Source organism: Echiichthys vipera (genome assembly GCF_963691815.1).
Source record: "Echiichthys vipera genome assembly, chromosome: 6".
In the NCBI taxonomy this organism is placed as follows: Eukaryota; Metazoa; Chordata; class Actinopteri; order Perciformes; family Trachinidae; genus Echiichthys; species Echiichthys vipera.
The window spans coordinates 17161249-17230512 of NC_139831.1; the positions used below are offsets into that span (position 1 = coordinate 17161249).

The window sequence follows — 69264 nt, forward strand, 5'->3', positions numbered from 1 at the left end:
TACTTGAATAAAACTTTTAATGTAGTAGTTTTGGTAGAACTGATACTTTTTCTTTTTACTAACCAAGATCTGTATTTGACTTTATTTTCCTTTTCAAATAAGCTCTTTGTGTGGTTTGTTTGTCCTTTTTTCATATAATCAAGACAACTTACAACTTTTTAAAAACATATATTTGTGAACATATTTCAAAAGAACGATATGCAGATGGGCCCTTGATTCTTCCCTTTAAAGACAAATTAGAAAATAGAAACATGTACAAAAGAGAACATACATATGGAGGACTAAACATGACTTAAGTCTCAAAAATTAAATGCATTAATAAATGTATAAATAAATTAATACAGCAATAAAAAGTGACTAGATGGGACCTCCTACTTCATTAAGATATGGACACATACAGTATATATATATATGCTGAAGTAAATGAATGAATAAATAAAATAAATGCATGAATAAATGGGACTGACAGAAATACAGAAATAAATAAATTTAGGTGAACAAAAATGTTGAAATAAATGTAAAGCATTTGTTTATTTATGTATTATTTTATTTATTCTTTAATTGGTTGATTTATGCATTTATGATTTATTAATGTATTTATTTATTATTTTATTAATTTATTTATACATTTATTCATCATTCATTCATCTTCAACCGCTTATCCCGGGGTCGGGGTCGCGGGGGTGCTGGAGCCGATCCCAGCTGACATCGGGCGTGAGGCGGGGTACACCCTGGACAGGACGCCAGTCTATATTTATTTATACATTTATTTATTGAGACTTAAAGGTTGAATATGGAAGATGATCAGAACACCGCCATCTAGTGTCTTAAGATCATAGTCGCAACAACAAAATATAATTTCAGCACTCAGGTTGCCAGGTTGGTCAGACCCGGCCCAGCAGCCTACAGGAGACCAGAGTCTGTTTGAGCCTGTTTGAACTCATCCCCTCCGGCAATCACACCATGAAAACAAGTATTAGAGTTTGACTGACAGTTACTGTAAGCCGATACAGCTAAACAAATATAAAAGTTAGCTCACCCATCAAGGAGAAACGTTGCCATTTTGGCGTGCGTTTGAATGCCGTTGAACTCCTTTATCTCAGTCAATCGAGTGAATGCTTGGCCTATATTGACTCTGGTTTTTGCCCGTCTCCAGTCACTCAGCTGCTGGACAAATAAGCAGCTGCAGGACTGGTAAACTCCATTACACCCAGTGCCAGCCTACAATAGCTGCACCTAACAACAGGCAACCCTGGCAACCTGCAATGCCGGCCGCTATACGACAATGCACCATGACATCACAACAATAATATTCGTTCTTCTGGGTGGTAAAAGCCGAAGCGTTCTCCAGTGGCACCACAAGTAAACAAACCCTTCTGTTTCATTTAACCAGAGTAAATGGCTTGAATCACGGGGTGATCTGCACCGAACTGGAAGTAGAATTAATTTACACACTTCTAAGAATCTACAAGTGAAATTTCATATTTGTACATTTACATGTCGACCCTTACAATGACTCTAAAATGTTGTTCACACACACTCTGAAATGCCGTATTGGCTGAATGTAAACAGAACGTGCCATAAAGTCAATGTCAAACCTGTAAACAGTCAAATTAAAATATTAATTCAGACTAAATATGTTTTTTTATGGAAAAGCAATACTTTCATTCTGTACCCCTCAAAACGCCCTGTGGGTGTATTATTATTCAAAAATATAGCTTTTAATGAAGATTCTACATATTAAACCTGGTTCAGTCCTCCATACGTACCATAGAAACGTACCATAGATACGTACCATAGATACGTACCATAGATACATACCATAGATACGTACCATAGATACGTACCATAGATAAGTACCATAGATACATACCATAGATAAGTACCATAGATACATACCATAGATATGTACCATACACACGTACCATAGAAACGTACCATAGATACATACCATAGATATGTACCATACACACGTACCATAGAAACGTACCATAGATACATACCATAGATACGTACCATAGACACGTACCATAGAAACGTACCATAGATACGTACCATAGATACGTACCATAGATACATACCATAGATACGTACCATAGTTACGCAGCACAGACATGTACCATAGACACGTAATATAGATACATACCATAGAAACGTACCATAGATACGTACCATAGTTACGTAGCACAGACATGTACCATAGACACGTACCATAGATACGTAGCACAGACATGTACCACAGACACGTACCATAGATACGTAGCACAGACATGTACCATAGACACGTACCATAGATACGTAGCACAGACACGTACCATAGAAACGTACCATAGATACGTAGCACAGACATGTACCACAGACACGTACCATAGAAACGTACCATAGATACGTACCATAGATACATACCATAGATACGTATCATAGATACGTACCATAGATACATACCATAGATACGTACCATAGTTACGCAGCACAGACATGTACCATAGACACGTAATATAGATACATACCATAGAAACGTACCATAGATACATACCATATATATGTACCATAGAAACGTACCATAGATACGTACCATAGATACGTACCATAGAAACGTACCATAGATACGTACCATAGATACGTACCATAGAAACGTACCATAGATACGTACCATAGATACGTAGCACAGACATGTACCATAGACACGTACCATAGAAACCTACACGGTCGACGTGCCTTAAAGTCTGCCTACGTCTGACGTCATTGTCTTGTCCCGTGTCTCCGCGTCCTCGTGCCTCCGCGTCCTCGTGCCCGCGCCCCGGTGGTGAGCGCTGCTCCGGTGGATCAGTCCGGCTGTAAATGGTGAAGTCTGCGCCCCGAGAGCGACAGAGGGCGGAATAATATCAGGAGGAACAAACAAGCAGCATTCAAAGCAGGAAGCGAGAGTAGGGGACCCGTGTGGAGCAAGGTGAGAAAATACATTTGTAGTTGTTTTAGTTTTTTTTTATGTTTTCACGTTAGCAGCGGCGGCTAACGTCACCGTCCGCTGCTCCGCTCGGGCTGACTCTCACAGCTCGGTGTTTGTGCTGGTTGCTGTTACGAACCGCGGTCTGTTTTTGGGCTCGTCAGTCCAGATCAGAAGCACTTCGTTTGGATTACTCATCTGTTAACAATGTCAGAACAACAGGAGTGTTTTATCCGCACGCAGCGAGCTGAAGACATGTCACATATTCGCTGCAGGGGCTCATGAAACCCTGTATGGGAATGTGTACATGTATATATTATATATACTGCTTTATATCTACTACATTTCTATTGGCTGATATTACTGTGCATCCTGAGACACCCTTGTTTACAAGACTGCACTTCATAAACAAGCATTATATCTAATAAGCACAAGAGGGAACTCCATTATCACTATAAGTATTATCATATTATCAAATATTTCTTTTTAGGAAAAGTTTTGGCTCCCCCACTTAGATGCTGTTAAAGATTAAATGTTTTTTTTATTTTTATTTTCTTTATTTTAACCTGTAGCCCTTTGAGATGTTTGATGAAAAAGGCACTATAAAAACAATGTATTATTGTTATTGTTATTATTATTTATTAATAATAATGATATGTTATTTAGTAGTCCTTCATTTTCTTGTCTCTTTTTTTCACACGATGAAGTTATTTGGCACTTCAGGATTGCAGTTTCATTCCAATATATGGAAAGAATGACAATAAATTATATTTAACATCCTGATATGGATAAAATCTTCTATCACGGGACATTTAATTTTGTGTGTGTCATGAAAATAGTATGGCATCTACTTGAACCTCAATTTATTAATAATTTTACAGATTAAATAACCAGATAAAAACAAATATCCAGATCTAGGAAGGTGAATTACCAGATTATCAAGGCACAGCATCACATTGAAGCCAAAAAAAGAAAATCCTGTTAATCCACTAATGTCACTGAGCGATGATGGCACAATATAACCAGAGATGTGCCATAACCTCTGACAATAACCCATTCTGTTCCTGTACCGGATTAAACAACCCTGTTACTTTTGTGAAAACTATTCCAACCATTTCATAGGACTTCTGAAAGCAGGTGATATGCAGAATAAATCCTATTTATTGGTTTTAATAGAACCCAAATATCAACATTTCTCCTTTTTCTTCCCAGAAAGAAATACCACCGTTCGCCCCGCCCACTGCACACTTCTGGCTGAAGAACCTGCAGAGCCTGTCTGAGCCTGCCAGCAACCGCAGGTTAAGTGGAGACAGACCTGTACTCTGCAATGGCTCTGTTGACCCTGCATAGGCTCCCGTCCACCACCACCACCGCTCCAGTGAGTTCAGCCGCCCCCCCAAGCTTCGTTGTACGCAATCTTTCTTTACAAAGATTGATTCAGAGCTGTTCACGCTGGACTCTTCCATTTACCTGAAAGATAATGAGGCTGCAGGGGGGCGTGATCGCACCGATGGGCTTACAGAGACAGTCGTCATCATCATCACCCCATTCACATTCATTACAGGGAGTTCAGAGAGTGATTGGATCACCTTCTGTCTGTCTCTGTAGTTGTTTAATGCATACATATAATCATATAAGCACTGTATCATCAGCCTCTGTCTTTAACTTTATGTCCTCACTCTATTGTGATTATTTACTTTTTCTTCTAGTCTTTGTCATTGCCAACTAAACCATAAATGACCTGTTTTTTTTTCTTTTGCATATTTTTGCCAAAGTATCTAATCTCCCTTTTTTCTTCTTCAAACCCTCATCATTCCTCTCCTGGCTCCTGCTCACTTCTCCTCTTTACATTTTTTTTCTTGACTCTGTCTGGACTTGTCAGTTGCGTAACAGGTAATGTTACTGTCTCAAGTTTCTCTCTACGTAAACCCTTGTTACTGCTACTTCTCTTGCTTTTGTCCTTCCCCCTCTCTTGCATTGTGTTTCTCCCTTAATTTCTTATCCTCTAATTTCACTGCTAATATTGTTGTCCCGCCATAGTCCACCCTCACTCTTTGTGACTCACTTCAGTCTCCCACTGCACCTTATCGATGTTGTGCCACATTTCACCTGAGAAAATACTGAACATTTTTCCCGTTACACACACTGCCAGAAAATTTGCTACGATATTTCACTTCTTTAGTCTTCATCAAGTTAGAAATACTCATATTAATTACTTATGTATTAGAATTCCTGCATAAAACTGTCAACATGTTACAGTGTTATTTGTTAGAAACGGTCTAAAAAAAACACAATTATTGGGCAAAGTCTTCACAGTCTTTTTGATGATCTTGTTATTTTATTTTTTAAAGGATGAAAGCTTCCAAAGAAGAGGGCGACTTCAGAAAAGGTAGATGTGCACCAGACTTGTAATTACACTCCTGACAAAACGATTCCCACTTGGTGGGTTACACCTGACGTCTGTCCATCTGTAGGGAGAGCTTTGCCCTTGTGAAGGGGGCGGTTCTTCTGCTGGAAGAGGACGAGAGGGCGGGCCTCGATGAGGAGTCTTCTCCCACTCCACCTTCTCCTGTAAAGGAAGCCGGCGGAGCACCAGACGCACGACACAGACACATTCAAGCCATGGTGGAACAGCTCCGACCAGAAGATACCGTCAAGCTGGTGAGGCCTCACGTTTACCTGAGCAATGCGAATCAGATCCGTAAAAGTTGAAAGAATTTCGATTGGTCGGCTAAATAATGCATTTCCATCAACATGTGCGATCGTATCTCAGGTAAAGGTCATGACATCAGTGTATTGAGTTGATTCTGATGGAATCGTCTTAGCCTTGTGAGATCTGGATGGTCTCCCTGATGCTCCATTGTATTTTACACACAGATCAGTCTGGTAACGTGTGATGGAGGAAATTTGGAGCTGTTTGCCAAGCAAACGTCCAATCAGCGTTGGTTTTGAGTTTAAGTGAGACACAATTCAAATCCAACCTAATGTAGACACATTTACAGACAGTGGTAGCCCCAATTCTGTTAGCCGCTCGCTAAAGCCTTTTTCTCTTGGATCCTTTGGTTGGAATATGGACGAGGCGCCTGAAATTCTGCCTTTTATCTGTGATTTGCGTTACACAAAAGGCAAATATCCTTTACTGACACATTGTTTTCTTTCTGAGGTTTGCCTCAACCCTGTTATTATGTCAAACGCTTTGTTAATCTGATTGGTTGATTTGGCCGGATAGACAGATGGTTTATCCAATCAGCCCCTTCCCAAAAAATCTCAAAGGAGAGTTCCTAGATGGAAATGCTGAGCAAATGAGAATCATGCAAATCAGTACATCCGGCAGAGTCAGATTAGAATCATCTTGCTCTTCGAACAAAAGACCCATTTTAGAGCAGTTCTTACTATTGGAGCGATTCACTTCTTCTGTATTAACCCTTGTCTAGTTTCCCTGATACCTCTAGGATAGGCTTTCACTATTACTGCTTTCGGGCTCAGTGCCACCCAAGACGATTGTGAATGGTTTAAAGAAATATGAAATAGCCAGAGCATTTTCTATCCCAGAACGAAAGCCTGTAAAGCAACACCCCAGAGCTGGTGTATGGTGTGTCAATGCAAGACTACATTAAAGCTAACCTGTTGTTCAGTCAGAGACCGGACCGGGCCGTCACAGGTTTAAACATGCCGTTGGTCCAACAGTTTACCTGTGGACAAGATTAAGCTTGATTTGATGGAACAGGAACTCTCAAAGCAAAACATCTCCCACACATCACACCTGATCAGTTTAATTACATTTTGATAGTGATTATAGCACAATATGTTTTGCGGTAAGCGTAATCTGACAGGTTTGTTTGGTTGAGTGGGTAACTTCAGACTTCAGAGGAAAGTACATCAATTGTTCTCTTGCCTTCCTTTTTGTCTTCTTTTCTTTTTCACACATCCTCTGTCTCCCTGCTGCTCTCCTTCTCTGCACGCTGTACCGCAGGCGGTGCAGCTGGAGTCCGCCAGCTCGGTGAGAGTCAGGTATCTGATCGTTGTCTCCACCCTCGGCAACAAACACGAGAGCATCCTGCTGGGCATGGATTTCCCCAACTCAAACAGGTGTGTGTGTCACCAAGATGCGAGGTGTACTGTGTCACAAAGATAAGATTTCCACTCAGTTAATAATTTCTGATTGAGCTGAATTAAACTTCCTTCCTTGTCTTGTGTTTCTGTGTCCTCCCTGCGTCCCTGCAGCGATCAGTGCACCCTCGGCTTGGTGCTGCCGGTATGGAGCGACACGCAGGTGTACCTGGATGGAGACGGGTAAGGGATTTTTTTTTAAGGGGCGATGAGGAATGAATTGAACGTGTTAAAGCATAGCAGGGAGTTTGTGAGGCAGACAATGTCTGGGATTCTGGCCAGAGATCATGTGAATGAGTCTCTATTTATGGAGCTGAATCATTCTCCATAAATTACAGATGCTTCTATCGCTGCTCAGACCTCAGACCTCTAAGCATGGAGATCATGTGTTCTTTGCAATGAAATGAAAATGGAAGTACTGTTGGCTTCTTTCTTGTATCAGTAAAAGGTTAGCCAGAGTTTAGCCAGAGTTTAGCCAGAGTTTAGCCAGAGTTTAGCCAGAGTTTAGCCAGAGTTTAGCCAGGGTTTAGCCAGAGTTTAGCCAGAGTTTAGCGATTCCCTGGTTGCATTGTGGTGCATCCAGAACCCCAAACATCCACTCTGACTCAGTTGCAGTGTAAGTCTCAGTGACCTTATAAACCAGCTATGCTTTGATTAAAATGGTTGAGGCTGTTTTTGGCTTGTGGCCACACATTACAGGGTTCTGCTAGAGTATGAAGAAAAAAAAGGGCTGTGAAACTGAGTTAGCAAGCAGCTCTAAAAACAGTCAAGCTCTGCTGTGGACTGCCTTATTTTAACTAAGACTGCCATCTCACACCAGCATGTTCACCCTCATCAGGCTGGTTCACACCTCCAACTGTGCCGATATCTCTCTCTCTGTCTATCATCACATTTTCATTCCCTATTTTCTTCACATTCAGTGTCCCTAATTTACACTGAATAATCTCTCTGTCTTCTCCATTATAGTCCAACAATGCTTCTTATCAGTGTTACTTCCTCAGTTCTCTCGTTCTACTCTTTATTCTCAGTCTCTTAGCTCATGCTTCTGTCTCTTTTTTCACAGTGGTTTCAGCGTGACGACAGCTGAAGAGACCAGAATCTTTAAGCCTGTTTCCATGCAGACTATGTGGTGAGTAAAAAATGACACCACTGTATTAATGTTGAAACATTCATGTACTACGGCATCCAGCGCATCATTTTTTAAAGCGGCTCAACAACTGCGTGACTTTCCATCACTCTAAATGCCGCGGCCCGAAGAATTTCATTTTTTTAAGCTCGTCTGTCCCGATATCTAAGCAACGCCTTGGGGGAATTTCTTTAAATATGGCGCAAAGATGAGCGGATTGGACTTCGGAGGTCAAAGTCACTGTAACCGCACAAACTGCGTCTTGGGCCATAACTCAACATTTCATACAAATGTCAACAGGATAAAATGATGCAGTGATGACATTTTGTATCCAAAAGGTCAAAAGTCAAGTTCACTGTGACATCATAATGTTTCTGTCCATTATTCAACGCCATAACTCAGGAACAGAAGAGGAGACATTTGATTGAATACTTTATTGGTAACAGTAATCTTAAAACCGGGGATGATTGTTGAGATCTTCTGCGCTGCCGGGTTGAAGACGTGTGTGAAGCATCCAAGTTTAACCAAACGGGACAGTAATTCTTGTTAGCCTCTCTAGCTTCTGAGGTTTTTGTATCCTCAAATCTACATCATCTACTGTCCTCCCTCTCCCCACCGCTGAAAGGTCAGTGCTGCAGGTGTTGCACGGCTGCTGTGAGCGGGCGGTCCAGGCAGCAGTGATCCCAGGTAATGGCCTGGAGTGGGCCCAGCACTACCACCAGCACATCGAATCTGACCGCTTCTGCCTCAACGAGTGGGAGGCCATGCACGACTTGGAGTCAGTCCGCAAAGACAGTAATGGAGAGACGTAAGTAAAAACCTCTTAATTGTTGTTAGGTGTAGTACTGGAGTTAATATACAGTATTTAGTCACATTCCACCTCTGCTATAAAATGGATGTTGTCATCTGTTCATGTCACCTTGTACTTAAGTTTCACTTCTCTTGCATTTGAAGCTCTGCAGACAGAAATTCCAACGAGGTTTTGATCAAAGAGCACCTGAGAGACATAATGAGGACTGAAGACCTGGACAACCTCACGTCTAAAATGGTAAGACATGCGGGCAGATATAAAGAGGAAGTCGGTTTGAATAAAGTCAGAGAACTGTTTCGGGGAAATAATTGGTTAAAATAAAAATCTAAGAGAATGTTTGTGCCCCTGTATCATTAAGTATTTCCTTTACTTCCGTAGGTGCACACTGCCCTGAAGACGAAGATAGGCTTCGACTTGAGACCCTTTAAGGAGTACATTGACAATGAGATCCTGGTCACAATGGCTCAGATGGACAAACCCTCTAAAATTTTTGACTACCTTTACCTGGTGAGCGATCAGCAGGCTTCAAAGACAGTAATCAAATGTTTTTTACCAGCACGGCCAGAATTCTTTCTTATGCTTCAGTCAATAAAGTGACAAAAGTGTGCTTTCACCAGGATGTCATCATGTGACCGTAACTTCCCCTTTGTGGGACATCTGTGTTGACAGAGATAGGGAAGAAGACTCTGTCGGCCCTTTCCTTTTTGTCCTCTGCGCCCTCGACTAAGCCTCTCATTCTTTATCTGGTTTCAGGGCTCTGAGTGGAACGCAGCTAACTTTGAGGAGCTGCAGAAAAACAAGTCAGTGTTTCTCACTTGCAACGTTTTCCCTATAGCTTTGTGTGTTGCTGTGGTTGTCCATCACTATTTACCATTGTCTCATGACGTGGGTAACACTGGATTGTGTTTTGCTGAGTCACCTCTGTGGCTCTAAGCTTTTTTTGTGTGTCTTTATGTTTTTTCAGTGTGGGCTATATTCTGAATGTGACAAGGGAGATTGACAACTTTTTCCCAGAGTCCTTCACCTATATGAACATCAGAGTGTACGATGTGGAAGCCACTGACCTGCTCCCCCACTGGACAGACACGTACAAGTTCATCAACATGGCAAGGTAGACCTGAAACCCAGGGCACGTCAGACACGTAACGTTCAAACTTATGAAAATACATTGTGCAGGCTTTTGCAGGTTGCAGTTGTAGACAAGCACAGCGCTATCACATCTGTGTCATTAACCACATTGCATTTAGATTTGTCCAATTACGTTAAATAATGTTTCATTACTTGAGACTGCTGATCTGAACTGAAGCTCCAGCAGGAGGAGAAATAGTTGGCGACTCATATATTAGTTGAAAACGAATCGATTTATCAGCTAATCGTCGCAGCTCTAGTTGGCGTAGCACAAAGACTGGAAGCAGAGGGAAACGGCTAGCCTAGCTCTGTCCATTGGTAACTAAATCTGCACTTCAGCCCCTCTCAGCTCACTAACTGATGGAGTATTTCTTGGCTCACTTAGCAGTTGCCTGATGACCAGTGGAGACTCCCGGAAGTAATTGTGCGTGGCCAAGAAAATAGTCCCAAATATAAGCCCCTTAAAACAAGAAAAAAACAAGGGTTGTACTCCGTTAATTGTCTTTTAAGTTACAGTTACAGTATTTGTCACAGAGTGAGCTAAAACAATGGTGACTTATCATATGACCCACTAATGAAAGCACTTCTACTTGCCTTTTTGCTGAATATTACAATCTGAGTGTCTGTGGCAACATCCCTCTCTAGATGTAAATGAGCCGCCATGTTAGCGACGTTGCTGACAATGGTTGGTCTGCCGGCCCAGATCGTCAGTTATGCTGCGTTCACTTGTAATCGGAAATGTGAAACCTCATCTTCTGAGTCAGGCTTGTAGTAAGGGCAGAAGTGTAATAGCAACGTGTGTGTGTGTGTATGTGTATGGATTTAGGAGGGTAACACATAGGGGACGGACTGGAAGTAGAAAGGTGAATGTGTGTCAACAAAGTTTCCATAGACCTCAAGAGTTTTTGTGCGTCTTGTCTAAAGCACTGAGTGAGTTTCTCTGGATGTCTGTGTATCACAGGAAGAGCGGACAGGCCGTGTTGGTGCACTGCAAGATGGGAATTTCTCGCTCTTCATCAACGGTGATCGCCTATGCCATGAAGCATGAGCACTGGCCACTGGATATGACGTTGGCCTACGTAAGGGATCGTCGGTCCATCATCAAGCCCAACGACGGCTTCATGAGGCAGCTGCAGACCTACAGTGGCATCCTCAATGCCAGGTCAGGCGAAGTGTTAGGCCTAAAACGTGTAAATGACAAGACCATACTAACATATTTTTAGTTTTTTCTGTCTGTGGCTCTTAAGTATAGATTTGTGGGCTCATGTGTGGATTTTTGCTCTATGTTCCTTTATAATTCTAGCCAGCAGCGTCACAGCGCACTCTGGAGGCGAAAGTCGAGAGACCAGAGGCAAAAGTCAGTACGCAAGGAGGAGGGAGGTGAGGAAGGAAAGCCAGAAGACGAAGAGGGGGAGGAAGAGGAGGAGGATGAGGGTCTTGATGATTATGATCTGGGAGACGAAGAGGATGTAGAGAGCTCAGATGAAAAAGATGAGCCGAAGGAAGACACAGAGGTAATTAGTTACAACAGTGATATGTTATTAGCATTTTACTTCCTGTTTGTCTTCACTCCTTTTATCTTCCCAAACCCACTCAGGTGTTTGAAGAGCCCGCCCCCCTGCCTGAGATCAACCTTGGGCCCGGGCAGACAGGACCGCCATCCGTCAGTCCTGTTATCACAGTAAATGAACCAGAGAAGGTGAGCCGACATCTGAAGCCGTTATCTTTGCCTCATTTGTGGTGCAGATCTCACACCTTCATTAAATCTTTTGATTTTCTTCCTCTCATCTCCAGGTCGCTTCGAGTGTCAATCGCAGCGGCAGAATGAACCTCTTCTCCCTCATGGAGTCCATCAGTGACGAGGATAAAGGACGTGAACAGGTAAATAAAGCAGAGTGCCAGACCCTCGTTCATGCTCTTTATAGTTTAGCCGTCGTTCACACAAATGGCTAAATTGTAAGTTGAAAAAGAAATTAGAGGAGCTCGGTGTTGAAACTCACCCTGCACATCAGTTTAGTTTGTTTTGCAGGTGCAAAAGCATAACGCGTAAATACAAATTAAATAAATGACTCGATGAGTAAATTAATATGCCATTAAAAGTACAACTTGTATTAAAAGTAAATGTAGGCATCAGTTAATTGGTAAAATGTGACAGGTTGATATAGTTATTTCAATAGTCTTTTTTTATTACCTTTTGTATTTTCCCTATTCATTTAATTTTTCGGTTTATATCTTTAATTTATTATTGCATTTATTTAAAATCTATTTATTTATTGTTAAATGTCCTTTTTTTAGTATTTATTCATGTATTCATTTTCTTTGCATTTTCTCCTTATTTATACCCACAAACATTTATTTCGGCACATTCATTTTGTCATTAGGCAGCTCCCCTTCTCCATATAAATACAATCTCACTTTAATTGTTGAAAGTTGTTCTTTTCCCACTAGATGTCCTTATTTTATTAGAAGAGCTGTTGTTAACTTCCTTTCCCTTATTTAAGGTTGAAAACATGTAGAAGTTTTAGTTCAGTGCAAATGTTTATTTAAATAGCTGCTCTATAAGCTACACTTTTGTGTTTCTTTCAAAGCTGCTTGGCAGTCCGAGGCGGTCCCCGGTATCACGAAGACGTAGCCAAGGGCGACGGGGTCTCATGCACCAAAGAGCATGTGTGGATGTTTCACCTGAACCACGAAGCCTGCCTGACGCCGGTCACAGCGAACCCTAAAGTGACCAGAGACGGAGGAGCAGGGAGGAGGGGGACACACACAAAAAGGAAGAAACGCGGTGGAGGAAAAAAAACTCAAAACACCTGAAGGAAAACATGCGCTGGTTATATATGCCAAGGTTTTTTTTTAATGCTGATACACTCTGGCTTTGTATTTTAGATGATTTAGATTCTGAAAGTTTTATTTCATGGTAAACCGAACATCTCTGATGGTAATTATTCTAGCTGACGGTTAACTGTTGACAAAAGGATCTTTCTGCTATGCTGAAAAGATATCTCATGGCTGAAATCATTATCAGTGTACACTGTTGTATTATTCTGGGTTTTTTTTCAGAGCTTTTAGACATACACACACGTAACGCTCTCCCTCCATTCAGTGTCCCCTCTTGAGCTCTCGCACCAACACTCCGGAGATGATACCTATGCAATTACTGTTCTCCTTTTTCTTTCCACTGTTAATATGAGACTGTATGCTGCCAATCCAAGGTAGACGGTTTTAAATGTTTTCTTATTTTACTGCATCCAAGCTGTGTGCGTCATGGACCAAGTCGGAGACAGTTTTGTGTTTGCCAAACAATGTGCCAATGAATATAGTCAATTTCAAATCTTTATAATGAGAACCCATTTTATTTTTACTCATTCTATTTAAACACCAGGGCTGTACGCGTGCCTTCAACCTGAGAATGAAATACGACTCCATGACTGGTGTTTCTGCCACTAGGTGGTGGCTGCATATTGTATGAATATTGTACTGTTTCTGATTACAGTATAAATGTGACTTTCCAAAGTTCTGCATGTATGCCTGATGCACATATATACAGTTTATATATATATATATATATATATGTATGAACACATAATTGCTGATGACCTCGGTGCATGTCAAGTGTTTTTATACCAACATGGGAGAGCAAAGTGTTCAGGGTTTTATCATGTATTTATTTTGACGTTATATGGATTGAGATTAATTATTCAAAATACTGTTTCCAGACTTTTGATCACAGAGTGCTGGTGGCTTTTTATCCAGTGAACCCAAGCTAAAGCTTATTTAATTTAACCTGCATGCTCACCATTAAAGAAAACATGCACTTTATAATCCCACAACACACTGTCCCCACCGCCTGAGCCAACGTCACACTGTACTATGAATTATCTTTTTTTTTTTTATCTTGTCCACATGTATATGCCTTGTTGTATTAAGCTCTTCACTGTCTGCACCTCACTCTTGTTTACAACAAGCACCATGAGTGGAAAAATAAATGATTATACTCAAACCAAACACTTTGTTTCTTCAGGGTTCTCACTGTCTCACAGGACATTTTCGCAGATGATCTACTTGGTATCACACAAATATGTTCTGTGGAAGTCTGGGGCTATAACCCATCTATGAAATATCTTATGTGCTTAAAAAACTATAGTTACAAGCAGTTACTCATATTTTTATCTGAAGAAGTTATTGTTGAAGTTGGAATGTCATCCAACCTGCATATGCTAGCGTTACAACATCAGTGCCTTTCATCTGTAAACCATTCAAACGTTAATATTCACCCTTTCAGAAGTCAAGGTTTTGGGTCTCATGTTCATCTGAAGGAAAATAGGAGAAAGTTGAAATCGTTTTCCAACAAGATTTATAATTTTTCTCTCATTTTCCGTGACTGGAACCCTGATTCTTGATTAAATAATACACCAGAGGACAAATGCTTCAGTTCAGAAATATTTTATGCACAAAAGAAAGCACGGGGGAAAAGCAACCTTACTTTCATCTCATTTTGTTTTTTCTTATTTACTGTAGTGCTGTTAAATATCAGTACAGTCATAAATCACAAAAGAGCAGAGAGTAAAGGGTACAGAGGACATTTTTACAAAACAACTGATGTGATAAATGACCTGAATTCAGGTGCCGACGTATTTCCTTCTGGGTTCACTGAGCGCGATTCCTCCCTCTTTCATTGCCGACCTGAAAGACTGAACCTGTGAAAACAAAGTCAGGGAGAGAGAAACATGAAGCAGGGGGCGACATGAGGAGGGAAAACACACAAATATATTCTCTAGAAGCGCTTTGTGCAGCATGTACTCACAGCTTCAGAGCGGTACGTCCAGGGAATCGCATGAAACACCATCCTGGTGATGCCAGCCTGCTGGCATCGTAGTGCCAGCACCTCGCCCACAGCCTGACACGCCGCCGCGCAGTTTGTGGAAGCCAGCTCCTTCTTCAGCGCCCATTCCTTGGTTGTGCAGGAAACCACAGGGACAGGAGAGCTGCTGGAGAACACTTGTGCCGTCACAAAGTGCAGGGTGCGAGAAAACACCAACCTGAAAAGACGACAGAAGCAAACATTAAAAACAGAAGAGATAGGGGCCAATTTAGATCTGCAGGATTAAATACTAACTTTCTTCGTATAGCACCTTTAAAAACGGTGCTTTGACAAAGACATGATGCACAGAGGTCAATGTAACAGAGAGCTAACACTAAGGCCAAACAAGAGATGCAAAACATAGTAGCAAGAAGACAAATAAAAACAGTAAAACCTGAATAAAAGCCTGCAGATAAAAAGGATAAAACAATAAAATAAATTTTAAAAAAGCAATAAATAAAAGTAGACAACATTACATTAAAGGAAGTTGATAACAACAGGTTTTAAAAAGTGATCTAAAAGAGTTCACTGATGCCGGTGAGAATTAACTTATGAACTTGTGATTTTTATTTATCCACGCGTTTTTTAGGGGTATCGGCCGATGCAGGGGCTGCGTTCGCCTATTCACAGCCTTATTTACAGACAGGCGTCCACGGGCAGCTCCGTGGTGCTTTTTTAAGTTCAATAAATGTTCCTTTTTTTAAATTAAGACTCTATACATTTTTTATCACGATTGTGCAATTTTTATGATGTAAATTGAGAGAGCAAAAGTAGTGTCTGCTCCAAATATCGGCTCAAGAAAATCGGCAGTCCTTATCGGTCGTCGCTATGGCTGAAAAAACTGTATCGGCCTCAGCTATAAAAAACCCATATCGGTCGATCCCTACTATGCATTGTAAGGTAACCTTGGGTGTCTTGCAAGGTGCCCTCAAATAAAATGTATTATTATTATATAATAATAATGATAAGTCGTCCACGATGTTTACGATGCACATCTATCTAAAAGAGATTTGTGACATTTTATACACACACACGTTTAATGAGACCCACCTTAAGTCTAACCTACCCACTGACACAAACATCAGCATTTATCCCCAACTGTCTTTAGTCTCTCACACACACTCACAAACTCACACACCTGTGGTAGAACTCCTTGTGGGGCCAGGTGGTCTTCCAGCCCCGGTCCTTCACAGCCAGGGCCATCTGCTCCAGGTTCCGGGGGTTTCTGTTGACAAAGGTCGGGTTCACGCCTTCATCTTGATCCGCGCAGGGCTCCGGTTGAGAGGCAGCCTGACTCAGGCACCGAGCTGGAAACACAAACGGCGCCCGTATGTAACGTACACGCTTGTAAAAGAAGGTAAAGGTAAAAGAGCTGGGGGAAAATACCGTAACTTGACTTACATGTCTGGTTTGAAGCCACAACTGGACGACATTGTTGAATTTGACCTAACAACGGCCGCAAACTGCGAATCACTCCGCTCAAAGACATCATCTCCTCAACTGTCACTACATAAACTAGTCCAGGCAGTTTGCGGGCAGCCGGTTAAACCTAATGTTATGTCCTTATTAATATGAAAACATCTAATTATGTGATAAAACATTCACCCCGACATGCGGAGCGCCATCTTTGACATTCACACATCCGGTTCACTTGGTGTGGTTTTAGAGGCAGCACTGACAGAAACAAGCGCCAGCACTTCAGTTCCGCCTACAGGACAAAACAACAACATGATGCGTTCTGCTCATACAGTCCATGGTTTTGCTGTACTTTCCTGTCCATTTACTCTACAGTAACTTCCAGTGGTGCAAAGTAGAAGTAGTGTGCTTTATAAAGTTTTGAGATATTTCTTGACAAAAAGCTTCTTCCCTCCCTCTCTAAGAACATCCTCTCTACCTCCACTTACTTTTGCACCTTTTCAATTCAATTGTATTCATAGTGCCAAATCATGACAAAAGTTATCTCAAGACACTTTACAGAAGGTCAAGACCACACTATGACTTGTTCATGTTTTACAGAGACCCAACAATTCCCCCTATAATAACAATAATATTTATATACAGTATTTATCCAGCAATCTGGTGAACACAGTGGGAGCGAAAGCCTCATTGTGTATGTATGTGCATATATTTATTTCGATTTTTATATTTTATTTTACTATTTATATTTTTGCTGTTTACATTACCAATTGTTGGAAGCTGCTAAACTGTTCCGTTGTCCTAAAAACAATGACAATAAAGATCTGATCTGATATATTTTAATTTTATACTTAAACCTCAGCACAGTTGTTTCACTACATTGCATTTATCTGACGGTCTACAGTTAATACAGTAGTAAGCTTGATAAGCACTTTTACTTGTGATATGTAGGGTATATTTCGCAGATAATACTTTTACTTAAGTAAGATTATGAATAATAGACTTCTTACTATGAATGTTACTTCGTTACTTTTTGTACTTACACTCAAGTAAAGGATTTTAATACCTCTTCCATTATTACCTTCACAAATTAGTTTAAGATATAGATTTGTTAACTCCTTACCAGGGTGTTGGACCTGGTTTGCTCATTCACCTTTGATGTATATCATTCACATGTATTTTTTAAATAATTTTATAGCTATATGGTTTAGAGAATATTATAGATTTAAGACGAGGGAGGGACTCAGACAGAGCCATGGATTTATAGGCTGCTGATATTTCAGGGCCATGGTCGGGCCAGAGATTGTAACTTGCACAAACCTCAGTCAAATAAAGGATCAATGAGTCAGGCAGACTAACATATTCAACGGATAACCCCTCTGCCCCTGCACTCTGGATGACAGGTCAACACGGGGGATACATTTGTCTTTTTGTTAACAAGAGGGATGGCACCCCCATCCTATTGCGTACTTGTCATGGACATACCTGACACACATGACTATGCAACAGGCAAGGTAGCTGTTCAGTAAATGACTTCGCACAATAACAAGAAAATCAACTTTAATTTCAGTTCAAATTTGATCCATTTAACAGTGCAAACCGGCAGAAAGAAAAACAGAGAGTGTGAGAGAAATGTCCATGTTTTGTTCAAAATAGTGGCATGATAATGGAGGTTATTATCCGTCCAAAAGACTTAGTGGATAGACAAGCACTCAGTCCTAGTAAGGCACCTGAAAACACTGCCAATAAATACATGTGTGCTTGGAAGACATGTCAATGAAAATCATCTTTGGCTCATGAAAATCATTCAGATAATTCCCTGCTATCATTTGAGGAATCCTACAGGGCTGTCTTATCGCAGCACAATACACCAATTCAACAATAATACATTCCCTTCAACTGCAGAACAGATTCATTATTGGATGTGCTTTCCCTTTTCATAATTGATGTCTATAATACATGTTCATACACTGAAAACTAAATGATTACTTTGTTTTGAGCTACTGAAACAGTAATTAGAACAATATATATAACACTGTTAGTGAAAAAATTAGCAAGGGGATACAAAAAGTATATTTTTTCATTTCACATGGAATTGTATTTCATCATATAGGTACTCATTTTGATTCTACTGATGCAAAAATAACAGTCTTTACCACCATAATTTACCACCTGCAGGCAATAGAACGCCATTATGTGAAGACAGGGAGATAGAGTCATTCGTATGTGTGTAGTTGCAGTCCAAGTACTCAATAATATACATAAATTAATAGAACCGTTTGGCAAAATTAGTTTGGAGGATCATATAGCAGCTGATGCACTGATCAGAGTTGAGAAAGAGAAAGGGCTCAGCTTGTAGCCTGATCCACTGTAGAACTTGTTCTGAAACTCCACCCTGTAAGAGAGAAAAGCAAAGTCAACATACCATTTTAAAGGTATCCGAGGAAGCCCTGTGGACGGTTAACTAGGTTATCTAGATTGTATATTATCCTGATGTTTGGTACAGACCTAAATGACAAAATATAGTTTGAAGGAAAATGAAAAATGTCAAAACTAATGTGAAACAGTTAACCAAAAATATTTCTGTGTGTAGCTGTTTTTAGGTACATTGCCATTAGCTACAGTCACGGATATGTTTTGACTTTGTGATGTGATTTAGGTTCATGTTTCATTTCTCATTATATGCTTATGTTTCTCATTATATGTTCCAATGTTTGTGTTTTTTTGGTCTCCTATACTTCCATAAATAGCATAACTAACTAACTAACCCCCTAAAACAAAAATATATCACATATGTTACTCAGTGTGCAAACACCCAGCATATTTATGAATGAAACAACACATTTTCCCCTTTGTTCTCTCCTCTCTCCCGTCCTTACCAGTGCAGACGGAGCGCGTGCAGGAAAGCTGAGAGTCCCTCCATCACCAGCAGGATGGAGACAGTCAACATAGCAAAAAAGGCGAAGACCACAAAGAGGACTACAGATCCCACATAGCCCTCCCACTTAAGGGCAATACGCATCACCATCACCCACAAGACCTCTGAGAGCTCTGTGGAGACACAAATGAATCACCGTCAGATCATGTGCGAGTGAATAACTGGCTGAAAAAAGATTTGTATGAGTGTCTTTGGTGAGAGGAAGTCTGTCTGTGTGTGTGTGTGTGTGTGTGTGTGTGTGTGTGTGTGTGTGTGTGTGTGTGTGTGTGTGTGTGTGTGTGTGTGTGTGTGTGTGTGTGTGTGTGTGTGTGTGTGTGTGTGTGTGAAGCATGTGAGTATGAAGGTGTATATTGTGTTTGTCAGTATGGATGCCACTAACGTGCGTGTGCCAAGCTGAGGGCCCAGAGGCGGAGGTAAGAGGCGGTGTTGGAGATGCAGCCCAAGCAGTACTCTATGGTGTGGATGGCCTGATGCATGAACACGTCTGCAGCATCAAACTCCTGCAGACAGATTAAACACTTACAAAAAAAACCCACAACAATCGGGCTGTATTTAATCCATTCAGAGAAATTAAGTTATTCAGTCTCCTCTCTTACCTCCTCTTCAGCAGCTCCTCCCTCCACCTCCCCCTGACGAGCATTGATGGAGCTTTCCTCGGCCACCAGCGGACGTCTGTCTTCCTCCTGATGTTGCAGAGAACCAGAAATGTGTCAGAGAATACATCCGACTCTAGACGAAAAGTTAAAGTTCATTCAAACACGGACTCACTACTTGACGCCGTCTTCTCTTGAATGTGACGTATTCATACGTGGGCTTCCCTAGCAGGAGGACCGGCACAGAACACAGGGCCAGCAACACCAGGATCTTCTGCACCACAATCTGCACATGAAGAGTTAATGTTACGCTTTTGAGCAACACATGCTCAGTTTAGCAAGACATTCTGAAGGACAACACTGTTGTTTCTGCAACTTGTTGTATATTTACAACAAAAGAGTTTACACCAACTTCTGCAAATGATTTTAAAAGCATGTCATAGTTCCAGTGCTATGTTATTTTTATTGCTCTCTTCCAGATGTTCCCTGGTTTCGGTTGACACTAGTATAGTATGTAAATGAGCTTGCAGATGCTTAAAAGTAGTAGAAGTACATTTCATTGTGCTTTTGTCATCATTGCATTTAATGCCGTTAAAGCACTAGTAGTTTTAAGAAGTCTTCTTCTTCGTCGACATCTGAGGTTTAAGAGTAATCTGTCAAACTGCTTAATTTGTCGAAAATAAAACCCCAAAAAGGAAACAACCACACACGGAAGGGGAAAAATAAGTTAAGATATGGTAACTTTATCCCCCAGTTAGAGCTGGTAAATGTGGCCCGGGAAAGGGAAGTTTGGGGTCCCCTGCTAGAGCTGCTGCCCCTGCGACCCGACCCCGGATAAGCGGTTGAAGATGAGTGAGTGAGTGAACTTTATGCTTAAAAAATATGCGGATGAGCTGTTGTGACACTTTAATGTACCTATTTTGGAGAATTTTTACAGAAATACAATTCATTTCCAGAACCCAGAAACAACAATGATGCAGACTAAATGTTCGCTGTGATGGGTTCCATGTCTCAAGCAGGTTTCCGGCTGTTGATTTTCATACCTGTGCGCTTCACGAGAGACATTTTGGCCTTTTTACATTTTTGTTGTTTTGGATTTTGGTAGTTCTACCTCAGCTCCTATAATATACTGTGTGTCATAATAAACTGTGCAGCCATAAATAAAGACAATCAGATCCTTAAAAATGCCCCCATTTAAACCCATTATAACCACAACATTTGATCGTACGGACATAAAAGCATAAATTTTAAAGCGAAAACAGCAAAATGTAGCTTTTGGGGGAAAAAAACAACCACACACCTGTCCTTGATAGAGCTGGGGGTTCTCAGGGTTGTCTGTGAATAGGAACATGTCTATGAAGTGAATAAGTATACTGGGAGCGATTTGGGACTGGGCGGGAGAGTAGGCGATCCACTTGAAGACCACCATGAACACCAGGTAGCCAAACAGACACACCATGAAGAACAGCTCAGGGATCAGCACAAAGAACACACTGCTGATCTGACCAAAGTGCCTGGAGAAAGCAGGGAAACAAAGATGTGTGATGGCAAGTCCGAACAAATACGAAAAGAAACAAGAACGGAGGTACACACAAAAACACACACACACACCAAAAAAGTAAATGGTGATCACTTACCAGTAGTTGAAGAATGACAAGCAGACTCCAAAAGTCATGTGAATGACACCGATGATGACTGACATCTTCATCTTGTACGAGTTAAGGAAAGTCAGTTTGTTGTTGGACAGCCCCCAGACCTGCGACAAACGACAAACGGGGGAAAAAGAGGATGGACGAGAAACGATGACAGATGCCGTAGAGCGCAGAAAGTGCTAAATAATCCTTCCCATCCTGCCAGGTCCCTCTACCAGCTGCTACCCTCTGGAAAGAGAGTTCAACGCCTCAGAGGTAAAACATCTAGCTTTTGCAACAGCACATACCCTTACAGCTAATCTGGAATAAAGGCACTTTATTAGTATGCGCTTTATAGATAGACTGAACAAGACACTTTATGGGAAGTTCCAAACCAAACGTTTTTCTTTTCTTTTTTCTACTCGTCTAAATGATTGTCTTTTATGTACTTTTATATACTTCTTTTATGTGCTTATGTTCCAGTTTGTGTACTGCCTCTGTGACATGATTGGCACCAAGACAAAATCCAATCAGATTATTTTGAATTGGCAGTTAGGTATTGAAGTTGAATAGAAAGAAAATAGTCGGGTTCCTGAGCCTGAAGCCATACCGGGTCGATGCCAAATGGATAGGGAGTGGTGAAAACACCTGGCACAACAGGATCCATGGACAAGTACTGGTTCCCCGCCAAGACTGACACACTGAAAGAAATGAAACGCACTCAGGTAAGATGGAGAAGAAATGTGTTGGGACTGGAGAAAACAAACAAACAAACTTACTTCCATATGTTCTTCTCGAACATCGGGCCGACGTGCCACGCTGAGTTGAAGGTGCTGACGCCTCTGCTGAAGCACTCGTTGTAAATGGCCCCCGTGTAGACAGAGAACAGTCCCATCAGCAGAATCAGATACCTTCCTCCGAACATCATCGTCCAGATCTGGTACAAAACATGGACAGGGAACGATTTCAGGCCAGTTTTGATCTCATCGTCTCTAGTTTTACGGATGTTTTATAATATGGCAGGCGTCTTACATTCATTTTTTTAACTCAAAAATATTACAAACACAGTAAAAAACGCGTGTGTGTGTGTGTGTGTGTGTGTGTGTGTGTGTGTGTGTGTGTGTGTGTGTGTGTGTGTGTGTGTAACCTCATTCTTGTTCTTCTTGAGTTTGGGGTCCTTCTCCTCAAGGACCATCCAGAGTGCCCCCAGAGTCATCAGTAAACCATGACCCACATCCCCAAACATCACAGCAAACAGGAAGGGGAATGTAATTACGGTGTATACCGCTGCGGAGGCATGAGAGAAAAGACTTGACTAAAAACCGGTCCTACTTTAAACATCTGACATGACCCTTTTCCATTAATGCATTAAAGATCAAAGTTTTTCTGAGGTAAGCAGATGACCTGGATTGACTTCACGGTAGCTGGCAACTCCGTAGGCATCAACAATGTTCTGGAAACCCGATGTGAAAGAGTTGACGGGAAACAGCGTAGGTGGAGGGGTAGAGGAAGGCAGACGGTTGTAGAAAGAGTCCACACTACTTCCACTTTTCCTCTGAGGATGGAGAAGAGAGTTGGGAAAGATGAATAGAATAAGAAATTAAAAAATGATTTACTCATTTATGTCAACCCAGTCTTTGTCTTACCCCTCCCTCTCTCAGCGCGCTCTGCAGTTCGGGCAGCTTGGCAACAGGACACCAGGCCTCGGCGATGAGGCATTTGTCTGTGACGGAGGGGCTGCAGAGATTCAGCACCATCTGCACCGCCTTGCACTTCTGGACGCGCACCTTCCACTGGGGCAACACAGCCACCGCCCGCATCAGCAGCTGCTGCAGGAAGGACTCGGTCTGCGACAGCACCTGAAGTAGAGGGAAGTGAGAGGGTTTTAGAAGGACTGAGCGGACAAAAATACTTCTCTGAAGAAAACCCCTCCCCCAAGTGTGATGCAGACATTATAAGAAGAGAGGGCGAATGCTGATGATTATATCAGTGTTCTTTTATAAACATGCACTACACTTACTGCTTTGATATCTTCAATTCTGCCTTGAAGTCCCTGAAGAATCTCCTCTCTCTCAGCCGTGCTCTCAGGATATGCAAACGTCTGTGTGCGGAAGCTGTGAGGACGGAAAATCAAAAGATATTCAACAAGTTCAACAGACATTGTGGGGTGGAAATCTACAATAAAAAAAATAAACAAACAAACTGATGCACACGTTTACCCACCAATCACATATCTTTTTGACTTTCTGTCCGATCTGATCTCCCCAAAAGGAGATGAGGAACACTGTCCATTGCACCATTTCCCCCTGAAAAACAAAGAAACAGCTGTGATAAAACACCCGGGAGATGTGAAAAATCAACAGAGACTATGCCTCATATTCACAATCCCCTCTCTCTCTCTCTCTCTCTGTCTCCAAGTTCCCACCGTGTCCGGGTGCTCGAGCCGTTCCTCCATTTCTCTGAAATCCACGATGATGTAACCGCGACACGCCCGCCATAACAACCGTTCAAATGAAGGGACCTTCCAAGGATGGACCACTCCTGCCACGAAACTGTGAGAGAAGAGATGCAGTAGTAAACGCGTTGAATGTACATAAAAACATGAAATTCTTAATAGACATCTAAGAAAATACGATCTACCTGAGGTGGACATCTTGGCGGTTATCAAACAGGCCTTGGCTTTCCAGTATAGGTGGTGGCGCCTGTGAGATGAAGCCAAAGTTTGCAGTTTTAGTTTGATCACACCAGAATAATATTTAAAAGGTCCCATATTGTAAAAAGTGAAACGTCCATGTCTTTTTTTTTTTATAAAGCAGGTAAAGGTGCTTTATAAATACTGTGAAAGTATCAAAACACCAATCACAGCAGACTGGGCTTTTTCAGGAGGGGTCTTATAGAGACGGGCGCTAAAATGGAGCATTTCAGACAGAATAAAGGGATATTCAAACAGACAGTATGAGAAAAAGATTAGGTTTGTTGAACATTAAAGCGCGTAAACATGTTCTAATAGAAACACAAAATACAAATATGAACCTGAAAATGAGCATTATCTGGGACCCTTAAAGAAAAGCACATAAATGATGCAGGAATAGTAGTTCTTCCCACCTGTGAGGCTGTGAGAGAGTGCGTCCTGGTCAGGACTCCTTGGTACTGACAGAGCTGGGTCAGCTGAGCCCGGAGGCTGTCTCTGTTCCTGGACACCTAGTGTGACACAAACAATCAGTCAGGCCTGATAGGCTCAGCCTCTTTTAATAGCATACTAACGAGAAAACGGAAGCTTTTCTTTGCATTTAGCGCCTTGATTTCACCTCTTTGAGCTCTCTCGCCAGCCTCTCGCACTCCTCCTCGATGGTGATGAGTTCACGAGGCTGAGGCGCCGACGGTGTTGGGCACGGAGGAGGGAGGGGACACTGCATGGGGGGAGACAGGGAGCGACGGATCTCCTGCTCCAGGAACGCTGAAGGGCAGATAAAGAAGGACAGAAAGAGAGAGGAAAACAATTATAAATAAAGAACATGGCCGAAAATAAAAGTGGGAACAGTGAGTCAATGACTTACTTAAAGTTTTCTCAAGTTCCTCGCATCGTCTCACCTCGCCAACAAACTTCCTCTGAAAGGCGTTCACGTTGGGATTTAACTAAAACATCAGAGCAGAGTGGGGAGGAAGAGGATTACTCATGGTCATCTGATGACAATAATTTGGTGACTCAAAGAAACAGCCATCTGATCCGAACTCAGATTTGGAGAAATGCTTCACATTCCCAAGTGACTTCCCAAATGTAAATAGATCAGTTGCTGTGCTCTGGCTTGTAATGTGAGCCAACACACAAGCATTTAAGGCATTATAGGAGGCAAAATAGTTGCACATAGAAAGTTAATCCGGTCCAAACATTAGCTGACTACTTTAGGAGGCAGACAGGCCTCCTCGAAGCTTTTCACCACAAGATCACGAACAAAGAGCTCAAACCAAAAGTTTAATTCACTCACATCTCTGAATTCGACCAGGCCCAGTTCTCCAAGCTCGCTGACGCAGTTGTAAGCCGAGCCGGACTGAAGGAAGAGCTGCACCAGGCACACCTCCTCACTGCGAAACATGGAGCCCATGACTGCCTGTCTGCACGGACACAAGCCCAAATTAATTATTTTCCCTGAGAGTTGACAACGTAGTCAAAGTGCTGCGGTTTATAGTGGAGCGAGGGATATGATTGAGAAAGTAAAGAGCGGAGAGAGGCAGTAAACTGTAAAAAAGAAAAAAAGTTCACAGAGGGCATTTATTCTCAGTTAGGACAATAAAAGTGTCTCTGTGACAATGCAGAAGCTTGTGAGTGGAAACTGCAGAAAGGGGAAGCATCAGGTCCCCCTGACTGTGAGGATCAGGTGGGATTTCCATTCTTGCACAGACGCGTTTCTGCAAATACAACAGTCTCAGTTTTCATTCAGTTGTGAGTTAAATCCCTTTCCGATGCACTAAATAAATTGCTTCACACAGAAATATACAGCTGCCAGTTTATTAGACCCAAGATAAAACTAATGCAGCTCTGATACAAGAGCTCTGCAACACATGTTCAGGTGTCGTTGAAACTGTTCTAGAGAGGTTTGTGGAGCATTTTTTTGTGTTATTCAACCTCGTTCATATCAATGGAAGTGGACAAACAGCAGCATCTAAAAACCTCAGCCTCAAAAATAACCAACTAACACCTCTAATAATAATAGTTTAGCTGTTACAAAATCTGAACATTATAACCTTTGTAAAGGCTGGATGTTTTTGCACATTGGTCTTGTCAGACTTTATCAGTTTTAGCTAAATAACGTTATAAGTTAAGCACAATAAACCAACACCCCAGGAACTGAAAGTGCAATAACACCCCCACCCTCCACTTCATTTTGACACTTTTTTTTTAACATTACTACTTAATTTGCATATATATTTATCTTGATTTTTACATTTTGCTACTTTATATTTTAATATCTATATTGCCAATCATTCAAAACTGCTGAACTGTGTTGTGTTGTCTAAAAAACAATGGCTATAATCTATCTATCTATCTATCTATCTATCTATCTATCTATCTATCAACTGAGTATGTGTGTGAGGACTTGTTGCTGCCTAAATAAACATTTACAGGAAAAGAGTTATAACTACAAATACATGCAAGTATACAAAGGAAAAACTGTTTCTAGAGGAACTTTCTTTAAACAAACATTAACCCCGGATGTTTCACCTCTATAATTCTGCCTCAGTCTACTTTTTTTGCCATAATCATCAGATAAAGGACAATAAGTTTGGTTTTTAGCGACACACCATGTTAAAATGAAACGAGTCTAAGAGCAGCAGCCAACTAAAAGTTACCTTTAAAACGTTTGAGGCAGCTTTTCTGTGATTGGTGAGGGGAATCCCGTGAAGGAGAAGAAAAGAGGCACAAGGGTTTTGATTCATTCGCGGCGGATAAGAGCTCAAAGTGACGCTGAGTCGGAGACGCCTCACCTGTCTGCCTCCTAGATCCCGCCGGACTCCAGCCTGCTGTGTTTCGGGCTGTCCAGCCTCGTACCGACGGACACACCGGTGACTGTTAACCGGGACGAGCCGACCTGTTTATCACAACTTCTCGCTTCAGTCTGCACTTCCCGTCTGTGGAAGTCACGTTACTGCAGCCTCACGTGACAGCGGACAGCGCGCCTCTCATTTGGCCACGAGGGGCCGCGACTTTCAGTCTTTTCTGCATTTATACATAAATGTATAATTCTGCAGCAGGTAAGAAGAGTAATGTTTATATTTAATATATTCAGAAAATAAAATAATAATTAAAAACAACTTTCAGTCTTTTCTGCATTCATACATAAATGTATAATTCTGCAGCAGGTAAGGAGAGTAATGTTTATATTTAATATATTCAGAAAATAACAATAATTAAAAACAACTTTCAGTCTTTTCTGCATTTATACATAAATGTATAACTCTGCAGCATGTAAGGAGAGTAATGTTTATATTTAATATATTCAGAAAATAAAATAATAATTAAAAACCACTTTCAGTCTTTTCTGCATTTATACATAAATGTATAACTCTGCAACTTGTAAGAAGAGTAATGTTTAGATTTAATATATTCAGAAAATAACAATAATTAAAAACAACTTTCAGTCTTTTCTGCATTTATACATAAATGTATAACTCTGCAACTTGTAAGAAGAGTAATGTTTATATTTAATATATTCAGAAAATAAAATAATAATTAAAAACAACTTTCAGTCTTTTCTGCAGTTATACATAAATGTATAATTCTGCAGCATGTAAGAAAAGTAATGTTTGTATTTAATATATTCAGAAAAAATAATAATTAAAAACCACTTTCAGTCTTTTCTGCATTTATACATAAATGTATAACTCTGCAACTTGTAAGAAGAGTAATGTTTATATTTAATATATTCAGAAAAAAATAATAATTAAAAACAACTTTCAGTCTTTTCTGCATTTATACATAAATGTATAACTCTTCAGCATGTAAGAAGAGTAATGTTTATATTTAATATGTTCAGAAAATAAAGTAAAAAACAACATTTAGTCATTTCTGCATTTATAAATAAATGTATAACTCTGCAACAAGTAAGAAAAATAAGATTTCTATTTAATATGTTCACTAAAAATAATTAATTAAAAAAGTTCAGTAATTTCTGCATTTATAAATAAAGGTATAACTCTGAAACATGTAAGAAAAGTAATGTTTGTATTAAATATTTTCAATAAAAATAATTAATTAAAAAAAACAGTGATTTCTGCATTTATAAATAAATGTATAAATCTGCAACATGTGAGTTCAATAAAAAAGAACATAATTTAAAAAAACTTTCAGTAATTTCTTAATTTATAAACATGTATGGTATTGTGTATAACTGGAACATGTAAGAAAAGTAATGTTTAAGGCCTGACGTCATTTAATCGATATTATCATGTGAGCGGTAGTTTTGCTAAAGAGCAGCAGTTGCTAAGCGACACCATGGTGATTAAATCATGGCGGCTGTGACCGGAAACGCTTCCTTGAACACGCGTGTGACTCTGTGGTGTGACCGTATATATATAAGTTATTATAAATATTAAACATGGTTTTGTAGATTGTTCATGTTACTTATTTTTTTTGTTTGATTTACAGAAGTACCTTTCGAAATGTTTTTTAAATAATTTAATTTTAACGAAGAAGATTTATTACAAATTCTTAACAATCCCAAATATTCAGCAGATTAAATTTATAAAATTAATTCGATCACTATCTTAGCAAAATACTACATCCATAAAATTATTTGGCCTAATAAACTATACCCTGCGTTTATATATTTACAGATTCAGAGTTTAAATCATATTTGAGCACTATGGAAAACTTAAAACTCAAAAATAATAAATTGGCAAAAACTATTAGATTATTTAGGCATTTCAGATGTACTGCCTTGGTTGAGCAGACCCCATAAGTTTTTGTTATCCTTAATTCCTTTATTATGTCTTACTGTCTTTGTACATTTTAATTTGTTATTAGTATTATTTCTACATATATAAATACATTTTTGGTATTGTGTAAAACTCCAGAACATGTAAGAAAAGTAATGTTTGTATTGAATATTTCCAATAAATAATATATATGACTATATACTATATAAATATACAATATGTGTATATTTTTTATACAGTCTATGGTGTATATGTGTGTCTTAGAGTAGATACCCAGTACTGATCTGAAACCAGTGTTTAACTGATAAGCATGCCTCACTGTGTGCAAGTGACTGGGGTCATTCTTGTAAGAGAACAGGCTTGACCTAAAGATTGTTTTTTTTACTTTGTAAAACAAAATGTAACTAACAGATATGAATTTACAGAGTTATTTATCATTGAAATAATAAACTGTGTTTCAGCATCTTGGTCAAAAATCTTCAAAATGAGTGGGATTTGCAATTCAGGTTTCAATGCAACAAATTAGTCAAAACTTAAAACAGGAATTAAGATTCCTGTATATAATGTATAATCACTGCATCAAATAGTCCCGCTCCATTGTGACAGATACCTGATCCAGGGTGTCTAACCTTCAAGTGCATCCTTTCTCTAAACTGTACAGAATTCAGAAAAACATGTCTGTTAAAAATAGGATAAATAGAAAACACTTTTTGTGCCAGAATACATTTGGATTTCTGTGAAATCACAATCTCCTCGGTTTGAGTTTCATCAATCATAGTATGTGAATTTATCATCTACAGCAAATAAATGCGAAGACTCGTGTTGGAGTGTAGTAGGGCTGCACATCTGTACCATAAGGAAGCTATGGACTAATATGCACTTACTAAGCACCTTCAATTGGTGTCACCTGTGAAAAAATGAAATCCAGCGCCCTTTGGTTTTGATCTGACAAACAAATAATTGGCAATACAAAAGATATTTTATTTTATTGTAAAAGGGCAGAGCTGCAACAGGTAAAATAGTAAGTAATAAGAAATATACAATTGGAAAAAAAGACAAAAGATTAAATGGAACAAATGAAACAGGAAATGAAAGTGAAGGGGAGGTTAAACAAGACTAAGAATTTCAGAGGAACATGAATCTCTCACACACCTGTTCATTTTCCACTTAGTTGTACTGTACATCACTACAGATATTTTCATCTTAGCCTAAATTTACTGTAATGAAGGTCTACATTAAATAGCAAAGCAGATTTGTTGACACCAAGTATAGTCCCCAATAGTTTGGAGTTGTATTGTAAGCAACTTTAGACGCCCCCCCACACACAAAAAAGAAAATACTACAGAAAAATCATAATTTCTAGCAAATTAGATGGGAACATCTCACTGGCTTCTGCATCTCGTTTCACACCATTTACAGTTCAGACTCACAATGCAAACAAACATATTATCCTAACCATGCTGCTGTGGTTTCATGCAGCAGGTAATTTTATTTGGGTCTCATTCCTGGACACGAGGACTAACACACTAATGAAGCAAAGTTAGCAGTGATTTTTTTTCTCCTCCTCTTTGTCTAAGAATTACAAGTCCAGGATAGTGCCTGCTCAGACCATTTTATCCTCCTTTCATCCTGAATGCATTTTTTCTACAAACTGTAAAATTTGAGACTTCTGTCCATTCCTGCAGAGGTCAGGAACTGAGCGTTCTCTCCAAAGGCCACTCCAGTCACCAACCCTGTATGGTCTACAATTAGAAAGGCAAAAGCAATGTCAAAAATATGCTATTTCCTCAGAGCACACACCTTATGACATGCATGCTACATGCAGAGTTCGTGCACCTTTTCCCAGGTCAAATTCAAGCATTTTAAGGTCCATTTTTAAAATTTACCAGCACCTTAACAGCTCTGTGGTAAATTACTTATTTCTACAAATACATATACACTGAAAATGCAGATTTCACTTTTTTAAAATCACGTTAAAAAAGGATTTCAAGCCCCTGTAGATGAACATTTCAAGAAGAGCATCCCCCCTCACCTGTAAAGTTGAGGACCTCAGACCACTGTTTGCAGATGTAGACACGGATGTCAGACCCCCCAACAGCCAGGTAGGTACCACTCTGGTCAAACACAAGGGACTTCACCTGAAACAGAAGAAAACGCAGGAGGAATTAGATTCAGAAGCACAGAGGGATGAGAGTCTGGTGAGCAGAAGAAGGGCAGCAAAGACAAGATCAAACTGTGTAAAAAAAGAATGCATGCTTATTTCTTAGCTAAACCCACAGTCGGGATGTTTGTGAATAAACTTAATATGCTGGCTCAGTACATATTTCCATTAAACACGTGTTCCTATCTTAAGACTTTTCCTTAAAGCCGTCTTAGTAATGAGGTTTGCTTTCTGTCATGTCTCATGTTGAAAACTGTTCTTCGCAAAGTTGAAACAATCCACCGACCAGCAACTTTATATTTTACTAATAAATACATTTATCTTGTTTGTTTACCCCACACAAAAAAATAAAAATAAAAGCACCAAGTTGAGGTTTAACATAAGGTACTTGCTCAATTGTACTATATATATGTATTGCTATATTTTTGTATATATTGCTCAACTTTTTACTGCACTTTGATCCTTCCACTGTGTCCTTAGTAAAGACATGATTATATTATTATTATTAATCATTTCTTTCCAGGCAAAGTGTCTATTAAGGAGGTCGCGGCGAGACTTCTGGAAGTCACTGCAAAGAAATGGTTTCTAGTTTTTATGCTAAGCTAATTCTCTGCAGGCTCTAGTTTCATATTTAGTGTATATACATAAGCGCATTATCAATGTTTTCATTTACCTCTAGGCAACAAAACAAGTTCCCAAAATGTCAAACCACTCCTTTTATAGCAATTTCTTACCTCATAGTTGTTGTCAAGAGTGATGGTCTTGAAGTTCTTCAGTTTCCTCAGATCCCACAGTTTCAGAGAGCTATCCTGGGCACCTGGAGCACGACACCAGACAAGGATGTAAGGGTATTTAAAACAATTAAATAAACAGTTCCAGATCCATTTAGTGCAAAAACAAGGGCTGAAGATGCTAGTAGGATTTTAAGGTGTTGTAGGTCAGTGTGCAAGTCAATGTGTTTGTTGTCATGATATTCCCAAATGCTCCTAAAACTCTCTCTCTGCAACCCTATGGAAAAACACGTTGAAGATGTGTAAAGATGCTGTTGGTAGTGCTAACCTGTGGCCAGATAGTATCCGTTCTCAGAGAAAGCAATGGAGGTGACAGGGCCAGAGTGGCCCGGGAAGTTGGCCACATTGGTGCGCTCCTTCAGATCCCAGATCTTGATTTGGGAATCAGCTGTTCCAGTGCCAAAAATGAGACCATCAGGGTGGAACTGAGCACAGGTGAGAGCTGTAAGGGGCAGAAACATAAACATTACCACCAGGAACAGGAGGACTTTTATTCAGACTGCGCAAGTTTGCAAAGATTCACTTACCGCAGCCAGCACTTTCGTCAGTAACTTTGGTGAGGACACGACCAGTCTGGACATCAGAAAAGGCCCAGTACTGCAGAACCGCGAGGGAAAACAACGTAAGTGTGGTTAACCAGTGAAGAGATCACTTGTACTTCAGTGTTAAATACAGCTTGAGGTCTGTCAGTACACACACCTGATCCTCAGAGGAGCTGAGCAGATAGTCCCCAGTAGCATGCAGGGAGAGTCCGGTGACACCTCCCTCGTGGGCACGCACCACCTGGACGCAGTTCCCCCCGGCAACAGACCACACACGGATGGTGTTGTCTGGAGACGCTGAGAAGACCACGGACTGGAATGGAAGAGACACGAGACAATGAGTAAGAACAACAGATGATTTTTGGCGTGTGTCGGAATAATTCCAACACTTTTCATTGTTCTGAAGAGTGCAGTCACAGGATTTGTTCATTGGAGAGAAAAAATGTGCCTTTGAAGGTTGAAACACAGGAAACCTTACCTGGGATGGATGGTAAATGACAGAGGTGACCTTCTTGGTGTGACCTTTAAGTGTCGCCACAATCTGTTCCTCGTTCTTGTCGAACACCACCACGTTCTTATCAGCTCCGCCTGACAACACGACAGAGATGATATCAAATTGAAGTCTTCAAATGACTGGTAGTTTCTAAACAAATCACAAAAATATCTTTTAATGTTGAAAGATGCAACTGAGCGTTGGATGAAATCAATGTACCGGTGAGAACTTTGTTGGTGTCTGAGGGACACAGATCCAGAGCCAGAATACCAGGGACACTAGCACTATGAAGACCCTGGAGGCATCAAAGATACAGGATTTTAGCATTATGCACATTAGGCCAATAAAACAACATTTCAGCTGTGATTAAAGAAAAAACAAAAAATCAATTTCAAACCCAAACAGACAGATATCTACACTTACAGCATGAGTAGCCACTTGGCGGTATTTGCTGAGATCATCAGCTCTAACGAGCTCCTCTGGGACAGTTTTTCCTCTCTGCAGAAACACAGTTAAGCAGGTAAAAAGGAGTGTGACTGTTTATTACATAATACCAAAACCTATTGAGATAGTACAGCAGAAATTGCCCTAGTTTGCCATAGTTTAGCTAAATGAGAAAGCAATATATATACCTTCTTTCTTTCTGTAGTGAGGATAGTAGCTTTGTCTTGAAGCTGAAGACAGAAAAAATACATATTAAAGCACATTTTATTAGACATGCTAAAAAAATGGATTTCTGTAGATGCAAGAAAAAAAGTCTTACCTTCTGGATGATCTCTGGGGTCATTCCCACCTGTTCACTAATCTCCATGGGCTCTCCACCAGCACCCTGACATACAGAAGACAGATCGTTAGGAGAAAGCAAGGGAAAAACATTACAATGTGCATTTCTGTTCAGCTTCTTGTCGACCGCAAAGTCAAACACTCACTGCTGCAGTCGGCTGAGAGGCAGGGATCGCCTGAGGGGCAACCAATCCAGCCTGGGGTTTGAGTGTGGCAAGAGCTGTAACAAGAAAAACAGACCCAATTAGAAAAAAACATCCTCACAATATTGTCTGTAAGCTCAGAAATGATTCTGGATGGCCTTGTTCCTTATAAGTGGAATTATGCAAAATGCAAACTGAACCCACCTTCTCTCGCAGCAGTGACCTCTTTGGTGAGTCGAGCGATGACTCTGCAGGCGGCATCGTGTTGGTAGAGGGCGTGTGACAGCTCTTGGCGAGTGGTCTGCAGCTGTTGCCGCAGGGTGAAGCTGTGAAGCATAACAGCATCCTAAAACAGAAGAGGAGAAAACAGGATGAACTGATGGAACTCTGGTGAGAATATTGGTTTAAAATGGTCTAAAAAGAAAAAGTCAGTTGTTAATTCAATACAAAACATTTACTGTATTAAGATGTTAGCCGTCTCATCGAGGCTACAGAACATACCCACTCATCTTGAAGGGACTTGAGAATGGCAGGAATGCTTGTTGCTGATGGAGCCTTAGGTCTGATAGGATGGGACACTAAAACAGAGAAAAGTTGTTCATGTTTAGAACAAGCAGCCTCATCTTCATTCATTAACAATGTTGGTATTCTTTATTTATTGTAGTTATTATGCATTCGTTAACATTTGCTGCAGGTTAGGACAAGTCATAAAGCACTATAGGTTATTTATTTATACTAAAGTAAGTTTAAACGTCACTGCAACTAAAGCAACTTGGGAATTAAGCAATGGGCTGATTGTACAAATAATCAACAATTATTTTCCAAACAAAAGCAAAATAATATCCTCACGCCCAGTTTCTCAGATGTGAGGAATTTCTTCTTTTTGTCATCTTTGACCGTGAAATAAACATTTCTGGCTTTTGTAATTCTGTTTACACAGTAATTGACTGTTTTTATTGAGCTTTATAATTTACGCCGATGGCAGTAGCTACCATGCAAGGTGCTGGACAACCATCAGGGAGCAATAAGGGGTTCAGTGCCCGAGGACATGTGGACTGGAGGAAACACCAGTGATGTGGTCTAAAAAAATCTTTATATTAAGTGATAATGAAAATAATAGTTCTAGTACTGTATCTGCATCACTATCCCACTACAAATAACACCAGATACCAATGATGTAACCTCTTAAACCATTCTCCCAGTTGCCACTTTATCAGTTACACCTTGCTTTATCTAAAGCAGCCTAGGAAGAGATGGGTCGGCGGTTCAAGTTCCCATACCACCGAGAAGAGAGGGTGGACTGGTTTCTGGCCCCTCTCTCTAGGACATATCTCCATTAATGCATGCATATAGGCCCTGCTTGCATGTGTGTATTTCAGGCCTGTGTGTGTTTAAAATGAAAAACTATAAACAGAGTGAATTTGCAGAACTAACAAAAGGCATGCTTTCTTTTTCTTTCTTTCAATTAACCCCACCTCCATGAAGGTTACAATGTGCGGTATTGTTGAAACTGCTTTAGAGAAGTTTTCATTCATTCATACGTGATGGGGGTGGTGGGCTGTGCAGCAGTTGAATAAAACTCTGCAATATGATTAAAGTGCATTGGTTTTATCCAGGTGTAACATCACCTCACACACTTGCAACACAGTCACGGTAGTTTCACCTTTGATATCTACCAGCTGCTCCTCGGACAGCGGTTGTCCGTTCATCGGGTCGGTCCCATTCTCTGCGATGTACTTTTCGATCAGCCTGCGCTCAAACACCTGGCTGGAGACCGGGGAGACACACGGGTGCTCCGGCACCTCGTTGGAAACTGGAGAAAATACAGATTTAAAAACCCCACATGAAACCAACAATAAAACAACATCAAACAAGGGCGATGAACTATAAGAGGAAGGCGGCACACTGCATGGCCGCTAGCGTTAGCCACATTAGCTCGTAGCATTAGCGCGGTGCCTCCGTCACGTCAGTGGATTCAACTTCACTTACTCGCACAAACCAAAGACATCTTCTCAGGTCCTTATGCGTCTTTCTGACAACTGGGTGGCTCTGGTCCTGCGTTTTGATAGTTATTGTCGCTAATGTGCACTTTACTTATGTTTTGCTCAGATGTGAAGTGGCACGCTGTCCTTTCATTGCCGCTACAACTGGCTTCTTCTTCTACGGTTTCTCCCCGTGTCTGAGCGCCGCCAGTGCTGCAGCGCCCTCTACCGCCGGGAACACGCCACTGTGTCGGACAGTTTTTGGCTCAATTCTATCAAACATTCTTTTTAACCTACGATTATAAATGATGGTGTAATGTTTTTAGTTAATTTAATGGTGTTACACTCAAGTCTGACTCCTTATCATTGTAACCAAATATTGTTTTACCGGCCTAGTTTAGCTTTGGTTTAACAATAGTGCCCAACAGGACGCTAACACCGGTGAATTAGCCGTGTGCTCCTTTGGGCCCTAGTCGGACAGTCCGAGCTCCTCGCCGTAAACACAGGGTGCTACTGGTCGTCTATATTAGCATCAATGTTGTAAAAACATCCAGGACCATACTCCAGTAGTTCACAATAAAATAAAATGCTTTAAAAACTCCAAAATAAACCGTAAAGTCTTCCAAAAATGTCTATGTGTAATGTAAACCACCACCTGAGCCGCTCAGGCTGAGCGTCGCCCAAACGTTCTTCCTGCTTTCTCTCACCAACTTTATTTTACTAATCTGTACATGTAAATTTCCATATGCATATATGAAACTTCACTTGTAGATTCTTGGAAGTGTGTGAATTAATTCTACTTTAACTTCGGTGGATATCACCCAGTAAAAGCAACACGAAAAGACCGGAAAATGCGGCAGACCAGATCCGTCCGGATAGGGGTAACACCAGCGAACGGCGACCGACTGGGGACACATTCCCAATAGAGCTCAAATGATGAGTGGATAAACTAGTGTTTCATTAATTTGCCAATTATCTCAGCTAAATTTTATAATCATAAAATAAAATATTGAAACTATACTATATACTATACCATAACTTTTTTAAAATTCAGATCTAAATGATCTAAATACATATTTTTGAAACAATATCAAATTTAAAACTACTTAATAAAAAATAACCAAAACAATTCATTTGCTCATAATCTTAGTTAAATTTTATAATCATAAAACTAAATATAATTAAATTATGCCCTACTATAACTTGCACTGCATAATTTTGAAACAATATCAAATATAAGTCTTTAATAAAAAACTAACCCAAAAAAATGCATAACACACTAGGTAAATCATTGTGTTGTGTTTTGTATTACTGTACTAATGTCTTGTATTTTTATTTTATTTTTTGTGAATCCTGCTGTTTCTTGTGCCAACCTTTGATTGTGTTTGAGTGTGAATGAATGAAGTGAATGCACATTTGAAAAACCGTTTATTAAAAAAAAGTAGACAGAAAATTAACAATCCTGACACTTGGTTAATCGTTTAAGTCATTTATCATGCGTATGTGTGTGCTCATGTTTCATAGGTTGAATATCTTTTATCATTTGAACATGCCACCTTGAGTTTTGGTGACAGACGGCCATTTAATACAATTCATCAAATTTACTGATTAATTGAAAATGAAAATACTTGTTCAACGTACAGTAGGTCTACATAGGAAAATATACAATCTAACGTGTGTTAAAGATGTTTTATTGTTCAAGAGATCACATTTTGATAAGGGTTAGGGTCAGTGCAACCTCTTTTGTCACTAGAAATATTTGGTGATATTATCCTATAGTGTACACAAAATTCACAGATTATAGGCTATTGCAATATTTGGTGGAACATTTAAAATAACTATTACTACAATTAACCCAAAGGTTAATACACTAAATCACTGCAGAGCGTACATTTAACATGATAATTCATTATTGTTGCAGTTAGGAATGGTTAACATGATGGATGGCGGAAAACACATCAACTAACTTTCTATTACTGTACAGTAATTAAGCATTTCCTTTTGCAAACTTTTGTATCACAACTCTTATTTCTACGTTGCCCTAGAGAACACGTCACAAACGCACACGTACCAACACTCAGCCAGTACAGCGCAGATCATACTGCTCCTGAGGGTCTGGAGGTAGGTAACAGCAGGAGGTTTCAGCAGCACCAACAGTGTCAAGAAATATGTAAGATGAGACAGGAAGTCTAATGCTCAACTCATGCTTCAGATAATTACATTTTTTTAGAAACTGACATGCAATCAATTGATACCAAACCATTAAAACTAGGCTAAGATGCGAAAGGCACAGGTGAGGTCTCTCTTTTCCAGAACAGCTGAGAATCCAATACTGTATCTTCTTCACACCATGTGTTTCTTCTTCTTCCTCCTCCAGCTTGTCAATTCTCTCTTCTTTTTCTTTTAGAAGTTCAGTTTCTCCGAAGTGTAAACACTACAGGATTCAGAAGCGTCTGTGTCTAGTGGCAGTGTGGCAAAATATCCTTGTGATTTGCTCAACCTTTTTTTATCTCCATCTTTCTTAATCAGGAATTGAACGCAGTCCTCGGAGGAGTGAAGGCAGTCTGAAGCCCCGGGCACCGAAAAGGAAATCCTTCTCTCCTCCTCATTGTTGTGAGATGTGTCCCGCTACAAAGGAATAAAAACACATGTTCAAAAAATATTTTATCCTGTGACATACAAATACTCCCCGTTGGAGTTGAAGTATTACCTCAGTGGTCGGATTATGACAAGGGGAGCTCCAGGTTGCCGATGTGTTTGCTTCCTGGTTCTCAGCTCTATGAGTTCCTACGGTAACTGGGCTGTAACCCTGGAAACACAAATGCCAGCACACAAGCACATATGGTACATGACAGACACAAGGCTATTTGACAGCTCTAAACAAAAACACACTTATCACACATTTAATTCAGTTAATGACCCTCACAGTATGAGTAGGGCTGGCTCTTGGGGTCAATTTTCCTCTTGGTGTTCCAGGATGCTGAGAGTGGCTGTAGTAGTCTGAGCGCTGAGGACTGGGCTGGCTGTAATCCTGCACAGACAAACAACAGATACATAACAGCTTCCATTCAATGCCATCCTGGCTCTACAACGATGGAACGATCTCCCCGCTGACATCAGCACAGCAGAAACCCTACACATCTTCCATTGCAGACTTAAAAACTTACCCGTTCAGAACATAGAAAATAAAAAATAAGAACTTATTTTAAAGAAACCTATATACAGTCCTATATACATGCATTAATAGAGAGATCGGCTGCCCCCTGAGAAGCGCCCAGAGCAGTTTTTTTGGAGCTCGGTGCCTATTCAAGGGCACCTCGGCAGTGAAGTGGCACCTCTCCAGCCATCAGCTCATCCTCCTCTCTTGGTCCGTAAGGGAACTTAAACTGGCGTCCTTTCAGTTCCCAAGCCAAGACTTAGCGAGCCTCGTGAGACCATCCTGGTCTTGCAAGCTCCATTGTATTTTACTCACAGATCAGTCTGGTAACATGGATGGAGAAACTTTAGAGCTGGTTACCACGCGAACGTCCAGTCAGCGTTAGTTTTGAGGCAGGTTTAAGTGTGATGCAACGCATTCAAATCTGACCTGATGTAGACACATTTTCAAAGAGGGTAGCCGTAATTCTGATAGCTGCTCGCTAACACTTTTGTCTCTTGGATCCTTCTGTTGGAATATGGGCTGAGCACCGGAAATTATGCCTTTTATCTGTGAATTTACATTACACAAACGGCAAATATCCTCTACCCACATGTTTTTACTTTCTGAGCTTTGCCTCGACGCTGTTAGTATGTCATACTCTTTGTTGATGTGACTGGTGATTAATCACCAACATAGATGGTATTATACAGATGGTTTATCCAGTATAAATACTATAAAAAAAAGTTTTTTTTCGCTCCTTCGCAAAATATCTCCAAACGCCACTGCCACCCCATAGACTATTCCCTGACCAGAAACCGACCCCGGGCCACAGCGGTGAGAGCGCCAAATCCCAACCACTAGACCACCAGGGAGTGGGTTTAAGTATGTGGCTCTTAACTGGATGGGTGAAAAAGCATTCTTTCATAAAATATTCCCTCACTTGGTGTTTTGATGATGCTTTTTATCTTTACATCTCCTAAAGGTGTCTCATTGGGTCTGGAGACTGTGAAGGTCATAACATATGAACCTCCTCTTTTCCTTAACCATCCAACCATCCTGTGATCCCTTGCACCCTGCACTCATTTAGTCAGGTTTATCATTTAATGTGTCACCTGTCTGTCGGTTTCAGTTGACCTCAGCATTTTGGCTCAACAAAAAAAGGCCCCAGAAGGCTTGATCCACATGTTATAATACGACACATGGATCCAAAAATGATGGTAGCTTTGCCAAAGGGATTAAGTCACATATACAGTAAAGCTCCAGAAACCTAGATTTATAAATCCATTCGTCCTGTACTGTCCCTGTTAATGCCACATGGTTATTTAATCTGCTCCATAAAGACCACATGGTGTACATTATCTAATAACATACTGTACACCACTTCTTCTACGCTGACCTGCACACACCCCAACCTCCTTTTTTATTATTTTAATTTCTATGCATTTCATTTTGTTTTTGAATTTTATCTATTCTTTTATGTATTTATAACAAGTGAAAACAGCTTGAAACCACATTAAGACCAAGTAACTGTTAAAATGTGAAATAGTATTGCACTGTTTTAGATGAAGAGATCAAAATAAAACATTAATTTAACAAAATTGTGTAAGATGACTATCTTTTATATAAATACTACTGAGTACTAAAATGAGCAGATTTATTTTTGACAAGGAGCTCAGAGTATAGACCTCATATATTCTCCAACCTGCACAGCTATCTCAGCAAGTCGGCCACTGACCGAGTTCTCCATATTTCCTCACCTGTATGTTGACCCTCGGAGGGTCAGCTGGTGGCGTGCGGTTTGCTCTGAGGCCAGCGATGATCTGTGACAGGCTGCAGTACGGGTATCGCCTCATGAACAGGACGAAAGCAGCCAGGGACAGAAACATACCAGAAGGGACAGTGATGGACTTGAGGAGTGATCGCCATCTGCCTGACTTCTCTGGAGAGAGACACAGAGATGGGACAGATATCAGAATTAATGTGAGGAAGTGAAGAATTCAGATGTGAAAAAAGCAAACAAAGATCATTTAAATGCATGCTGTTCCTCACCGATCACCTGCAGCCAGGTGGAGGACACCAGGTTGCCATCCCCATCTCTGATTTCATACACCCCGGTATGCCTTAAGGTCAGACTCTCTATGATGACCACGTTGATGGTGCCGTTCCTGCCTACAGAGATGAGGCCCCTGTAGCGCAGGTCACGGTCTGTTATATGGCCCTCGCGGATCAGCTGCGCCGGGCCACGAGAGGATTTGGGTTCAAATCCCAGGGAGGAATGGTCAGGGTATCGGGTGGGGGTAAAAATGAGGTGGGCATGAGGGACAGGAAGAAAGAGGGGCAGATTTAGAGACTCCTTGATGAAGCGGGTGACATTGAAGGAGTGCCCTGCACGCACATGCAGGATCATGAACACAAAGACAGGGGTGCAGAATGAAAGGAATGAGACATTATGAGAAGGTGTCAGGTGGAAAGGGGAAAAATAAAATGTTAATATTAAAAATGATCAGTCAGCTTCCTGAACCTCATCCTGTCATCTTCTCTCTGTACTCACCGCTGACAGTGAGGGTGCTGCGGGACAGGACCTTCCCCACGCTGTCTATCACGGTGTAGTTGCCTTGATCCGCTTGAGTCACTCTCTCGGCCACCCAGAACTTCCCGCCCCGCAGCAGCCGCCCCCGGCCCGCATCGCTGGTTTCAGGATCCGTTCGGTTCCACAGCACAACTGGCATGGCCTCTGGTGGAGCGCCCCGGGGAGAAAACTCCAGTAGAAAGCCATCGTCAGGGATGATGTGCTCAAATTTCTCCCCATAGTTTCTGTGGTAGTACTGAATACATTCTGAAGCAGGAGGAAAGGGGTGAAGGATGAGAGAGAGGAAGAAGGAATGATCATCAGAGGTTGAAGGTTACTGCATTTACTCCAGCGATGTTATTAAGTACAATTGTGAGGTACAATAGTTGAGTGTTACAGCTGTATGCTACTTTATTGGCCTAACTCGTCAGAAGGTTCGCGTGACGCGTGAACCCGCTATTCTTTTTGCGTGATCTCATTACATCTCGTTAGAATTCAGCCACTCTGCAAGGTAAACTCTAAACTTTTAAGAGTTATATTAAATATTGTTGTTTTTACTACACTACAGTTGTAGTTACATATCCCTTTTCAGACTGAGATTTTCCATAAACAGCACATGATTGTTCTGGCTGGTTTATTATTTGGCTGTACCCATTTAGTCATATTATCCACTTTACTATCGATTATTTAACAAAAATCTGACCGTGTAAATATTTAACCAAAGCCCAATAGTCAACCACACAATATCGTTGCAGTACTGATATTGAGGTATTTGGACCAAGATATCTTGATATTTAAAGTAATTAAAACTAGCTCCACCTCCCCCAGCTACAATGGTTCAATTCTGCTGTCGCAGTTTTAACAATCTAAAAATGCAAAACCTATCAGTTACTACAGAGGACAGTAGGAGTACTTTTACTTTTCAAGTCAGTTCAGTTCAATCTCATTTATAGTGTCAAATCATAAAACAATTTATTTCAGGACACTTTACATAAAGAGTAAGTCAATACCACATTTAATTCCCCCATGAGCAAACAGCAAGTGATACTTTGAGAAAGTTTTGTTGATAATGCATTTGCTCTTTTACCTTTAATGTACTATTTTCAGAGAAAAAAAGAATATGCTATGATATCTTAAATATGTGGGTTTACATGGGTGAGTGGAGAGAAGTCTGTATCCTCTCTAGTGTGTGTACAAGGGGATGTTTTCTTCTGCTGCTGATAACAGGACGTTGGTCCTTAGGAGGGTTGTGCTATAATATGTGATACACTTGCTGGTGTCTTTGACCATGACATGCCGAAGCTTCTCTGATCAGATTTGTGGTCATAAAACTTTATATTCGAGTAAGATCAACTGAGACCCTAGAGTTATTTCTTTATGCATCATCTGGAGGGATTTTCAACATGTACAAGTTTTCGTCATCAACTATTATCTACTACTATCAAAGAGGCCGGTGATGAATTATGAAAAGAAACAGGGATAGACTTCAGGAAAAACAATCGTACCTGAAACAGTCAAACGAAGAGTCTCGTAGGTAAATCCAGTCAGAGACAGTTTGATGGCGTAAAGTCCCTGATCGCCATGAGTCACTTCTCTCAGGACAAGCATCTTATCTCTGGTCCACTCAAACCGCCGGTCCTTTACCTGCAGTTGCACAGTAAACACGTTTTGGAAATCTGTACACGCACATAAAAAAAAAAAAAAACTGACACACTTCTTCCACTCACAATGGTTTTGTCCAGCAGGACGCTTCTGGGCCCCTCAGGGTATGGCGTAAAAGTCACCGTTCTGGATGTCGAGTACACCGGCAGACGAAATTCTCTACCGGCGCACACCGTCTGGGCTTCTTCTCTTTCGCCTGTAGAAGACAAGAAAGTCAGCAACCTCCTCAGAGAAAATGTTTTGTAGATGAAGGATGTGTGATGAACCGTGGCATGTGACTCACCCAGCACGACCCAACCTGTGGGGAGAGCAGAACGAATGTGATTATCGCACACACTGGAATATCGCTGAACAAATGATGGCACTACTTTCTCACAGAGTTTACAAAGATGTTCGTCTGTTTTTTAGTTTTAAATGTGGTGGTGGCCGACGATCTATTCTCAGACCGCTTTCTTATTTTCAATACACCCCCCCCCCCCCCCATACATAACCATGATGCTCTCCATTACTTATGTTCCTCTAGGACTAATCCCAATAACACTAACAGAAGCAAATCTAACAGACTGCCTCACTGACATTAAATGCTGGATGTCTCAACATGTTTTAAAAATCACTTATGATAAATCAGCCCTAACAAAGTCAGCAAAAGAAACCTTGATGTGTTAATCATTTGAGTGGATGTTATTATCCATTAGCTGACGAATCTGGAGTGCAACTTGTTTTTGTTTTTGGAAAATATACGGACCCTCAAATGGACTTTTTGACCTCTGACTTCCTGGCAAAAGAGCTGCAGATTATCTGGACCATAATCCCTTAATCAACAACAAATTAACATTTAAAACTGTTGATTTGACAGCTTATGTTAAGAGCCCTTTATTGATTAATCTTTTGCATTTATAATAATTGCACGACCTCATACTGTTGGCTCCTTAGAAAGAGAGAAAGTCTATTTATGCATTGATAAACATGTGTATGACGGTTTATCAACACAACTATCTAGATTAGTACCTAATATAAAAAACGGATTCTCACAACCTGGCACTTATGTTTTTCTTAGTGGTGTCTGATAACTGATGATGAATTAACAGTTATGCAAGACATTAGTTACAATGTATGAATTATTATAATAATGATTATTAAATGTGGTATTATGAACTGGTTTTAAAGAACTTACCCACAGCAAAAGGAAGGACCAAAAGGGCAGTGAGCAGGACACAGGAGGCCATCTTCACGTGTGAAGACAGACCAGATTGTTTCATCTACAAACACAGTGGACACAGATCGTGATTTCATCCCTGCTCTGAAAACAGGCTACATGAGAGGGAGCTAAAAGACAACAGTGGGGATGTTTCCTCCACAGAGACACACTGCGCACATCCAAAACCAGCAATATATATGAATGTCTCAGTGATCCATGTCGCTCTGTCTGCTGTCATGTCAAGTCAGGTGTCCAACATGATGCCCAGCCGACGATTAATAATATTTATATTAACAGCGATGAAGCGGACCATCAGGTGGACAGTTATCAATAATGTGAAGATGGTCATATTCTGTGAACTCACCTGCTGGATGTGTGAAGAAAAAAACCGCCGCACCGCTGAATGTTTGTGAATGTTTATGTGAGCGGGGATAAGAGGATAACGACGTCCTCTGCAGAGCGCGCATGGGCATTGGTCCCTTTCTCGTACTCACTGCGATGGTGGGTCGGTAGGCTGTATTCTCAGCAGCTCTTTACGCAAGATGCCTCCCACGTTTGCGCTGTTTGTTGTTTTTTTTTTTGCCATTTTTCTGGGTCTAAATACGCTGTTAAGGCAAAAGAGTGCCCATCTATAACATGGTCTGGTCGTACGTCCAAGTAGGAGTAGTTTGCACAATAGAGCAGTTTTTCATTGAGCCCCATGTTAAACAGGCCGTCACAGTATAATTAAACCTATTTATGGCTTGTTTACAAAAACATTCTAGTCTGTATGTTTATCTTCTTATTTTATTAGAGGTTAAAGCGGATGAATAATTAGGGGCGTGGCCTCATTAGTACAGTATGAAGTGGATACAACAGTCTCATCTCGACCAACTAGGCCACAGCACAGGAGTGCGTCCGTTATAATAATCTTTCACACTCTATAACAGGCGAGTTATTACTACTTTATTACTGCTACTCTGTTACAAGTAAAAGCCATGCATTCAAAATCCTACATAAGTACTTACATAATATATTAAGTGTTAGAATCAATTAATTCAGTTTTTAAACATTGTTTTTTTAATGTTTTTTAACTTTTACTATTTAATGTTTATTATTTTAACGTTGAATTAACATAGACTTTATGAACATTGAAAAATAAAGAGTTAAATTCAGAGTCAAAACATTCAGATACATAATTTCAATGCAAACATTTTTTTTATTTGAAAATCCGATGACACAGATTTACTTCCATAATAAATATAAATATAATGAATAAAATATAACGGCTTTTTTCAAAAATATAATCTTAAAACCCCAAATCTCTACGAAATAAAGTATATCGCGGAGGGATGTTATTGTTTTTCATTGAAATATCACCTGCTGAACGTTTATCACACACACCAGTGGTTCGCAACCTGTTTGACACGTGAGTCCCCTGTAACAGGTTATGTTACTTTTGGTCATGAGCAGTTTAAAAAAGTTTTTTTTTTAAATGTTCAATTTAAAGTATTGTGTGACCTGAGAGAAAAAAAAAACTCTGGTTGAAAAAAAAACAATTTTACATTGTCATCAGTTTCTTTTACATCCATCATTATTATTTCTACATTTTCAATTTATTTAGTTGTTTATGCTCTTTGTCTGACTTTTGCACTATTTATTATTTGTTGTATATTACTTATATTTTTTTTCTGTTCTTTGTAGCCTACTTGTTGCACGGTAGATCGAAGAGAAACATATTTTTGAGTCCTTAGTATATCTGGCACATATTGCAAAATGAACAATACAGTTGACTTTTGGAACCATACCGCCTGATAGATGTGTATGCGCATTTTGCGCGCAAACGGCGCAGTGATGACGCAGACAGAGTGTGAAGCGTGAAGGAAGCCTCGCCCAGTGCTGTTTTCCTGCCCGGACCGTCCGTGTGACAGTTAACAGGTTGTAACGGAATAGTAACACCCAGGACTGACCGTAACACAGACGGACATTTATCTGCAGTGAGGAGACAACCGGCCGCCTGTAGTGTTTCACTTCTTGAGCTCGATGTTCACTTTTGCCCTCAGGGTTCAGAGAAACGTTGTCAAAGTTAACACGGTTCTCCTCTCTCTGCAGGACATGTTGCTGTTTTACGTGACTGTTGGCTGCGTGTTGCTCGGCGGTGAGTATGAACCGCACAGCCTCACAAAAGAACTGCATGTTTTGTTCTGACACTTAACCCAGGAGCTTTTCCTGTTCTGTTATGAAAAGGAAGTCTCCGCTCCTCATATCCGCGGGCTGTGACCTACAAAATATGCCAATTATGTGAACTGTGTTAGTGCGTGTACAGCTCCTATTGTAAAACAACTGCAGTGTGCCAGTCCATGTTTCTGCAAACATATATGGATTATTTTTGTGTTATTTATTTAGAGATTCATTTTATTTCATTTCAAGAATTCAGAAAAATGTATTGAAACACACGGATTTACACATTCTGAGCCTCCTACACGTTTCATTACTCTACATATTCTTCTACATCAATTTTTTCTCTCACTTTTTTACAGAGCAAGTTAATAATGAGTTTAATTCTGATGTTTGAGTGATTTAAAGGGGAAAATGGTCAATGTTTTTGATACAAAGTAAAATTAAATTACTGCGGAAGTAGCCCAGGGACATTGAGATTGCATCATTGTATCATTTTATCATTTTACTATTTTATCATTGTATCATTGCATCATGTATCATTTAAAAAGAAAAAAGTGGCGTCATTTTTACTGATGACATGATATTGCATAAGGCACACTTTCACTCTTTTGTGGGCACAGGAACAAAAAAAAAGATGCAAAATATCAATTTACATCTGCAGCTATTATCACACTCACAAACATACTCGATAATTCACACGTTTTCAGTGTTATGTGTGATATTTAATGTTTTATTAATGGCAGTGGCTTGCCTTTTCCACATGTCCTCAAATGTTTTGTGTCTGACTTCTCTTAATATTCCCTCCCTCTATCTCTTCTTCACTGATTGAAGGCTCATCTGCTCAGTTAGAAGAAAAAAGGGAGTGCTTTGGTAGAAGTGTGACATTTCCATTTGATTATTCACCACCCGTTTTCAAGGGAAAGATGTACTTCACTCCGACGAAAGGGTTTTCCAGGAAGCTAATGATGGATCAGGGGGAGGTGAGCAGCTTTTGGTGCTATAATTTATACTGTTATCAATATCTCTAAATGGCATTCATGCATGGCAAAATCTGGAATAGATCAAAAGTAAGAAGTATGAATGAAAATATTCGTCTCTCTGTCCTGAATAAATATGTTTGTCTTGTCCTCTGATTCAGGCAAAGGATCCACGCCTCAAAGTTAACTATGGCTCACTTAAACTCACAGATTTGACAGAAAGCGATGCCGGGATGTTTTTCGTATTATACGATGATGAATCGCAATATATTATCTTCAAATTGATAATTAGGGGTGAGAAAATGGGAAACCATTCCTTCAGAAAACCTTTGTTGAAATAAGTATTTCTGTGAGGTATGTGCAATAAGTCTTCCCTCTTTTTTTTCAGATTGTGATGATGAGTTCACTAGGTATCACGGGGACAGTTACTCCTATAAGGTTCCCAGACGGGCTGAATTCTTGGAGTTCACTCCCATCGACAGTGCGCACTTGCGGAAGGTCCTGTGGAACCGCACAGACCCTGAGGTCAGCAGGCAAAGCAGAGGGCAGATGAACAATAGAGTCTGGGAGATTATGAACCTCAGTCAAGGAGACGATGGCTACTACACCTTCAGGGACAAAGACAACTCTTTTCTGTCTAGGATACAGATCAGCGTGCATGGTGATGTTAGGAACTTGATAGAAGCTGCATGTTAGCCATTTAGACGGCTGTGTATCTGATAACATGTTCTCATACAATATATCTTTTATCACACAGCAAAATATATAGCCTTCGATAAAAATGTGGGCCAGTGGATCCTTATCCAATATCCTCGTGCTGATGTCCCGTGGACTTTGATCTTTACACCGGAGGCGGGTCACGAATCCATTGCACTTATGAAAGAGGGAACACCGATCGCTTTGAGTGCAAGGAGCATGGAGGTCACATATGATGGCATAGAAATTCCTTTTCTGGAAACCATACACTCTGGCAGCTATATGTTTAGTGACCCGCAAGGCCACGTGGCCAAGGAAGTGACTCTGCGGATAGAGCCAGGTGAGCAACAGCACCTTAATTGTAAAAATATTTTAAGAAACCCGCTGCTGATGATTTCATATTAACATACCCCCTTCCCCTTCTTCTGCTCCTCCAGAACCAATTCCTGTCTATGTTTATGCCGCCATTGTTGGCGGGATTGTCTTTGCATTGCTTCTCTGCTTTTGCTGCGTGAAAAAGTGCTGTTGTAAGAAGGGCTCTTCCAAAAGGGATAATTCCGCTCCTCGGACCGCAGCTGCACCTGCTGTGTATTACCATGTAAGTACTTCCTCAAATACAGACATTCAGACCAACCGATCATAGACCTTTTCAATGGGATTCCATCGATAGGCAACAACCTGGGTCCTTGTAAACTTCCTGTCGGCAGCTGTCATTCATATTCTGGATGTTAAGTCTGACGTAACACCCTTCCAAATTACGATTTCTGAATCCATATGTCCGTTAAAACAAAAAACAAAACAACAGCCAAACATGCGACAATTACGATCACCTCTTTTGTCAGTTAGACATATTTTTCATCGAAAAGAAAGAGGTTAAATGACAGTTACATTGTTACAAACTCTGTTCTAAACAACGGGGAACACGGCACTGCTGCGTTGTAGAAATACAAGGCTTGGACCCGGAAATCTTATTTTGAAAGGGTGTTACATCACAGCAATAAGGAGATATAAAAGAAGGAACGGTCATGAACATTAGGATGTGGCCGGGTCTACTGGAGTTGATGGGGCAGACAAGTCCCACTGTTATCCATCATACCCTTGCTGTTTAATGTTTAACTGAACAATGCTTCCACAGAAGAAAACACACAGTGTGATGTTGTGATGTTTTTTTTACCTCAATGTGCACATTTGTTTTCCTTGTTGTTGGTCTCCAAACAGATCATGGCTCTGCTGCAGCAGCTGCATACAGCTCAGCTCAAGCCCCTGTCAGATCCAAGATAGCTGCTCCATCACTAAACATGATAGAGTTGGCCAACGTTAGCCCTCCTGAACATTATTAAAAATCATTAACAGTCAACATGAAAGCAGATATTCTTTATTATAGTCAAATACATGCAGTCGAATCATGACCGTTCCCTCTTACATATTATCCTTACACTGCAACATGAAATAAACTGGGCACATTTGTAATGTCATTTACACCTGTGAAATGGTTTATAGTATGCGCAAGGGCTGTAACCAAAGTCGACAAAAAGATTAGTTGATTGAAAGAAATAATAATCTGCAACTTTTTTAGTAATCGATTAATCGTCATGGTAATTTTTCATTAAAAAATGGAAGAAAATGTGTTCAGCCTCCCAAATATTGACATTTCCTGCCTGTCTCAAATCCCTTTGGACTTTAAAAAGCTTGGGCGGACATATTTCACAATTTTCTGATATTTTATCGACAAATCGATTCATCTAGAAAATAGTCGACAGATTAACTGATAATATAAATAAGCACTAGTTGGAGCCCTACTATGTCTCTCTAATTGTACGTCAATTTTCTCCTTCAAACTGCAGGATATGCATCAACCCACTGGCCCAAGTTACTCTGCCACACCTGCTCAACATTACTCTCATCACCCAATTAATTCCCTTGCTGCTGGAGGACCTGCAACTGCCTCCCTCGAGTCACCGGTAGGTGCTATACAGAGGTTTTCAAACTGTGAACGGGAAGTTAGTTATTGTGATTTTTTGCGCTCACCAACGCGGTCAATCATCGCAGCTACAGCAGTTGTTGTGACACACTGCTCATGGTGACAATTCATTTACTGTAAAGAAAAGGTTCACATTTTTTTCAAGTCAGTGTTGAAACAATACTATACCGATATATACTTGTTTGCTTGCTGCAATCGTTCCTGCTGTTTATTCTGGCCCTTAACGGCAGGGCTGGGTATCGCTACTGACTTCCAGATGTGAGTCAATATCGTTTCAATGACTCTCTTATTTTCAACCGCTTACCCGGGGTCGTTTCGATAAGGAATATTTTATTTATGGAATCAGTTTTGCTTGGATATGAAATAGGAAGGCAGTTGCATTAATGTACTTTTTATTTAACATAAACACAACATTAGTCAACACAATGAAGTAAAAAGGGTCATGCAAGTTTTTCCCTGGCCAGTACCAATGTATTTCTTGGGTCTTATAGTTTTATACGGGGAAAAAAATCAGATTTTATGAATTGATATCAAGTCAATCAAATGACGAAAAAACATTTAAATTTAAAAAAAAAACTCAGTCTTATTATATAGACCTATTCTTGATTGTTCTTCCAATGTAAGTGATAGGGGACAAAGCCCACCGTCAAAAATACATGAGGCTGCAACAGTGTGAGGTAATCAAATGAAGCGGGTGCCTTTTCAGTACCAAATCCCCTCGTTAGGGTTCCCTAGACAGTGTTTTCTTGCTTTGCTGTGGCGGAGGGACATGTTTTACAAGGAGGAAAGTTTGTACCAAAAAGATTGTTTGGAAGATTATAGATTTTGTCCCTTGTTCCTCACATTAGTATCACATTAAGAAGGGGACCTTGATGGCCAGGATGAATGATTACAGCAAGAAAAACTTGTTTCACATCTCCTCACGGCTCCTGAACTTGCTTGAACATCATCACGTTTTTGTGTTTTCTTCAGCATCAAATTACTCCCGTAGTATTTGTCTGTTCATCTATGGGTACATTGCAAACAGGAACTGCTAATCGCTCATCCTGTATACTTTGGATGGTACCTATTTGCCAAGAATGTGTATATATTTATAGGCTAAAATATGATTTATAGGCTTTGTTTTCATTCCCCAAAAGCATCCTGAAATCCCTAATATGTTTCTTCCCTTTCTGACACACATGCATCTGTTTTACCTGACAGAAGCCCAACACAGTGAATATCCATGTGAACCCCCTCCAGTCTGAGGTAAACACACAAACAAACAAAACTCCCTCTAAATACATGAAAATGAAAATGAAACCAGTCAGAGCAGACTGGTCTTTTTCAGGAGGGCTCTTAAAGAGAGACAGAGGGTGGATATATGTTTATTCAGACAGTCAGTATAAGAAAATTAAGGTGTTTTTAACATTAAAGCGTGTGAACATGTTCTAATTGAAACCCCAAATATAAGTATGAACCAAAAAAAAGCAGCATGATATGGAACCTTTAACCAACAGCAAGATAATAATCCTTTTTGCCAGACTCTTTTCACACCTCCACTGCTTCATTAACACACTTTCCCCTTGTTTTTCCCACTTCTCTCCTCAGTTTGCACCGCTAGGAGGGCAGGGAGTCAACGCAGCTCCTTTAATCGGCTCTAACTTTCTCTCCTCGGACCCCGAGCCACAGTATCACTTGAAAGGACTGTCCTTTGCCTCTGCTCCTCCCCTCAGTTCAGATTCAACTACCAGTGATGTTTACACCTCAGATAAACTCAACTTTCTGTAAGGAGCTAAATTCAGTATTTTGCTTTGTTACTAGCGGGGACACAGCCATTGTAATCCCTGATCGGCTATAATGTTATATTCACAAATTAAAAAAAGTCGTAGTGAGTCGCATAGGACAAGGACCTACATATGTTGACACATGACCAAACTTATCGTAGGTTAAAATGTGGGATATTCTCTTTGAACGTAAATACGAGCACAAACGCACTGTGATCAAAGACGTAACTCTTGATGACTCAGCAGTAGAGGATAGGAGTATTAACAAGACGTAAATCATTTGTAGGAAAGACTTGATTCAGGTGTCTTGTTTCACAGGTAAGGAAGAATAAAGATCAGCCTACCTCTGTAGTTACTGTAGAGTGAACAGCCGTAATCAGGATTCCTGTGTAATATGCCATATGAATGTATGCCATGCTGTAAACTCAGGTAATAATGCATTATATACACTTTCTCCTAGTGCCAAGGGTATCAAACGTAGGAGATGATGTCACAATTTCTTTTTAAACTTCAGCACTGATGCAGATCGAAATACTAGACTCAGCAATTTAAGCCACTGTTAGCAGTTTTACTTATAGTAGTCTTGGTATAACCTTTTTATATTGTTGTTTCCAAGCCTTATCATGTACTTTATGCCTTATATATCAGTTATATAATATGTCTGTGTGGATTTTATCATTACATTCTGAGAAACTATGTATTTTGTTTCATGCTGTGTAAAAAGGTCAACCATTCACCTGGAAACTGTTACACTCTTTATCTTTTAGTGTATATTTGTAGATTCTTTCTCCATTTTGTAATTTAGAAAATCATCGGGTTTTTGACAGCTAAATAAAATGCCTTAGTTGACTGACTGCACAGAGGAAAGCCACAGTCAGCAGCCTTCAACCTACAAGTACCTGTAACGTAGTATGGTCCTTTTGAGTTGTGGAGGAGGCTACTCATCATGTAAAAGCCTTTTAATAAATAAAAGCCTATCATAAAGATTTTCGCTCTTTAAATAATGCCTTTACGTACGATTCAGTTTTTACAATGTTTGCAGGTGAAAACAGACTCTTTAAATGTCAAAGCTTGAGGTCCCTAAATATATCATCTACATTTTTGGTCACATTTAGGAAAGTATTAACTAAAACCTTTTTTCCCTCTGAGGAAAGATCCTTTACACGTACAGTATCTGGCAAACGGTTTTGACATTTAAGCAAATCATGCTCTTGTCTGTAATTACCGTTTAGATATCCATAATTTTCTTCAAAATTGAATTCTTACTAGTCAGAATGATAATTTCAGATATCCACAAGGTCATTCTTCCTGGTACAAATGACGTCACTTTTGCCATTCATGTGTATTGCGCTTTCAACTCTAGATATCCACAATTACATTTAAGATATCGAGAATGAAGATTCAGGAGGGGGTCTTAAAGAAGGTGAAACATAGTGTTTCAGACAGAGGGTGAATAAAGGTATATTCAGACAGACAGCATGGGAAAAAATAATGTTTTTTTAGATTTAGTCATAATTATTCACCAATTATGAATAATAATTAGATAACAACAATAAATCAATTCAATAAATAAAATGAAAAATTGCATGACGCTCCAAATTTCCCCTGGTTATATTACGACCCCCCCCCCCTCAGTGTTGAAAAAAAACCTACATTACATTATCAAAATATCTGGAATGATTTTTCACTTGGCTATCTGAAATGTCTGAATTACAATTCAGATATCCAGAATCTTCATTATAGAGATCTAAAATGTAATTGGAGATATATGAATGGCAAAAGTGACGTCATTCATAGGCTACTAGTTATACTACTAAGTTATTTTTTGACTAAGAAAACTGAATGACAGATATCTGCTATAAATATCCGCTTGCTATACACGCCTGTCGGCTGAGTCATAGACACGTGTGTCTATGGGCTGAGGGACCCAAGGAAGCAGTTATTTCCGACTGTACGTGAATGCATCCTGAGTCCATTAGTAGAAACGCCCCGTTGAGCCCAGGCTAACGTTAAACCTCCGTACATTTATGTAACTGTTAACGGGATATATGTTTTTGTACCACTACTATCTCACTTTCATGAATATATATACGTGTTTGTCTTTAGTTAAGTCTTGAAAAACTATAAACGGGTCGACGACGGTTCCCGCTGGACTCGGGTTTTGTGCCTCACGGCGGATGATGCTAGTGTTGCTGTTGTTGGCGGCTGCGGTGCTTCACTGTACGGGTGAGTGTCAACAAGGTCAATCCTGCTTTAAAAAACGTGTCTGTTTACCTGAGTTTGACCCGACAGTTGTCCTAAAGATACCTGCAATATTTTTGCTTTGAAATGATGTTGTAAAGTATATTTGTTTAGAAAATATAGACGTTCAAACACGCCAAGAAGACCGCTAGTCTCAACGGTCATGGCATGTTCAGGTGAAATGGGACGTTTATGTTCTGTCCAGTTTATTTCATTTTATTTGAACATAAACATAAACAGAGTAAATCACACATACACACACAGGTGATAAAGAGCATCTTAGTCACTAATAACCTTTTATAAGTTGTAAACATAAACATCCCATAACAGTCCTAGTTCATTTCCTGTTGCAGTTTATAGGAATGACAGGAAGTTACCAGGGAACACGGCACCTGCTGTTGCCTAGCAATGGAATTCCGTTGAAAAGGTCCATAGATTCACACTGTTAGCCTTGGCTAGCCTATATTAAACTAGTTTTCAAGATAGTTGTGGGTTGTATCTGTAAGGAAAAATTAAATAACAGTACATGTTATAGTTTTTATATGTGTTATAAAATGGGTGCAAGGATGATGAATAATACAAGAAAATGCCTTTCATAACAGGGTATTACAGCATAAATGCCTAGAACTATTAATGTTTATAGTTTTAAACTGTTCAGTTTAAAAAGTGTCCCAATATTGGTGAAATCCTTGTCCCATTTTACCACAAGGTGTCTGGTAAAAGTGCATTAAATGCTTATTCACAAAAAAAGCAACAGTCCGTTTTTGTGTAGCACCCTTATTAAGCAAAAGTGGAGTCCCACTTGGTGATTGGCTGCTTATATTCGAAGAGCACAGGACCTCAAAGCTTATATGTCCCATTTTCCTCATGTCCCACATTACCTGACTTCACCCTAAGTAAGTAACTTATATCTGAGTTAACCATAGACTGTATAAAATACTGTATACACAGTCTATGTACTCAACCAGTGGTGGAAAGTAGCCAAATACGTATACTCCAGCAGGGTAAGATGCCCTGTTTTTGGTATTTATTTCACCAGAACAGTTTAAAGCTACCGTATTTCCGCACTATAAGGCGCACTTAAAATCCTTCAAATTTCTCAAAAGCCGACAGTGCGCCTTATAATGCGGTGTGCCTTATACAGTATATGAAAAAGGTTCAAAATAAGCCATTCATTGAAGGTGCGCCTTATAGTGCGGAAAATACTGTAAGTTGATCTATTATTTTTGTCATTGCATAACAGTGATGAACATAAACAAGTCTATCTCTGTATGACGGGGGTTTGTGGGGAAATACATTCAGTTGGTTTTAAACCTCAAAAAGAGGTTAAACAGCCGCATACAGACACATTTCCTCAAGATATTAGCCCATTTACTTAGATTTTGTAGTATACATTGTAGTCAGACAGAATGTGCCTTCATCACACTGCTCAAACAAATGAAGGGAACATTTTTATCACACATCAGATCCGGAACAAATTATTCAAGTGGAAAATCTTTACTGATGTACATTATATAATTTGTTGAGAACGAAATGATGTAACAACGGTCAATGGAAACCAAATTCATTAGGGCTGGATTCAAAATCACACGGAAAATCAAAGTGAAAAATATATATAAACATATTATTAGTATCTGTGGCCTTAATTAGCTGGTAGCTCAAGGGCGCAAAAATTGACCCAAAATGCCCCTTTAACTCTGCTGTTGCTGGTTTAAGCATCATCGTCCTGCTCGTTTGCTTCCCTAATCGTATCCTACTGTACTTTAGTACAGTTTTGAGGTATTTATACTTGAGTAGGCAATTCTTATTAATGCTACTTTTCAAATGAGAGTATTTTTACTTCACTATATTTGGTTAACGATAACTGTTATTTATTTTTGTTTTATTGTCCTGCAACACTTTGGTGAGAGTTTTTATTATTATGTTTTGTGTCTTTCCTATATTTTCTATTAGCCTTTGTTGCACAAGATAACAATTACCTCATGGCTCCATGATTAAACATTTAGCTAAAAGTCATTTTGTACTTAAGGGGAGTTTTGTGTGCAGGACTTTTACTTGTAACAAAGTATTTTTTCTTTGTGGTATGGCTACTTTTAAAAGATGTCAATAGTATATACTAATAAGCATTAGTGCATCAACGTATAGTTGGTACATAGGCTATATATACTGTCTATGTCCATGTTTATAACTTAATCTCTTAACTTAATTATTAGACATTTTAATGTGTTTGAGTCAAACACAGGGACAATGAAATCATGCAAGTAATAAAAGATGTAAGTTCAAATAATTTAGAAAAGTAATTCAAAAGACAGGGGCCACAAAGATGTCAGGTATATTAACATTTCTGTTGGACTTTCTCTCTGTAGGCCTCTCCAGAGACATTACTGAGGTAAAGCAGTATGGGGACAAACAGATCATGCTGATGTCCAGAAGGACTCACTCCATCGAGTTTAGACCCAAGAACAGCTCAAATGTGACCGTCCTGTGGAAAGAGGGGGAACCTGGCGACAGAGGGTACAGAAAATATGTAAAATTCGGTTACTCCTTTGTGATTAACAGTTTAACTCAGCAAGACAGTGGTCGCTACATAATGAAAGACCAATATGAGAATGAAATGCCCGGCTACACCCTTGAGGTTGAAGGTGAGGAAGCTTTTTAAATTCCAGTTTATTTCATTTTCTATACATGCCTTTCTTTTTGTTAAGACAATAATGTATAATATTACATTGAATTTGACATGGATTTTGGTTGCATGCCGACGTGTGTCAAGATAATACCGGCTTCATCAAAACCATCACTCAATAATTCACAATGGCCAGGCTAAGAAGAAGAAGAAATTAGAAAAGTGTAGTATTGGGAGTGTTTGATTCTCAAAGGATTTTTGTGTCATGTCTTCCAGCAATCACAAGGGCCTATAAACACACACCTGGTTCTCAGCCCAGGTACTCCTTTCATCTGCATCCTACCTCCTGCAACATTTACTTCTTCCCAGAAAGCAGACGTAAGCGTAGACAGTCGATCCAGATAGTTCGTCAAGGCAGTCTGCAGCGCACTTTGGATGACACCGGTTGTGGGTTTGGTCTCATACAGCCATGTGGGTTTTCAAGTGAGGGCCTTCAGATGTCTTGCAACGGAAGCTTTGAGTTCAGAGATCATAATAACAACACGGCCTTGGTGATCTCACTGACAATGGAGCGTAAGTAACCTCTGTGTTTTATAATATATATAAATATATATATATGTTATATAAGTTTAAAGGAAATACATTGGAAGGCGTGAGCATATGGATGAAAACTTATCATCAAAATTCACTGTAATTGACATGAGTTTTAATCAACAGTTCCACATCTTTTGGAAATTTAGTTACTACTACTCACAGGTCTATTCAATACATATGAAAATACAAGAAGATACTTAGCTTAGCACAAATACTGGAAATGAGTGGGGAGCCATTCTGTCCAATGGTAATAAAATCTCTCCAACGATAAGCTGTTATAACATTACATTTATTCAGCTGACACTTTAATCTCTTTTATCCAAAGCGACTTACAGTAAGAGTGTAACTATGATTACACCATCCAAAATATGCGAAGGTCATGCAAGTCAGACTCTATGATTGTACATATATCAATTAAATGTATTTGGCGGTAATTTGTTTTTGTTTTCCATATATTTATTTTGTGTATTTCACGTATTTATTAGTGAAGAAATCAATACGCTGTAAGTTGTGTGTATTTCATGTATATATCTTGTGGCTACTCCCGCTTATTAAAAGCAGGGGATATGGCGTAAGGCTGCGAATTTCCACTTTTTGTTTGTTTTGCATAAATCCACCGTGACCACTCAGCACAGTTCACAGTTTGTGCAAACGCCACGGATCCCACCTCCTCCGTTGCACATGTTACAATATAACATGCACACGCCTCAAGCTAGGCATACGCTTAATGACGTTAGCAGTTGCTATCTATGAGTAAGTTAGCCAGCCTACCTCTGCGTAGCGTGTACCCAATGCTGTTTATCAATGAGAGAGGACACGGGCATGTTCACAGTAATCTGGTGCCCGCGCACTGATGAGCACTTAATGGGAGGGTGCGGAGTAGCTCGGTGGTAGTGGGGGAGGCGAGTGAGAGTTATAAACATTTGAAGTTTCACAGAGTCAACTCAGAATTGCCAGGCAGGAGGCAGGTAGGGGTGGTGGCAGCTGGGTGATCGTGTTTTGTTTCCTGTTGCCGTTCATGTCCCAGACGTACTAAGCGGAACCATCAACCTTTTTCTAATTCTAACCATTTGTCGTTTTGATGCCGAACTCTAACCACCATCTTTTGTAGTCTAAAACCGTTCACGTAACAGTTAGGTGCCTAAACTGACACCAAAGACGGCTGTTGCAGCCCACTTTCAGTATGTCGCCATTTCGAGATCAACTTCCGTTCCTCTCATAAGATATTCAAACTTTTGTGCAGAACTTTTCATCATATCATATGAACGAATGAAAATACGTTGCACAAGTTTGTAAAATCGATCAAACAGGCAAAACAGCTTTAAATGCAGCATTTTAGTTTTTTGTTTTCATTCATGAATCAAAACTGTCTGTGACGTTAGGTGTGTAGGGTTTCTACTTTTACCTTTGTACAGAGCCAGACTTTATCTTCACCGTACAGATCTGTGAGTGGTATCGATCTTTAACAGCAAAAAGTGAATAATCAACTATTCCAATATTTAGAACTGTTCCTTTACAACTGCCATGCTATGTGAAAGACAAAACTAGAAACTTACACAAAGAACCATGACTGTACTGAGTGTTTGGTACTCAAAAGATTTGGGGTCTTGTGCGTCCTCTCTTCCAGCAAACACAATGACCTATGAACGGAAAACTGGCGAGGAACTCACCTTCACTTCTGATCTGGAACAAGACTCCTGCAACATTTACTTCATCCCAGAAAGCGACAGTGAGCCGGCAGAGTCGATGATTGAGATAGTTCGTGGAGGAATGGTCCTGGATGTTGTGGAAGAAATTCAGTGCACAGGGTTTGAACTGTACGGGCAATGTGGGATTTCAAATGACAACCTCCAGATGTCATGCAACGGACGCTTTAAGGTCAAAGATCGTAATATGGACACTGTCTTAGAGGTGTCACTGGAAATGGAGGGTAAGTGTCCGATGACTGTTGTTGAGTTATCACCTTGTCTTAAAACCTTTTTCCTATTATCCACTGGTGACATATTAATTTTTAATAATATAATAAAATAAGAAAGCTTTACGGTAGTAGAAATCAGAGAAAAGTGTGGTATCTTCACATTTGAGAGGCTGAAATTAAAGCTGCAAATATAAATTATTGCAAATTACACAAATAATCAGTTATCAAAATGGTTGGCGGTGCATTTTCATTCATTGACTCATTGTTTCAGAAATACCCTATGAGCCAAATACTTTTGCTATTGGGACTGGGATTTCCATCGCCTTACTGGTCTGCTCCTGCGCGAAGCTCTGCTGCTGTCGGAAGAGCTCCTCCAAAGAGGAAGGATCTGAGACGCCTGCTGCTGCTGAACCTGCTGCTGCCGCCGAACCTGCTGTGCGTTATCCAGTGGTGAGGCTGCCTTGACTTACTTGTGTGTTGAAAGTGCTGCTGGTAATAACAAGACTAACCCAATGTGTTTCTGTTCAATTCAAACTGCAGTATGAACATGAGCCCGCTGGAGCGAGACGTGCCGACCTCAGTAGGCCCTCTGAGACACACTACCCCGTACCACCTCCTTATACTTCGACCAGCCCGCTGGTTAGTGTGTGTGACATTTCCTACAGACCCTCTCTCTGGTTGCCTCAACGCTTGAGCTGTGCTTATACTCTCCCTTCTCCACGGCTAATATGTTATGTCGCTTCACTCTGCAGATACACAATGATCCTACTCTGGATATGCCGCCAACTTATTCTGAGGTAAAGTACAATAGTATTTTTTAACATCTATTTGCCATATTGGGATCTTTTTTAGCAGCTCTCCAGTGTGTTGTGTGTCTTTGAAGACTCAGGCACATGTTGGATGCATTTCCTTCGTCAAAGCACGTTTGCAAATATTCTTAAAAGATTGAAAACTCCTTTGCTTCTCTCTGCGTTTACTAGCTAGCAGTCTTCCTTGCTGGTGCATTGTTGTGTGTCTCGGAGCGATACCGTCATCCGTCAATCAGTGTAATAACTTGAAACGGCCAACAGCAATGTGTCACGCATGTGCACGTGTACAGGGGCAAACTAAACGGGGATCATTGCTCCAAAGGGTTACTTTAACTCTCAACACCACCTTGTCAAGGAAGCCACTCCATTTGTTTGTCTTTTACTTTATGTAAAATGAGAAGTTTGTGAAAATGATTTTCACTTTTACAGTTTTCACTTGTTCCACCATCTGCCATGTTCAGGCCCTGTTCTTGTTACGAGCTTTCCTTCCTATCAACCATTCCATTGATTTCTCATGTTATCGCAGCACATGCATGTGAATGATGATTTACATGCCTCTAAACACTGAGTTACATGTTTATAAAACAATCTGATCAAAGTCAATTTTGTTAGGTGTTGTGGGGCTTTTGAGTTATTACATTTTTCTGAGCGCTGAGGACTTCAACAACAAGCTACTATTCATTACTTATTGAGAAACCCTAATGTAGTCCAATACAACACCTCTGTCCTGTGGAGTTAATATAGAATATACTACAGGTGGACGTCTAACTGGTAAATCAGCACATTTTCTTTTTATAGTTAAAGCTGTAGTGGGTAACTTGCTGTAATATATCTGCTGAAACTGCCACTATATCCCTATAGCACAATGAGACAGTCTGTGAAAAAGTCATGTATCTCTGCTTCCACCTGGTGTTCCTGTCACCTCCCAGAGACTTCTCTATGTGCTGCCAATAGCATCAGATCGCATCTCCCACCACGCCTAACCTCCAAAGACCAATCACAGCAGAGAAGTCTCTGAAGCAGTGTCATAACTGCTCTGAACGCTGATCAGACTGTGAAACCAGGCAGTGTTGAACAATTGTGACTCGATATTCTGTTACTGTATTGCGTATTTGTGTCATATAGTGTTTTCAGAATCATATTTTAGTGTAATGTTTATCTGTAAAATGAGAAAGTTTGTGACCAATTCCAGCCGAAACCATGCTCCGCCCACCAACCAACCAGTCGGAAATAATTTCTCATTTGACAGCTTAAAAGTTCACTAAAATATGTTTCTGAAAACACTTTTTGGCTGTCACAGGCGCAAAGACTTCTCTGCTCTGATTGGTTGTCAGGCACAGTGGATCTAGTAGATGACATAAGGAGCAGACAGAGAGTGGTAGAGATACATGACTTTTTCACAGATCGTCTGTCTTGTGCTGTCGGGATATAGTGACAGTTTCAGAGAATATGAAAAAAAACATATTACAGCTTTAATATGCTGCATACAGCTTTAATATGCTTTAATATGCTGCTATCTAGTTGTAATCAAGCCCCAACCACAGCGACTTCCTGGTTGATCAAATACGAAGTGCAAAAAATTGCAGTTTGGCGAGTGGCCACTAGGGGCAGGTTTCATAATAGAACAATTTCTCATTGACGCCCATGTTGAACAGGCAGTTTTCACAGCATAATTAAACATAATTTAAGGCCTGGTACAAAAAAAATCATTTTAGTCTGTATGTTTAGGTCATATCTCCATGACAACACTGAGGGGGGGATTCTTTTGTGCCAGGCTAGTTTTTGTTTTATTGGAGGTTAGAACGAGGTAAACGTCAGTCACATGACCGTATCTCCCCCCCAACGTAACATACATATCATTTTTTGGTAAGAGGAAGTGAGGCGGAGTCAAAGTCTGACAAGATGGCGACTTCCATAGGCAAGGACGATTGGTTCAAGTTGAGAGACCCCAACGTAGAGGCTATGTTTCCTATGGTTCCTATACTAATGATACAAACATTTATGCTAATCTCTGTGGTATTAATTTGATATGAATATCTCCTTACAGCAACTGTAAAACAACAGAAGCTAATGTTTTAATTCAGATAGTTTTGCCTCGACATGAGCATGCTTGTGATACTTGGATACGCTGTAACCCTGTGTGTCTTTTTCTCTCCAGGTTACAGCTATGGCAGAACACACTCCAGCTTTCCCAGTCAGCTCTGACCCCGGGCCACGGTTTGAACTGAGGGGGATGACCATGCCCTCTGCTCCCCCACTCAGCTCAGACTCAACTTTCTGTGATGTGTATGACTCAAGCAAACTCAACTTCCTCTGAGACACCATTTTGAAAATATTGTTATAAGAGTGACATCAAAGGAATAACTTGGCATTTAGATAATTCTGCTTATTCACCAGTGTCTTCCTGGAAGGAAAGAGTGAAGACCACATTTTGCATCTGAGTCAGTCTCATTTATTTAAGTTTTACAAAGCTGAGCATGAGACTCAGTACATAAGGACCACTAGTTCAAAACCACAGGTGAACAGGAACTTTTCATGAAAAGCCTCTTGATTGAGAATGCTGGCATATTTTCAATAATGTCCTACCTCACGAGTCTCACTTAAAGAGCTCATCAGCTGCAGTTCTGTCAGGGATCGCCTGCATCATGTTACAGACCAGTCTGACTGTGAACTTTTTCAGGGAAGACAGACATAAAGTAGCCTTATCACTACAAAGCTGTATTCAGTCCTCAGTGTAACCTACTCAAGTCGCACATTTGCTTACCCTTCTGCATGGAATTCAGCTTGCAGCTCTCGTGCATTTAAAAACTATATATAATATTTGATGTTTGTGCTAAACCGTGTAGAGTGGATTCAGTATTAGACTGAGCTGTATTTTTTATTTACTCAGGTGAGTCTTCCTTATAGCTAATACTAGTATCATGAGCACTGGTTGCCTTTTCCTGTTACATATTCTCAGTGGCATAAAAATATCTCTGCACTACACTTTGTATCAACATCATCAATATATTTGTGACTTTTACACACATGTAAGAAGCCATAACTGGAGCTTTAACGATTCTTTATACATACAATTGTTTTTTCATAGTAAAAATATAAATATGTTGAGTTTAAATTCTATGTATGTGTGTGTGTGTGTGTGTGTGTGTGTGTGTGTATGAATATGTTTTTGTTTATTTTTTAAAAACCAACTGCCTTTTAGAGAACATGCTGTAAAACGATGAATGTCTAACAAGCGATCATCTTGTATGTGTTGTTGTCAGGAGCATTAAATCTAATAACACCCGCTGTCTACAGTTTGTGTTTTTTTCCGCAGTCTTCTTGTCTTCACTTGATTTATAATTCTGTGACACCGCTACAAGCACCACCCACAAAAGCTCACCCATGCATAAAAATTCCTTTCCAACTGAATCACAGAGAAAACTCAACTGAGCAGAAGTTAGGAACCGACAGAAGCTTTTGTGTCGGAAAGAAAAACTACAGAGCCATAAATCTGTTTGTTGGACGAGACTATAACCAATTCTTTGTCGAAGCATTTGTTAACTTCAGATCCTCAACCATTCTCCAGGTTTACCACATGCTTGTGCTGCAGTGGATTAAATGACTCAACGCAGGGGATGCAACATGCATGAAGACACCTTTATAAATAGAAACTAAAACCTGCAGCCCTAATTATGAAAAAATAAATAAAAAAAGCCTTACGATAAGTGTTCACTGCTGATCCATATTGTTCTTTTAACATTGAAATGAGTTAGAAAATGCTATATAGTTACCTGATATTTAGTGATTCAGAGGAATTTATATTTTATCACTGAGTTTTCTTTTTACCACATAATTGTACATCTCTAACCAGATTAAATATTAAATTAGACCTGATTACTAAATTTAAACATTTAGACTAGTCAGAGCAGCTGCATGTTTTTAAAAGGTCCCATATGATGCTCATTTTCACGTTGATATTTTGGATTTCTACTTTAACATGTTTACAAGCTTTAATGTTAAAAATATAAATAAATATACCTGTATTCACCCTCTGCCTGACGTTTAGCGCCTGTCCCTCTAAATTAATAATATTAAAATCATTGTTTAGAAATAATATGGGAATGTTTTACTGTTTCTTTTGGAAGTTTAGATGAACAGACAATGTTTTTTTCCCCATATCCAGAATTACTTGTTTTCCACCGACTGTGGAAACAACTTGTATATCACATTTTAAGTTGTTAAGGCAAACAGTTGCTTATTTACAAATGTAACAGACCTGAGGCGGACCTGATTAAGTTTATTTAATAAGCCTGGCTAATTAAAGCTTGCTTCATGGAACAGGCCCCCGGAGCAACATTAGCATTAGCATTTAGTCATGAGTGTGCGTCCAATATTTGCTCTCTTTAGATCTCAACTCCTGAGGAAAATATCTGGTTCTTCAGCTGTTAAATTCACTGAAAACAGATGTGTGCTGCATCTGAAAATGCCAGAGTGAAACAGTCAAGTTACAGGCCAAAACAGTGAGCAGCAAGACACTTTAAAGCTCTGTAGCACTGAGAGGTGCAGCAGTCAGTTTGTGTGTTTCATTAGTGACCTACAAGTGACACCTTTCACAACAGTCATTTGATCCATTATAATTATAAAAATATGAATCATCACCACTTTAAAGTCCAAGGCTTCGGTTACACAAACATCTTCTGTTTGATCTTCTCGTATCAAGTATTTTATATTTTCAGTAAGTTTATCATCAAATAATCATTAAGTATATTTAGGTCTAGAGTCAGATGATCATTGCTCTCTACCTCGGTCTTTGCTGTGATGCAGGGAGCTACTAACACAATGAGTTAGTTTAACTTGGGATTTATATCTGGCCCACTTAGCGCCGCAGGGTGAACTAGCAGGAATAATACCGGTCGAGTTGTTCCACTTGGCTGGAGTGGCAGTGGAGTTGAGGACCGTTGGCGTGAACCCAGAGGATCAGAAAAAGCTTCCAGCTGACTGAGCATCAGGGACGCAACCAGGAACAGGAGACTTAAGAGTCTGTAACCGGGTCACACGTCAGCCTGGGTTGTGGATACTGATTAAGTTGGTTGTGGCGAGTTTAAACTGAAACAATCCAAGATTACCGCTTGAGACTGTATTATTCCAGTTTAGGACACCTTCAACAAACAGGTCTGTTGGTCGGTCCACATTAAATTATGACGACAACTACTGGATGGATTGTCATGACAGCTGGAACGGATAATTGGTGCCGAGAATGAATCCTAATGACTTTCTCTTTCCTGACTTTTTATCTCAGGCCACCATCAGTACTTTAGTTTATGACTAAATTCCTGCAAAACTAACGACATTCCCATCAGCCTCAGATGTACTGTGTGCTTAGTGATAATTAGAGCATAAGCATGTTGACATCCTTAACTAAGACGCTGAACATGATCAACATTACCTGCTAAACATCAGCATGTTAGCTGTGAGGATGTTTGCATGATGACGTTAGCGTGTCTTTTTTTATGTTCATTTTTATTTTGTATGCAATTGTGGAATCCTCTGTGCACACCGATCTTGCTACAGCAGCCTTGTACTACCATTGTGTGTCTGTGATTAAAGTTCTTATGATTAAAATATTGCATGCGGTTTCATTATGTTTGGCTTATTTTCAAGGCAAACAAAGAGAGCATTTCTGATTAAAAATCCCAGAGATTACTTTATTTCCCATAATAGTTTGACACACATAGAAACCATCAATGTTGCTGTTTTCTTTACCCACATAACCATCACCTTGTCCATCTCAACTCCTTTCCCTATTCCCCTTTCCTCTTCTCTACGGCCTTCAGCCGGCCCTCCAGGTAGCTCAGCCGGTTCTCCACGGCACACGTCTTTTCAGAGCAAGAAGTGAGCAGAGTCAACAGGACGCATCCCAGCACCAGGCCGCCCAGTCGAACAGCTGTGATGTCTGCAGTGGCGTGCTTGTCGGTCACGATCAGTCCGAAAAGCCAGAGTGCCAAGACAGTTTTCACCACCCAGAACACCCGCCTCACCACGCCAATCAGCAGGTGGAGAACAATGGTCAGCGCCCAGTAACCAATGAGGGCCACCAGACCCCACTGGGCGATGGCGGTCACGCCCTCTGGAGTGAAGCGGGGCAATGTCTGTGCAACTGTGGAGGGAGGAAATCTAGTTTAGCCACATTTTCATCAGGAATAAGGCAGGCAGATGCCTTTGTGTTACTCAGGAAGCCACTGGAGTAAACATCCACTGGTAAAAAAGGAGTGGCAGACAATTTGCCCGAGGGAGAGGCACGTCTGCATAGTTTCACATAAAACTTTCATTGCCTCAGATTCTCTCTTACTTCTGCAAACGATTAGCAGCAAGCTACGCAAAAAGTGAAGTGTGCAGCAAAGCCTAAACACACTCAGTAGCTCAGTCACTCACACACACATACACACAGGCCATCCAGGCACCCACCATCAACTCCCATGACCCTGAGGATCTCTGCGACGTAAACAGCGATGACATTCAGGCCGCTGGCAGCTCCTTCAGCGAGGAATCTGATCACCATCTCAAAAAACTGTGTTGGAATGAAGGGAGAAGAGACATGTTTTGATTCAGTATTGTACAAGATAACAATGAAGAGAGGCAGCATTCTTCTAATCCTGCAAGGACACATCATTTTACAGAATCACAGCCTACACCTAAATGCATTCTCGTGGCTCAAATGCACAGTCAGGCAGACACAGTACAATTCATCAGCAACACATTTATTCACAGAAGCTGTTTATTTTTTACAAACTTGATGATTTAATCAATAGAGAGCTCTCATAGACTGCAAGTGATGCACCTTAAGATCGAATAAGTCCTGAATTGTTGACTAGGACAAACAGCTGTGCCATGCGAGTGACAGCTGGACAGTGCTCCTCTCTATTCCTATACAGTCTCTGCTCACCCCCCAAATTACACAACACACACACATTCACACATTCCCACACACACACACGTTCAAACACACACAAACACATACACAATGTAGCCTCGTCGTCAGGCAAGGTCAAGGGTAGCCTAGTAAGTTTGGACACGTATCTTATCTGCACCTGTTGCGCTACACACTGGCACATGCATACGTGAGGACTGTCCAGTATGTCAGAGCCATAGTCAAGCATCTGTCACTCCATGTCAGAGTGAGCTTCAAGTTGAAAACACAATCATTTACTGATCTGTTTTATATTGTAAGGCTCTATTTCTCATCCAGAGGCAGGCCGGTGCAACCACAGACTTTTGAGAAGGTGTGATGCAGCTCACAAGGGGTGAAAACATTCTGCTATTTTATGTTAAACAAAAAAAGCTGAAAATGCAGAACTGCAAAGTCTTTTTATGGGCTTTCAAACAGACTATACTGTGCTTTTATTTTACTTGAGGCAATCCCACATATATGCTTGCAAGCAGACTAGCTTAAGTGCAGAGAATAAAACATCCAACAGACTTTTACAGACGGATCAAAAATGATCGTTGGACCAAAGATCTGTACTTTGTATAGGCAGCTCCTAGTAAATCAACAGAGCAAAGTTACGAGGCATTGCCTGACAAAGACCTTGCAGACATGTTGCTCTGTTCGTTATTGGGAGCCGTCGGTGTGGCGTGCAGACATTTTGTGTTCAACTTTTGCCTTTAGGATTCAATTTTAGCACTAGATTATATTATTTTTTCATTCTTAACTGAGGGTTTCAAGTTCACACAGGACTCTATTCCTCATTCAAGAAATCACATACGCAGCCTCTATTTTGCTGGACCATTTCAGCCTCAGCTTGCCAGCACTTACCACTACAACCTCACAAGTAGGAGGGCTGTAGTGTGGCCTCTCATGCAACTACCCCTGTACAGAAACACACATAAAGACAGAGCTTCACTACAGTCATGCTCCTATACTCTCTGCAATGACTATGAGGTGACACAAACTAAAACAGAGCCAAATGGGAGTGCTCTGTTTAAGGGACCATGCCAGGGGGCAGGCTAAAGATGGAGACACCCAGAAGTTTCCTTACCATGGCCAAGGTATAGACGTTCTCCTGACCAAGCAATGACTCAAGAAACAACACTGCACTCTGAGGGGAAAGGGAGCCACAGTGGAAGCAGGGAGGCAGAAAAAGAGTGTGTGTAGAGTTTGAGGAGAGGAGGGGATGCATCATGGATATAAGAAGGTGTGAAATGAGGGCAGAGAAGATGAGGGGATCAGGGAGAGATTAACAAGTTGAGGGGCATCGCGGATAGGAATGTGTGTGAAGGGTGAGGGAATGGATGGAGAGAGATGACAGGGGGTTAGAGTTGAACACTAGTAATCAGGAACAGTTGTTATTGATCAAGAATAGTGACAGAGCAAACAGAGAAGTTAGACCCAGGATATTAAATCAGTTTTACAAAAGGAAAATAGGAGAGTGTAAAGCCACTTCCTGGTGGAAAGAAACAGTAGTGACATCAACCCCAGTGGTGCACCTCCTCTCTGTACCTCAGCAGCTGACCGTATCACGCCGCTTCCCACCACTGACTCCGCGTACCGCTGGATCTCCTGGCAGGTTCCGGTAATCACAGTGCGGAGAGTGACCGCCGGTGGCTGGCTCTCCCCGGTCGGCTTGGCCTGCTCAGCTCCAGCTTCAGCTCCAGCCCAGCCCACAGCCATCGCCAGCACTAACACACAGGTGGTGGTGGTGAGGAAAAACCGAGCCACGGCGCATCCACCGCGCCCAGAGCCAGACGCACAAAAAGTCATTGTAAGGATGAGGATTTGAAGAACAATCGGTGGTGGGAAAATGTGGTGGTGGGAAAATGTGCTAAAAATGTATGTGCACAGATTAATGCTGCAAACCAGAGCAGGTCGAGCAGCTCGTGTTCAGTGGCTGTAAATCAAACACTTAAAAATGGCTTCTTTTGAGAGCAGGCATCAGCTACAGAGCGGTAGAAATGTGCGCCACCTTCTATAATAGCATCTGATTCAAGTGTCCAATTTACACATAAGACAAAATGTGTTGGTTAAAAAAAGACAACTCAACACCGTAACGACTCAAAATGAT

General features: G+C 40.3%; 7 protein-coding genes across 13 annotated transcripts in view; 3 read left to right on the forward strand and 4 right to left on the reverse strand.

Annotated features, from left to right (window-relative positions):
* The first annotated feature begins 2820 nt into the window (after positions 1 to 2820).
* On the forward strand, positions 2821 to 14117 carry LOC310948647 (protein phosphatase Slingshot homolog 3). Of its 2 annotated transcripts, none has more exons than XM_083915845.1 (17): positions 2821 to 2950; positions 4164 to 4325; positions 5299 to 5336; positions 5422 to 5608; positions 6921 to 7036; positions 7172 to 7240; positions 8121 to 8186; positions 8809 to 8991; positions 9138 to 9231; positions 9373 to 9501; positions 9748 to 9794; positions 9959 to 10105; positions 11084 to 11284; positions 11426 to 11636; positions 11720 to 11821; positions 11917 to 12003; positions 12711 to 14117. In XM_083915845.1, the coding sequence occupies exons 2-17, from the start codon at positions 4275 to 4277 to the stop codon at positions 12846 to 12848; spliced, it is 1866 nt and encodes a 621-aa protein (XP_083771971.1). In that variant the 5' UTR covers positions 2821 to 2950; positions 4164 to 4274; the 3' UTR covers positions 12849 to 14117. The 2 variants fall into 2 exon arrangements, with proteins under 2 accessions (XP_083771971.1, XP_083771970.1); XM_083915844.1 differs by having other exon boundaries at positions 2824 to 2950; positions 4160 to 4325.
* A 439-nt stretch (positions 14118 to 14556) lies between these two features.
* mrpl18 (mitochondrial ribosomal protein L18) lies at positions 14557 to 16621 on the reverse strand. The gene is made up of 4 exons (XM_083915820.1): positions 16385 to 16621; positions 16122 to 16290; positions 14927 to 15161; positions 14557 to 14819 (listed from the first exon to the last, which is right to left on the reverse strand). Exons 1-4 carry the CDS (start codon positions 16473 to 16475, stop codon positions 14742 to 14744), a joined length of 573 nt encoding a protein of 190 aa, XP_083771946.1. The 5' UTR covers positions 16476 to 16621; the 3' UTR covers positions 14557 to 14741.
* A 1339-nt stretch (positions 16622 to 17960) lies between these two features.
* LOC310948149 (V-type proton ATPase 116 kDa subunit a 3-like) lies at positions 17961 to 27182 on the reverse strand. Of its 3 annotated transcripts, none has more exons than XM_083915175.1 (21): positions 27046 to 27182; positions 25548 to 25674; positions 25119 to 25197; positions 24870 to 25018; positions 24667 to 24762; positions 24202 to 24263; positions 23987 to 24113; positions 23785 to 23867; positions 23582 to 23675; positions 23208 to 23420; positions 22966 to 23116; positions 22709 to 22848; positions 22341 to 22498; positions 22172 to 22262; positions 21568 to 21686; positions 21231 to 21444; positions 20106 to 20216; positions 19934 to 20020; positions 19717 to 19837; positions 19279 to 19450; positions 17961 to 18794 (listed from the first exon to the last, which is right to left on the reverse strand). In XM_083915175.1, exons 2-21 carry the CDS (start codon positions 25662 to 25664, stop codon positions 18701 to 18703), a joined length of 2478 nt encoding a protein of 825 aa, XP_083771301.1. In that variant the 5' UTR covers positions 25665 to 25674; positions 27046 to 27182; the 3' UTR covers positions 17961 to 18700. The 3 variants fall into 3 exon arrangements, with proteins under 3 accessions (XP_083771301.1, XP_083771303.1, XP_083771302.1); XM_083915177.1 differs by having other exon boundaries at positions 25548 to 25670; positions 27046 to 27123; XM_083915176.1 differs by lacking the exon at positions 27046 to 27182 and adding an exon at positions 26911 to 27027.
* A 2816-nt stretch (positions 27183 to 29998) lies between these two features.
* Positions 29999 to 36044, reverse strand: prpf19 (pre-mRNA processing factor 19). The gene is made up of 16 exons (XM_083915179.1): positions 35898 to 36044; positions 35572 to 35721; positions 34410 to 34486; positions 34113 to 34254; positions 33912 to 33985; positions 33746 to 33811; positions 33615 to 33656; positions 33406 to 33480; positions 33202 to 33277; positions 32968 to 33077; positions 32647 to 32802; positions 32475 to 32544; positions 32216 to 32389; positions 31891 to 31973; positions 31028 to 31133; positions 29999 to 30737 (listed from the first exon to the last, which is right to left on the reverse strand). The coding sequence occupies exons 1-16, from the start codon at positions 35914 to 35916 to the stop codon at positions 30640 to 30642; spliced, it is 1518 nt and encodes a 505-aa protein (XP_083771305.1). The 5' UTR covers positions 35917 to 36044; the 3' UTR covers positions 29999 to 30639.
* A 10275-nt stretch (positions 36045 to 46319) lies between these two features.
* LOC310948406 (uncharacterized protein) lies at positions 46320 to 53007 on the forward strand. 3 transcript variants are annotated; one of them, XM_083915523.1, is made up of 10 exons: positions 46320 to 46456; positions 46550 to 46595; positions 47450 to 47598; positions 47757 to 47889; positions 47984 to 48256; positions 48353 to 48631; positions 48729 to 48889; positions 50136 to 50252; positions 51476 to 51520; positions 51863 to 53007. In XM_083915523.1, exons 2-10 carry the CDS (start codon positions 46553 to 46555, stop codon positions 52040 to 52042), a joined length of 1380 nt encoding a protein of 459 aa, XP_083771649.1. In that variant the 5' UTR covers positions 46320 to 46456; positions 46550 to 46552; the 3' UTR covers positions 52043 to 53007. The 3 variants fall into 3 exon arrangements, with proteins under 3 accessions (XP_083771649.1, XP_083771651.1, XP_083771650.1); XM_083915525.1 differs by having other exon boundaries at positions 51479 to 51520; XM_083915524.1 differs by having other exon boundaries at positions 46323 to 46434.
* Positions 53008 to 54041: 1034 nt separating this feature from the next.
* LOC310948476 (uncharacterized protein) lies at positions 54042 to 63509 on the forward strand. Its single transcript, XM_083915621.1, has 8 exons — positions 54042 to 54264; positions 56646 to 56921; positions 57179 to 57475; positions 59124 to 59426; positions 59686 to 59864; positions 59955 to 60053; positions 60167 to 60211; positions 62382 to 63509. The coding sequence occupies exons 1-8, from the start codon at positions 54216 to 54218 to the stop codon at positions 62538 to 62540; spliced, it is 1407 nt and encodes a 468-aa protein (XP_083771747.1). The 5' UTR covers positions 54042 to 54215; the 3' UTR covers positions 62541 to 63509.
* A 2379-nt stretch (positions 63510 to 65888) lies between these two features.
* The window catches only part of LOC310948429 (uncharacterized protein), a 3828-nt gene continuing 452 nt past the window's right edge, over positions 65889 to 69264 (reverse strand). Inside the window, exons 1-4 of one of the 2 annotated variants that reach the window (XM_083915556.1) lie at positions 68703 to 69264; positions 68242 to 68301; positions 66671 to 66773; positions 65889 to 66362 (exon numbers count right to left, since the gene is read on the reverse strand). The exon at positions 68703 to 69264 is cut by the window's right edge and continues 452 nt beyond it. In XM_083915556.1, the coding sequence (XP_083771682.1) occupies positions 66007 to 66362; positions 66671 to 66773; positions 68242 to 68301; positions 68703 to 68963 (780 nt within the window). In that variant the 5' untranslated portion in view covers positions 68964 to 69264 and the 3' untranslated portion in view covers positions 65889 to 66006. The remainder of the gene's footprint in view (positions 66363 to 66670; positions 66774 to 68241; positions 68302 to 68702) is intronic. The other variant, XM_083915557.1, reaches the window with a different exon arrangement.

Bases quoted from the DNA above. Each gene is read 5' to 3' on its own strand.
- LOC310948647 (XM_083915845.1), top strand. From the start codon at position 4,275: ATGGCTCTGTTGACCCTGCATAGGCTCCCGTCCACCACCACCACCGCT. The intron at 7,241-8,120 runs GTAAGGGATTTT...CTTTTTTCACAG, and splicing joins GTGTACCTGGATGGAGACGG to TGGTTTCAGCGTGACGACAG. The intron at 11,637-11,719 runs GTAATTAGTTAC...AAACCCACTCAG, and splicing joins AGCCGAAGGAAGACACAGAG to GTGTTTGAAGAGCCCGCCCC.
- mrpl18 (XM_083915820.1), bottom strand. From the start codon at position 16,475: ATGATGTCTTTGAGCGGAGTGATTCGCAGTTTGCGGCCGTTGTTAGGT. The intron at 15,162-16,121 runs GTGTGTGAGTTT...TCGTCTTTTCAG, and splicing joins CACAAGGAGTTCTACCACAG to GTTGGTGTTTTCTCGCACCC. The intron at 14,820-14,926 runs GTGAGTACATGC...TTGTTTTCACAG, and splicing joins GGACGTACCGCTCTGAAGCT to GTTCAGTCTTTCAGGTCGGC.
- LOC310948149 (XM_083915175.1), bottom strand. From the start codon at position 25,664: ATGGGCTCCATGTTTCGCAGTGAGGAGGTGTGCCTGGTGCAGCTCTTC. The intron at 23,421-23,581 runs GTAAGTGTAGTG...CCTCTACTTCAG, and splicing joins GAATTGAAGATATCAAAGCA to GTGCTGTCGCAGACCGAGTC. The intron at 21,687-22,171 runs GTATGGCTTCAG...CGTTTGTCGCAG, and splicing joins ATCCATTTGGCATCGACCCG to GTCTGGGGGCTGTCCAACAA.
- prpf19 (XM_083915179.1), bottom strand. The intron at 33,481-33,614 runs GTATATATATTG...GTGTTTCTGCAG, and splicing joins TCACTACAGAAAGAAAGAAG to AGAGGAAAAACTGTCCCAGA. The intron at 32,803-32,967 runs GTAAGGTTTCCT...CTTCCATTCCAG, and splicing joins TCATTTACCATCCATCCCAG to TCCGTGGTCTTCTCAGCGTC.
- LOC310948406 (XM_083915523.1), top strand. From the start codon at position 46,553: ATGTTGCTGTTTTACGTGACTGTTGGCTGCGTGTTGCTCGGCG. The intron at 48,257-48,352 runs GTGATGTTAGGA...TTTATCACACAG, and splicing joins GATACAGATCAGCGTGCATG to CAAAATATATAGCCTTCGAT. The intron at 50,253-51,475 runs GTAGGTGCTATA...TTTACCTGACAG, and splicing joins CTGCCTCCCTCGAGTCACCG to AAGCCCAACACAGTGAATAT.
- LOC310948476 (XM_083915621.1), top strand. From the start codon at position 54,216: ATGATGCTAGTGTTGCTGTTGTTGGCGGCTGCGGTGCTTCACTGTACG. The intron at 56,922-57,178 runs GTGAGGAAGCTT...CATGTCTTCCAG, and splicing joins CTACACCCTTGAGGTTGAAG to CAATCACAAGGGCCTATAAA. The intron at 60,212-62,381 runs GTAAAGTACAAT...TTTTCTCTCCAG, and splicing joins TGCCGCCAACTTATTCTGAG to GTTACAGCTATGGCAGAACA.